We start from the raw sequence: 72,089 nt of genomic DNA on the forward strand, positions 1-72,089 counted from the left end.
GAATAAGCTCCTCAATTCAAAAAGGAGATTACATTTCAAAGTTCCAAACTTTATGGCAACTAAACATCTTTATTGCAAATAATGAATTATTGGATATGACCTTGACTTAGAATTTTATCTTATGATGTACAGATTTGTGTGTGATCATGTTTAAGAACACATTTTTTATTTCTTTAGAGATGTGTTATTCTCTCAAATGCCACACAATATTGCCTGTATCATAATCTTGCGTCATATGATAAAAAAAAATACGGACATGTATCTCACATGTATTACCGCATTTTTGCACTATCGACATACCCCTTGCTCCTTCGGGTGCAAGTGCTAGTTAATACTTCTCGTAATGGTGTACCCTGAGCTCTATGCAACACGGTTGTGATTCCCTTAACGGTACATATGTAGACGTCTGCTACATCTTTATGTTTTCTTTCATACCATGCAACATGATTATTCTTCAGAAACCTACTTCAGTCATTCTGATTTTATTCCGTTATTGCAAATATATGTATCCTCAAGCTTGTTTGATTATTATAATGAGAATAATCAGGCAAAGTAAGTGCTCGCTGCTATTTTTAAAAATTTGTAAGATATGAGTCTAGGTTTTAACTCTTTAGAGATAACTTTTCCGTGCTCTCGTTATGTATATAATTTTTAAAAGTGACTACTTCGTTCTGTTTTTGTAAGCCAGATCTCTGAGGAAATTAGGGTCTTTCCAGCATGTTCTGTTATGAAATTTTCTTTTCCTTTTTACCTTCCAGAAAACATGTTTCCAATTGCTAACACCAATTGAAAAAGGTTTAATAGTCCAATAGTTTCTTTCTGTTATTTTTTCTTATAAAAAGAAAGAACCCGTTCAAAATTTCAAAACTGGAATTTTATCTATATTTATCTTGCTCAAGGGAGTGGCAGTCAAAGATTCACTTCTCATGCACATAGAAAATGCCAGACCAAACACATTATCCAGCAAATAACTACCTCCAATTTATCGAACAATGATATCAAAATTGTCATAAAAGATTTCTAATATAGAATCAAACGGGCACAGGTTTCATAATGAAGGCAAATCATCAATATAATAACAAATTAATCCTCGGATTATTATAATACATGTATGGCAAATATTCAGACTCTTCAGCATGATGATCAGTTCAAAAAAAGGCTTAAAGAACAAAAATGTCCTCTATAAGATCAAACAACCTGTACCTCAAACATTCAGACTTGTGTCAAACTGCATGTGCTTCATCCAAAAATGGCTTTGATGTACAAGAATATCCTTCCTTCAGTACATCTTGTGGCTTCAATCAAATAAGCAATGGACATTCGCATTCTTTACATCAGTTTTACTCTTAAAGAAACATCTTCCATGTCTACATCAGCAGAATGGAAAGTTCACATACACTAGTATTCATAATCAATTTACATAGGACAAACAAGAATAACATTTCTACAGAAATTGTCAAAAAGGTCTAGCAGATAAGTAATAAAATAAATTAAAATACCCATACATCTCCACCTCGTTAAAATCATATCAACATGAAACAATTCCATTTTTGGTCAGGAACCCTTTTGGCACAGTGTAGTACATGGTGGCTGGAACCAAATCTCCTATCCCTTGGGCTAACGACATGATGGTTTACATCAATATTCAAAATAGCCACTAGTTCCTCCCTGTTTTACATTAGTTATGCGTGGTTGGCTGTATGGGCCCTATGGGGTGCCCCATCTGTAGTAAACCCAAAGTAGAACCAGGAATCATATGCCTGGGTGAATGAACTTTTGAGAATAGGGACCATGTGGAGGAGATAACGCAAGAGAGTTCCCACCTATGGGAGGCCCCATAGAATTGACCGAGGCTGCTCCTCACATTGATAACGGATGCACAAAACCTTGATATTGGCTAATACCAACAGGCATTGAAGGGTTCCCAGTTTGTAATGGCAGAAGCTTGTTGCAGAGGAGGCATCACCTGTTAGAATATATAGTCCACTGATATAACTGAGAGGGGGCAGGAGGATGGATCAGTTATCCAACTATCATCACAATCATTAACTTTAAACAAACTTAACCATGTGAGTAATATAAACTGAAACCACAACAAAATACTCACGCACAATTTACACCAGATATGTTAGGAAACGCTTGATCAGAGGGAAAACCTCGGTGGGAATGGTACCCACAAGATGATAGACTAATATAAATATTCCTCTTTTAGAGGATAGACCCTGTTAAGAGTCTGTTAGAACATTCAGTACATATGAGTCCCTGCCAGGAAACTCCCCCAATATAGTATCATCAACATTCATGCTAACATCACCTACACAGTACACTTGTTATATGTTGGATGCAGGACCCTCTCTTCTCCTTGTTCCCAGATGTAAGCCTCCAAAAATATTTTTCAGCATGGGTTGCCACCTGAGTTGGTGTCATTGAGATGAATAAGTTTCTTCAAACACGTCTGCAATCACCTTTTCCATACTTATCAAGACCCAAAAAAAACAGTTTGCATCACAGACACAAGCAAACTGATTAACTATGGTCGCTTAGTCTAATAAAGTGTGCCAAATATTTTCAATAAATGTAAATCAGAAATGCCTGCAGATGTAATAACTCTAATACTCTTCCCACAAAGTACCAAAACAATTTATAGAATTATTTTTTTAACTTTTCACCTTTCAATGTTAAGCAATAAGATGAATATTTTTTCTTCTCCAAGAGATTATGGAAACCTTTTTTTAATCTGTTGGCTTAAATCAACTATTTTTATCATTGGAAACTGAAGTCTGCATGCTCAAGGAAGAACAAGGCTATTAAACTTGGAATTCCTGATTTTTAAAAATTTGCAGCCTTCAAGAAATGGTTCAAACCCCATAGCTGTAGATATGGCAGAGTGAGTCCACCAACTTATCAAGCAAACAAAGCAATTCTCAAAATGAAATCAAACAGCATAAATGCTAGATTTTATCTTTCATCTATTGCAAAACCAATCTCCAGATGAGTGTGATTTGATTTTCAAAAAAGACATGAACATCACTAATTAGCTATCAACAAGACCATGAATTTTACCAATGACGAAAGGAAAATTAGGGATCAAATGCATTTGGGTCCTTACAGGATAAACAATGTTGTTACTTCCAGCCAATCTAGTGAAGGTTATCTAGCAAATGTTATCTAAATACTTTGATTTTACCTTCAAAAAAATCTAGTAAAGTCATTGTTCACATGAGATGCTATAAAATATTGCTCAACTGTACAATATGTCCATTCATTAGTCATTACATCCCATTAAGCCACACACTACCAGAAAAACACAACCATCAAGTTTAATTTCAGAGGCACTCCCATACATGTTAGGATTTCACAAGAAGAAGATTCTTCAAGGCACATGACATAATCTGTCCATGACAGGAACAACTTAATACACATCCAATAATGGAGTAAAATGTGGGGAGCACAGGCTCTGCTGCCTTTGTGAAAGCTTTTCATGATTCGCCAAATGAAAAAATCTATATAAGGTCGCTTGCCATGGTTTATCTCTGTACTATATGGAGTCCATCTGCAATTCCAAGTTCCATTCTGCTAACTCATACAAGAATTTACCAATGTCTATTCTCAATCAGCGTAATCAAGAACTCCCTTGTGCTGATTTCAGCAGAGCTCTACTTGTATCTGAAAAGAATTGATGACTTTCAAGAATGACTCTAGAATCAAGCCCTGTGGATGCACAGATGCTCCAATGCCACAGTGGTATGGTACTCTAATTCACCAAATGGGCAAGTCATTACAAACATAAAATATTGATCCCATTCAATGTTTTGATTCATCTTTCTTTTGCACATAACGCAGTACTGTTCTCAGTTTCATTTGATTCTCTCATACAAGCGATTCCTCAACAACCATTCACAATCAGCAAAATTCAGACATCTCCTCTGATAATCACAACACAGATGTTTGTTTTGCACAGAGATGATTAATAGGCCTTCAGACAATGGCAAGTCGCTTACTTCAAGATTCTGCAACAATTGTGTCATGTGGTCAATGTTATAGCTTCAGTCAGATTGATGCTCTCAGTAAATCATAGTAAACTGATATGTATGACAGCAAGCAAATCATATATATATATATATATATAAAATTCAGATTTGTGCCTCATTATACATATGATTTATTCGATGGTTTAATTGATTTACTAATCTGCCTGTAGTAGATCGCACACCATATTATTGCTCATATATATCATGCCCGATCGAGCCTTGCATTATGAAATCACCGAAGATCATTGACAAGTTATATCAGTTAATTGAACACTTGTTAGTGCTAACAAATTGTTGCAAGAGTCATGACCACATAAGGCCATTATTCTGCGTAGTCGTGCCCTTCCAAGATGATATATATGTTGTGTATTTTTGGCAGAAAGGATATCAATCACAAAGGCAATACCCTTCTCTGCAATATAAACTACATTCTCCATAGTGCAGCAATCAATTCATTCCTGCAGATACAATATCAATCAGTATTATAATTGTTATATAAGACGAAGAAATATAATTCTGAGTATTCAGAATTCTTTTCATAAATTGCAGTAGTGATAGTTTAGTAAAAAGACTATTACAGATCTGCAAATTCAAAGTAGAACTTAATATTTGTCTGAAAATAAACTTGAATTGAAATCATTTTTATACTCTATCTGTGATCCTTAATTCTTAACATGGTATCAGAGCCGAACTGATAGAGATCAAATAAAGACAGTGAAATTTCAATTAAAATTTCAGACTTACATTCATTCAAAAGAGTAATCATGGTAAACGGTGTCAAACTCAAGGACAGACTTGAAGGAGTATCAAAATCTGTTTCACGGAGAATTCGAATAATGGTAATTCTTCGAGAACTTGAGCTAGAATCATATGTAGAAGAAAATAGATCAATGCCAGATAATGATCCAGATAAAACAATACGGAAAAGACATAACAATAAGGCTTAGTTGTCGATTCGTGAAACGAATCCAATTAGGGCAAGTGAATCGGATCCGTGGATTCTGGACTTTTTCTTTCCATATTATGATTCGTGGAGGATTCGTGTGTGTGTCTATATATATAACATAATTCTAAAACTAAATCATTCCATAGTATGAATCTATGATTCTAGTATGGATCTATGACTCTAGTAAACTTGATAATTGATCTATTTTCACAATTATTTAGAAAATCAACACATTCTAGTATGAATCTATGATTCTAATGTGGATCTATGAATCTAGTATACTTGATAATTTATCTAATTCTGCAATGGATCCTTGGGCTATGGCTTGGATCCGGGCAGGATCCTTGAGATCCATAGGCATAATCAAGGATCCTACCCAGATCCTCACCGATCCAAGCCCAGGTCCAAATCCAGATCCAACTTGTATATGATGAATCCGGTAACTAAGCAATAAGGCCATGAAAAATATAATTTATTATTGATGTTGTTAAGGATCATATACTTCCAACCATATCAAAATTAAGAACTGCTTATGATATGTTAATGACTATTCAAAATACACATGAGATCAATAATACGAGCAAATTGCTCACCTTAAAACAACAACTTTTGCATATCAAGATGAATAAATGAGAAACAATTACACCTTATTTTACGAGAATTTCAGAATTGAAAGATCAACTTTCAACTGTTGGAAATAATATAGATGATATGGAACTATCCCTAATAGCCCTTAAATGGTTATTAACTATTTGGGAATCCTTTATTCAAGGTATTAGTGCTCAGCCTACTTTACAAAAATTTCATCAACTTAAGAATGCTTGCGCTCGGGAAGAATCAAGACTAATTACGAGAGGGGTCTGTCCAATAAAGAGGGAGAAATACAAGCCCTACATGCTAACTCAAACAATAAAGGGAAGAAAAGAAATTTCAAATGAAAAAGAGGGAAGAACAATCAAACCTACAAAAATAGAGATTTGTCTAAAATACAATTTACAAGTGTGATAAATTTGGACACACTCACAAGTACTACCTAGAAAGGAAGAAAGCTCAAGCCTCTATGGTTGAACTCAAGGAAGCAGAAAATCCACTATTCTTCTTAGCCTTATCAAGTGAACTAAACTCAAACAAGAATAATTGGATAATCAATAGCGAAGAAAAGCATCTCAACCAAAGAACCAAAACTCAGAATCGGCAAGGCCTACTTGACTCATGAATCAACTCGGAATCAACTACGAATTGGCTATGAATCGACAAAGTGAAAAAACCCTTCAAATTTAGAGATTTTAACAATCTAAAACTTATTTCATGCACCCTTTATTGCATTTAACTTAAACACACTATAACATCATCAAATAGAAACTAACATACATAAACAAGGAACATAAATGATAAATTCATCACATGCATAAAATTTAAATTATGGTTGAAAGAAATAGAAAACATAATCATATGGCATAGATATATAGAACTATAAATGTTGTCAAATCATAAATGTATGTAAAACCCATGAAACCAATGACATTAAATGTTCCATGAAACATGTAATCTCTAATAGTAAAGTGTAAATAGTAACACTATAACTTTGAATACAAATAGCTTGATATCTTTACTTCTAATCATTGGAAAGTGTTAATTCTTTAGCTTTTGTTAGTGCATTGAATTATCTTTCCATTGGTTTTTGATCTCATGTTAAGTGGCTTTGTATTTGAGAAGAAATGGCAAGCCCTAGAGCAAGAATTCATTGAAAATTAATGAATATAATTTTTATTGCTTGGATGATACGATATATGATATATTTGATCTAATGAAAAGTTATAAATGTTGCATATGATTGAAAAAGGCTAAGGAAGATCTAATTAATCTTCTAAGAATGTTGGAGTTCATGGTATGTCCGATCAAGGAAGGTATTCTCAAAGTTATTTATATGTTTCCAAAACACCAATATCTGCTGATCGAACAATAAAAAATTTAAATAATCATAACTCATAATTGAGATGCAACCAACAAAAAGAATTGATTTTTTTTTTGCCAAATCCTGAGGCACATAACTCGGTGACAGACAAAAATTTCCTAAACTAGCGATTCAAGTGATTTATGCCTCAAAAATTGCCAAGGCAATTCAACAAGTTAGGATAAAGAGGGTCAAGTCGAATCGCCTAATCACCTGAATTGGAAGAATTGCAGTGATTCTCGTTACTTGGTCACCATGCATAACTGGATTCAAAGACCAATTTGAAATTTTTGAAGGACACTCAAGTGAAGAGGTCACAATAGGGGATAACTCCACCTATCCAGTGAAAGGAATTGGCACCTATTCAATCAAATTAAAAACAGGAGTTACACTACAATTGAAAGAAGTACTATTTATACCAGACATCAACAGAAATATGGTCTCCATTTCTAGACTAGTATATCAAGGATATCGTGTCACTTTTCAAGAAGATAAAGTACTATCCTAGCCTAAAAATTCTAACATCAAGAGATGGAAGCTTATATAAACTCTGTAAAGATCTAAATCATGAAGTTTCCAAAACCGATGAAATTTGGCATAGAAGGTTAGGACAACTCCATTTTTGTGCCCACCCTCCATAGAAAAAATTGTGACAGGATTACCAAATCTAAAATCGGAATATAATGGAGCCTACAAAGGATGTGCCTTATGAAAGAATTCCAAAAGATATTTCTCATATAGTGAACATAAACCAAAAGTAGTTGGACTAGAACTGATGCAGGAGCATCTAGAGGTATAAGGGCAATCCTGTGTCACCCAAAAAAATGTACTTAGACTTAGTTTCTGTTTCATGTCTTTACATTTTTGGATACCCATTTGGCTCAAATAAAGGTTCCAACTCTCATAGTTCAACTATCAATGCGTTTGAAAATCCCGAAAAAATAGGAGCATGTATTTGGGCCATCATTTCGGTAAACTAGAAGGTGTGAATTGGCCAAATGAATGTAATCATGATTTAGAGCATTCCAGAAAAAAAATCAGGTCAATAGGCCCCACGGTTTGAAAGTTATTGCAATTTTTCGAGTTTTGGAGACCTCCTAAGAATGTTTCAAAGTCAGGTTTGGGGCATTAAATGACCTCGAAAGGGTCGAAAAATGGGGGACGAGCAAAGCTGGTCCATAGGGCTATAAAGCGCTTCGAGAGCTTTCCGAAAATGTAAACGGTTCGTCAATCGGAGCTACGGTTCAAAAGTTATGCCTCCCGGAAGTTCGGTTACCGTTTCTGGATTCTTCTAGATTTGCACCGACTTCTAACGTAGCTTCCGGAACTTTCTATTTCGTCGGTGGATGCCTACTAGCACTTTCTAGAATGTACTCCTAGTCCTTAACCCTCCGGGGTCTATTTAAGGAGATTTCTGGCATTGTAAAAGGCAGTTCGGAGTGGAGTTTGAGAGGAGGTACTGTAAGGAGAAATTATCTCCAGATTTATGCTATTGTAAGCCCTTAGGGCATGTTTTGAAGATTATTTTCTCTGTACTGTTGTACTAGCTTATTTTCTCAGTTAATATAATTTTCCCTTTCTGTTGGTTCCATTCTGTTCTTGGGTTGTGTCTCCATCAAGTGGTATCAGAACGGGTTTTCCTGAGTGTGTAGACAGAGCGCCGACTGTGAGGCAGTTTGCACCAGGACTGTGTGGTTGTGGGTTCGAGTTAGAAGATGCCTCCACGAAGAGAGCGTGGCGGAAGGGCCAGAGTTATTGATCCTGAGGAGGTTAGAGCCCTCCAAAGGCAAGTACAAGCATTGCAAGAGGAGCTTCGTAGAGGAGCAAATGTTGTTGCAGGTGACAACAATGAGGATGACAATGAAGAGGAAGTAATGGGACCAGAAGAGGAAGTTGACGGGGAAGTTCTGAATCTTGTAGAGGAAAGGCTTTTTAGGGCCATTACTAAGTTTGGGAAAAGACCTACAATTCAAGCGGGTATATTTTCAGGAAATTTGAAACCAGATGAGTTGATCAATTGGATCAATGAACTGGAAGAATACTTTGAGTATGAGGATATAAGGGACCCAGATAGGGTTAAGTTTGCAAAGGCCAAACTGAAAGGCCATGCCAAAATCTGGTGGCAAGAGGTTCAACTGGAAAGACTTAGAAGAGGAAAGGAGAAGATCACAAGATGGGATCGCATGGTGGACAAATTGAAGAAGCAGTTCATTCATGTGGACTACGAGCTTGATCTGTTTAAGAAGATGCATGGGTTAAAGCAAGCAGGAAAATCAGTCCAAGAATATACAGAGGAGTTTTACCGACTCTTGATTAGAGCGGGGCATGCAGAAGCAAATAAGGAGAAGGTTGCTCGTTATATCAGTGGGTTGTGACCTAGCATCCAGGAGGAATTAAGTCTGGTAAGAATGACCAGCGTTGAAGAAGCATACCAGTTTGCCCTACGAGTTGAAGAGAAGCTGAATAAAAGGTTTGAAGGAAGACAAAGAGGGCGCGGTCAAGGAGGAAGGGGAAGCGGTAGATCATCTGGAGGCCGCAATGAAACCCAAAAGAAAAATGAAGATGTGGGTACTAGCAGAAACCAGAGGAATGAGGGTTTCAACCGCTCCCATGATCAAGACTTTGGAAATCAAAGAGGAAGAGGTAGAGGACGTGGACAAGGAAGAGGAGGCTTCCGTGGTACCTGTTTCCATTGCAATGAAGAAGGTCATCGTGCCTTTGAATGCCCTCAACGACAAGGAAGGACAGATAGGAGAGCTGAGGGCCAAGCTAGGGTTGCTCATGTGGATGAGGATGCACAATCATCACATTCAGAGGATGCAGAAAGAGGAGAGACCTTGGTAAATGAAAGAGTCCTACTAAGTGGTGAGAATGAACCAGGACAACGAAGGAGGTTGTTCCGTACCAGATGCAAGTGTGAGGATAAATGTTGTGATGTGATCATTGATGGTGATAGCACTGATAACTTGGTATCAGAAGAGATGGTCTCTAAGCTGAAGCTCAAGAGGGAGAAACATCCCCAACCCTATCGGATTTTTTGGGTAAAAGATGATCATAAGGTCCTGGTAAGTGAACAATGTTTAGTAAAATTCAAAATTGGGAGTTACCATGATGAAGTTCTCTGTGATGTTATTTCGATGGATGTTTGCCATTTATTGTTGGGTAGACCATGGCAGTTTGATAGACATGCAATACATGATGGACATGCAAACACATACTCTCTGACAAAGGATGGAGTTCGCCACAAATTGAAGCCCATGAAAAAGGAAGGTGAAAAGGTATGTAGTAGTGCTAGGATTTGTCTTGTTGATGGAAGGAAGTTTTTAGATGGCATGAAACATCAGTATATATGCTATGCTTTGATTCCTAGGAAAGATAAAGAAGGTAGTAGTGAAATACCATTTGAAGTTTCAGATTTACTAGGGGAATTTGGAGATATTATCTCTGATAATGTTCCTGATGGATTGCCACCAGTAAGGCAAATCAGTCATCAGATAGATCTGATTCCAGAAGCTAGTTTTCCTAACAAGGCTACTCACAGGATGACTCCTACTGAAACAAAGGAGCTAAATAGACAGGTTCAGGAGTTGTTGAGGAAGGGCTTGATTCGAGAGAGCCTGAGTCCATGTGCAGTACCTGCAGTACTTGCACCAAAGAAGGATGGAGAGTGGAGGATGTGTACAGATTCTCGAGCTATAAATAGGATAACCATCAAGTACCGGTTTCCTTTACCAAGGATGGATGATCTTATGGACTGCTTGAGTGGAGCTCAGTACTTCACAAAGATAGATCTGAAGAGTGGCTATCATCAGATACGGATTCGAGAAGGAGATGAGTGGAAAACAGCCTTCAAGACCAAGGAGGGTCTTTATGAGTGGTTAGTCATGCCCTTTGGATTGACGAACGCCCCAAGCACCTTCATGCGGCTCATGAATGAGTTACTTAAGAAGTTGTTGGGAAAATTTGTTATTGTCTATTTGGATGATATTTTAATTTTCAGCAAGACTTTGGAAGAACATTTACTGCATATTCGTAGTGTCCTTGAAAGGCTAAGGGAAGAGAAACTGTTAATTAATCTAAAGAAGTGTGTCTTTGCAAAAAGGGAGTTAGTCTATTTGGGATTTGTTATATCACCTGAAGGTCTCAAAATGGATCCAAAGAAGGTAAAAGCCATCTTGGAATGGCCTACTCCAAGGTCTGCTACTGAGGTAAGATCATTTCATGGTCTGGTTAGTTTTTACAGGAAGTTTATTAAGAATTTCAGTGGCATATGTGCACCCCTAACTGATACAATAAGAGGGGATAGAAAAGAGTTCAAATGGACTGCAGAAGCTGCGAGAAGTTTTGAATTGCTGAAGAAGAAGGTGACTGAACAGCCTGTGTGGGCACTTTCAGATTTTAGAAAAGTATTCCAGGTGGATTGTGATGCTAGTGGTAGCGCTATTGGGGCTGTATTAAGCCAAGAAGGTAAGCCTATTGCATATTTTAGTGAAAAATTGAATGATGCAAAGAAGAAGTATTCTATTTATGATCAAGAGTTCTATGCAATAGTTCAGGCCTTAAAGAAATGGAGGCATTATTTATTGCCAAAGGAATTTGTTTTGTATACTGATCATCAGGCATTACAGTACCTAAATAGCCAAGGTAAATTGAATCAGAGGCGTATGAAGTGGGTAGAATTCTTGCAGAGTTATACATTTGTGTTGAAGCATAGAAGTGGAAAATCTAACAGGGTTGCAGATGCACTAAGTAGGAGACAGTTGTTGCTTACAACAATGCAGGTTGAAGTAGTTGGGTTTGATGAACTCAAGAATTTGTACCCCGAGGATCCTGATTTTGCTGAAGCATGGAAAGTTTGTAAAGAACCTGTTGCTATAGATAGAACCAAGTGGTTAGACTATTTGATTCAGGATGGCATGTTGTTCAAAGGTAGTCAATTGTGCATTCCAAGGAGTTTCATGAGGGAAAATTTGATTAAGAAGAAACACAGTGGAGGGATGGCAGGACATTTTGGTCGAGATAAGACCATTGCCATTCTTAGAGAACATTATTTTTGGCCTCAAATTTCACAGGATGTGAAGAAGTTTGTACAGAGTTGCCAAGTTTGTCAAGTTGCCAAGGGGTTTAGTCACAATACTGGCCTATATCAGCCATTGCCTGTTCCATCAAGGCCATGGGAGGACATAAGTATGGATTTTGTTCTTGGATTGCCAAGGACACAAAGGGGTAATGACTCAGTATTCGTGGTGGTTGATAGGTTCTCCAAAATGGCACATTTCATTCCATGCCACAAAACTCATGATGCTGTCCATATTGCAGACTTGTTTTTCAAAGAGGTGGTAAGACTACATGGTCTTCCAAGGAGTATAGTTTCTGATAGAGATACTAAATTTGTGGGGTATTTCTGGAGGACATTGTGGAAAAAGATGAGAACAGACTTGAAATTCAGTTCCACGCATCACCCACAAACTGACGGCCAAACAGAAGTGGTAAACAGAAGTCTGGGCAATTTGCTGAGATGTTTAGTTGGGGATAGGCCCAAGGGATGGGATTTGATTCTACCACAAGCAGAGTTTGCTTACAATAACTCTATAAATAGGAGTACTGGAAAATCACCATTCCAAATTGTATATGGGAATAGCCCAAGGACTGCACCAGAGCTGAGGAAAATAGAACAAGGGGAGAGGAAAAGTGCTGAAGCTGAGGAATTTGCTGAACATATCAAGCGTCTACATGAGGAGGTTCAGGCACACATAACCAAAATGAATCAAGAGTATAAAGCTAGGGCTGATCAAAGAAGAAGACATAAGGAATTCCAAGTAGGAGATTTAGTCATGGTACACTTACGAAAAGAAAAATTTCCAGCCGGTACTTACAACAAGCTGAAAATGAAAAAATTTGGCCCCTGCAAAGTTTTGAAGAAACATAACTCAGGAAATGCATATGAGGTGGAGCTGCCAGATGGTATTCACATTTCTCCCATTTTCAACATTGCAGATTTAACAGAGTATCATGATGATGGTGCAGATGAGGAGCCGGTTTTAGAGCCATGTCCAATTCCTGCTTCTAAGAAGGAGGAGATAGAAGACATTCTAGATCATCGTGTGGGTAGGAGTACCAGAAACAGGTAGTATGAAGAGTATTTGGTCAAATGGAAAGGACGGCCGATCGAGGACTCAACTTGGATTTCAACAGCTGAGGTTTTCCATTTGGGATTTCCTCTACCATCCGTAAAGTGACAGGGTCACTTTTCAATCTACCCTGGGTGTCTGATGCAGGAGCATCCAGAGGTATAAGGGCAATCCTGTGTCACCCAAAAAAATGTACTTAGACTTAGTTTCTGTTTCATGTCTTTACATTTTTGGATACCCATTTGGCTCAAATAAAGGTTCCAACTCTCATAGTTCAACTATCAGTGCGTTTGAAAATCCCGAAAAAATAGGAGCATGTATTTGGGCCATCATTTCGGTAAACTAGAAGGTGTGAATTGGCCAGATGAATGTAATCATGATTTAGAGCATTCCAGAAAAAGAATCAGGTCAATAGGCCCCACGGTTTGAAAGTTATTGCAGTTTTTCGGGTTTTGGAGACCTCCTAAGAATGCTTCAAAGTCAGGTTTGGGGCATTAAATGACCTCGAAAAGGGTCGAAAAATGGGGGATGAGCGAAGCTTGTCCATAGGGCTATAGAGCGCTTCGAGAGCTTTCTGAAAATGTAAATGGTTCGTCAATCGGAGCTACGGTTCAAAAGTTATGCCTCCCGGAAGTTCGGTTACCTTTTCTGGATTCTTCTAGATTTGCACCCACTTCTAACGCAGCTTCCGGAACCTTCTATTTCGTTGGTGGATGCCTACTAGCACTTTCTAGAATGTACTCCTAGTCCTTAACCCTCCAGCGTCTATTTAAGGAGATTTATGGCATTGTAAAAGGCAGTTCGGAGTGGAGTTTGAGAGGAGGTGCTGCTGTAAGGAGAAATTATCTCCAGATTTATGCTATTGTAAGCCCTTAGGCCATGTTTTGAAGATTATTTTCTCTGTACTGTTGTACTAGCTTATTTTCTCAGTTAATATAATTTTCCCTTTCTGTTGGTTCCATTCTGTTTGTGGGTTGTGTCCCCATCAAGAACTTATCCACACTGATTTGTTTGGTCCAATGTCAATACCCTCATTAGGGGGATTTTTGTATTATGTGAATTTTGTTGATGACTACTCTAGGAAAACTTGTATTTATTTCCTAAAATTAGAAGCTTTATAATCCACAATAGAATGGAGTAGCAAAAAGGAGAAATAGAACTATCATTGAAGTCGCTAAAGTCATGACATCTCATTCTAGGTTAAAGCCTCAAATACAACAATATACATCCGAAATATATGTCCTCATTCAATCTTAGAAAAAATAATGCCCGAAGAAGCCTTTATAGGAAACAAACCAGATTTAAGTCACTTCAGAATTTTTGGTTGTCTTTGTTTATATTCATGTTCTTAAAGAAAAAAGGTTCAAACTAGAACCCTCTTGGAAGAAAGGCATATTTGTTGGTTATAGTGAATCCTCTAAAGGCTACAGAGTTTATATTCTAGGAAAAAGAACTATTGAGATCAGCAGAGATGTTAAATTTGAATATGTTGCATACAAACTCTCTAAGAATATTGAAGAATCAAATGATGAACCAACTACAAAATTAGATGAAAACCCTATAGTTGAGGCTCAGTGAGAGAGTTGTTCAGAAGATCGTGAACATTTATAATCTAATACTAAAAATGCTAAAATCCCTAACAAGAAAAGGCCACTATGGGTAAGCAAGATGATTTAAGAAAATAATGTAGCATATGATGAAATCTTTAGAGAAAGTAAGAAAACATGAAGTCATTCATGTTATGTTGCTCTTATAATTGAGCTCACCAATTCTAAACCATCAAATGTTGAAGAAGCCTTAACATGTCAAGCTTGGAAAGATGGGATGATTGAGGAATACTAATCTATGTTAAAAAATGATATCTAACATGTCATACCTAGACCTAAGGACAAATCAGTTGTCTCCTCAAAATGGTTATTCAAAATCAAACATGCACCAAATGGAAGTAATGCAAAACACAAAGCCAAATTCGTTGCTAGGGGTTTTTCTCAAAAGGATGGAATTGACTATGAAGAGACTTTTGCTCTTGTTTCTCAATATATCTCTATAAGAGCCATCATGTCATTACAGGATCCAAAGAATGGAAGATACATCAAATGGACATAAAGTTCGCTTTTCTAAATGGTGTTATTGATGAAGTATATTTAGAACAACCAAAAGGCTTTATCGCTTGTGACAAAAACTCCTGTGTGTAAACTGAAGAAAGACCTCTACGACCTTAAATAAGCCCCCAAGGCATGGTATGAAAGAATAGGCAATTACCTTACCAAACTAGGATACTCCAAAAATGCAGCAGATCCTAATATATACCTCAAAGTATCAAATGGTGACATGTTAATACTTGTTCTCTATGTTGATGACTTACTAATAACAGAGGAAGATTATCTCATTATAAAATGCAAACAGGATCTTTCGTTTGAATTTGATATGAAAGATATGGGTCTTTTGCAATATTTTTTGGATTTAGAAGTATGGCAAAAGGAGAACTACATTTTTCTAAATCAAGGAAAATATACAATTGACATCTTGACCAAATTTGGGATGGATTGTAAACCATTATCCACTCCAATGGAGACAAATCTCCACAAATCTGAACCTACAAATCCCACATACTACAGATAGATAATTAGATCCTTAATGTGTTTGGTGAATACTCAGCTTGATATGTGTCATGCAACAAATGCATTGAGTCAATTCATATGTGAACCTATAAAAATCCATGTTATGGCAGCCAAACACATTCTAAGATACTTACGTGGAACCATTAGACTTGGTCTAAAATATGACAATGTTGAAATTCAACTTCAAGGTATTCAAATTCAAACTAGGTTGATTGTTCTATCGACCGTAAAAGTACTACTGGATGTTGTTTCAGCCTTGGATCTGTTATGATATCTTGGTTTAGCAAGAAACAATCAGCAGTCGCTGAGAGTTCCACTGAAGCTGAATACATAGCCACTTCTATAGAAGCTCGAGAAGCAGTATGGTTAAGGAAGTTACTAGTTGGACTATTTGTGAAGTCAGTGAATCCCACTATTATACACCGTGATAATCAAAGCTATACTAAACTGTCATTAAATCCAGTTTTTCATAACAGATCCAAGCACATAGAAATTCCCTACAATTACATCAAAGACATGGTAGATAGAAATGTCATCAAGTTGCTATACCATCAGCACTAAAGAGCAAAATGCTGACATTTACCAAACCTCTTGCAAAGGTGAAAGTGGAGTACTTTAGAGGTAAGCTTGATTTGACTAAAATGTAATTGTAATTCTTGAGATTGAGTCTCGGTCATGTTTAAATTTAATATATATTGATTTATATTTTAAATGTTAAAAGAGTTACAATGTTGCATATATGGATTATGTCATGAAAGGTGACAATCTTTCATTTGTTGTATTAGTAAGGTTGCTATTGTAAGGTGACAGTCTTAGCAATAGCTTGACCAGTTATCATGATAGACTACATTATGTTGTTGTCCCAAATTGTGTCAATCTATTCATGGTAAACACTCTCATGCGACTAAGGAATACATTCACATAGTGGGGTGCAAAGACAACACAATAACAGTATGCAATGACCAATGTTTGCTCCAACCTCACCGAAGCAACCATGTCTTCCTGACCTGAATAGGAGTCACCTGAAGAGGAAGCAGTCGATCTAACAAAATCAATCATTAGAATATCAAATCCATTGATTTCCATTCGTAGCTTTCACATTTAGAAATGTTCTAACATGGAAGAATCAAATCAGAACAGAAATTTGGTTTTTGGCAGCGAGATGTGTAAGCAATAAATTCAGAATTTTACCAAGTAAGAGATTTGACCACCTACTGATAACCAGCACAGTCTAACAGCAACCTACAGCAGTTTCATGGCATGGGCTAAAAGTCCATACTATATGTAGCCCATTGATTAATAAAAAATTATACTGCCTTAGCCAAAACCAACACCAACACCAAAACACCCAAGACCGAATCAAATTACATTTCGATTTTAATGCCAAGACAACATTTAAGTATCAAGTTTAATCAAGACATAAATAAGGTCAAAATATAACAGTAAGTCAAACCATATTGTTACTTTTAAAGTGAACCAAGCAACACCATGAAGTTAAGAGTTCGACCCATAAGCTAAAATATCATGTTAAATGATCATCACAGTCCATGAACAGCTCTTTCAATAGGCCATCGGTATATGTCAAAATTGAATTCTTAAGTTGAGAATAATTTTTAATAAAAAATATTACTTCTAGACTGAACCAAGCAAGACCGTGAAGTTAAGAGTTAGACCCATAAGCAAAAATATCATGTTAAATAGTCATCACTCCATGAACAGATCTTTCAATAGGCCATTGACATATGTCATTATTGAATTCTCAACTTAATCAATTTATAATCAATAATATTACCCATGCTAACTGTTTAAATCATGGCAACAACATTCCAGGAAACGACAAATAGAACTAGAATCATCCAATAGCCGTATCAACAACATTCAAGAATAATAGTCAAGAACAAGACTTAAGCAACACCTATGTCTACAGCATTGCAGAATAACAATAAAGAATACAATTCAATTGACACAATACCCATACTAACAACATTCAAGAACAAGTACCATGAAAAGGATTTACATAATCCCCATCTTGACAACATTGAAGAACAAGCATAGGGTTTAACAATACCCATATTTGATCCTTGATCATTCCTCACATCACTTGGAAAGTTTGGAAAAAGATGAATATGACTTTTAGAGAGTCCTTTTTACCTTCTCAAAGGCTTTGCTTCAATATTTTTAATTCTATCAAGGAGAATTTCATAGCTGGGATTTCTAATTCTTTTTTGGATGGCCCAAGGTTCTCTGTATCTGATTATGGTTGGCAGGTTCCTAACAAACAGAAGCTTCCTTTTGACTTGACCTCTCGAGAAGTCTTGGTGCTTCACCTTTGTGAGCAGCACCTAGATTCAATGAGTGCTAAGTGTTACATTTATTACCATGAGAGATGGATTTGTGTGAATAACTACTCATGAAACATGGGTCAATGAGTTTGACTCAAAAACTACATAGTTAAATTCTGATAGTAATATTACAATTTCACTTGCTGTGGAAAATATCTCCTACTTATCAATTGATGAGCTTAAGGGGCTTTCTAATGAATGGTTCATAAGGCACAACACTTGAGGAAGGTTTTGCAAATGGGGTTGAAGTGGGTTTAACCATAGAGGGAACTCCATAGTTAAGCACGCTCAAGTCAAAGTAGTACTGGGATGGGTGACCTCCGGGGAAGTCCTGGTGCTTCACCTTTGTGAGCATCATCTAGATCCAATGAGTGCTAAGTGTTCCATTTATTATCATGAGAGATGGATTCGTGTGAATCACTACTCATTAAACATGGGTCAATGAGTTTGACTCAAAAACTACACAGTTAAATCCTAATAGCAATATCACAATTTGACTTGCTATGGAAAATATATCCTACTTATCGATTGATGAGCTTAAGGGGCTTTGTAATGAATGGTTCATAAGGGACAACACTTGGTGAAGTTTTTGCAAATGGGATCACAAGAAAAGTAACCATGGAGGGAACTTTTTTGTTAATCGCGCTCAAGCCGGAGTAGTATTGGGATGGGTGACCTCCTAGGAAGTCTCGGTGCTTCACCTTTGTGAGCATCACTTAGATCCAATGAGTGCTAAGTGTTCCATTTATTATCATGAGAGATGGTTTCATGTGAATCACTACTCATGAAACATGGGTCGGTGAGTTTGACTCAAAAACTATACAATTAAATCCTAATAGCAATATCACAATTTAACTTGCTATGGAAAATATCTCCTTATCAATTGATGAGCTTAAGGGGCTTTCTAATTTATGGTTCATAAGGCACAACAATTGGTGGAGGTTTTGCAAATGGGGTTGCAAGTAGAGTGGGTTTAACCATGAAGGGAACTCTGTAGTAAAGCACGCTCAAGCCAAAGTAGCTAGGATGGGTGACCTCCTGAGAAGTCCCAATGCTTCACCTTTGAGCATCACCTAGATCCTATGAGTGCTAAGTGTTCCATTTATTATCATAAGAGATGAATTTGTGTGAATCACTACTCATTAACACGGGTCAATGAGTTTGACTCAAAAACTACACAGTTAAATCGTGATAGCAATATCAAAATTTGGCTTGCTATGGAAAATATCTCCTACTTATCAATTGATGAGCTTAAGGGGCTTTCTAATGAATGGTTCATAAGGGACAACACTTGGTGAAGGTTTGCAAATGGGGTGACAAGCAAAGTGGATTTAACCATGGAGGGAACTTCATAGTTAAGCATGCTCAAGCCAAAGTAGAGTATTGGGATGGGTGACCTTCTGGGAAGTCTCGGTGCTTCACCTTTGTGAGCATCACCTAGATCCAATGAGTGCTAAGTGTTTCATTTATTATCATGAGAGATGGATTCGTGTGAATCACTACTCATGAAACATGGGTCAATGAGTTTGACTCAAAAACTACCAATCCCATTCACAAAGTCAAGAGTTCCAAGGACAATGTGGTCTAGTAGGCTTCTCCAAGGGACATGTTGGGTCAAAATTAACTTTAATGTTGTAATCTTAGGCCTACTGGAAGTGGGGAGTGTTGAGACTTCACAATGGTAGGTTTATTTCAGCTATGGCAGTCCCCTTTGGTCCCTAGTCAAACCACTTTGCTAAAGCAAATGCAACCTACAATGATCTCAAATTGGTCTAGTCTCATGGTTTTAAGGTGTGGGTTGAAGGTAACTCATTGAATATCACCAATTGGCCATAGAAAAACAAAAGCCAAGCTGAACCTTGAAAGTTTTATTAGGGACTTTGTTTCTATTCTTTAGAATCTTTAAGTGCCATATCTCCCATATTTATATGGAAGGCAATAGGTTAGCTGATTGCTTTGCTACCCCAGGAGTTCCTAACTCTTTGAAGCATAGGTGGGCTTTTCATAACTCCCTCCCCTCGAGGCTAATGCCATCTTAAATCATGAGTTCTTGCATTGTTGGTATGACTACGCCATTTAATGTTATGATTACTGTCTTTTCAAAGTTGATATTCACATAGATTATTCTGGGTAATTCTTGGGCCCCATTACTTTCTATCAATGGTATGGATGCTTTGTTTCAATTTTCTTTACATCTCTACTACTAGAAGCTTCATTAAGCTTATTTCTTGCAAAGGAGCAAAGAGCAATGACCTGGTGGGGAAGAATTGGGAGACAAGTGGTGGTGTTACCCCTTACCTTGAGAAGCTCCATGGTTGTGACCCCCAAGCTACCAAAGATTTTGTCAAGGGTTGGAAGAATCGCATTGTGCCTATTTATGAGGTAGAGCTGGATATTTTGAAGGACCGAATTGGCCATAATTCAAGGCTATACACTAAGAGCAAGAAAAACTTTAGGGATAAAAAGCCCTCAAAAGAAAATATGAACAGATTCTTTAACAAGGATAAAAGGAAAAACTTAACTAGGCTTGCTTCAAATGGGTATGATAGGGGCTCCATCAAATTGCTTTGGGGCAAGACAACTAAGGTGATAATGAGATATGTTAAGCTTGATTCCAAGTTCACTTCTTTATTTGGGTATCATTTCATTTTGCTCAATCAATTTCATCACAAGCTTGTTGTTTCCTTTCCTTTCTATTTGCTTCCTTCTATTTGTTAGAATGATTAGAATAACTAAGAGGGGGCGTGAATCAATTATCCTTAAGTCTAGATGTACCAATTCAACTTTTAACAACTTCAAACAACTTAAGCAAACTCATAAATCCACTTGGTTCATATAGAAAATCATCAGTAATCCAACTTATTCATATCAACACATAGCTCTTTGTTTTAGCATTAGCCAAATTGCAGAAACATATAACAGTAAATAGCATGACACATGAAAACAACATTCGCACAAGTATGACACCAAGATTTAATGTGGAAACTCAATTTGGGAAAAACCACCAAGTAACATGCTATCACTTTTCTACTCTTCTAAAGTGAGCTCGGTTAAGAGCCAACCTTGTTAAAGGTTACAAACACACTATTAGGTGTGACCATGTTAAAAGATTTAATCACCCTGTTAGGAGTGGCCTTGTTAGAGGTATCTAAAACATCCCATCAGAATGTCACCTTGATTAAAGAGTTTACAAAATGACTGTTAGGTCAACCTTGATTGAAGGATTTTACTACCACAATGGTTAGAAAGTAACAACTAGGTTGATCTGATAAATTACAGCTCACTTTGCATGTTCAAATCTACATTCAGCTCATTCCTAGTTCATTGATTAGTCTTCATCACATTCTCCATCTCTGATCTTTGATCTGGTTGGCAACACCTCAAGCAATCTCTCTTTCACCAACTTGTCACTTTTCCTCAACAACTCTTGTTCTTCCACTCATTCTTCACAAATTCACCAACCAACATGTAAACATCTCATATGTCTCCTTAAATCGACAGATTTGATCTTTTTCCACTTAAACATAATCGTAGAGCTTAGGGTTTGATCGGATTCATTGAATCTATTCATCATTTTGTCTTTCTTCTTCTTTCCTTGAAACTTCTCATTGAATTTTCGCCTTAGATCACTTAACAAACTTAATTCATGCATTAAATATGCCAGCTCATCAATCCTCATCTTTAACATATTTTAACTATTTTGTAAATTCAACTGTCTCCCTCAAATCTTGATTCTTTCTCAAACTGTTAATTTGCTGACACTTAGTCATCACTGTGTTCTTCAACTCGGTCATCACTAGGTAGCTCGGTCACTACTGATTTGTCTCACTCGGCTTGCACTGGCTTGCTCGGTCACTACTTCAGTTTCCCTTCATCTTGCTCGGTCATTACCATCACTCAACTAATACTGTTTTGCTCAATTGATACTTAGGTTCCTTAATCTTCTACTTGGTAATGCTTAACATCTTCATTAACTTCTATCAATCATCTCTTCTACAATTCAATTCGTCTTTCTTCTTCACTTAATAAAATGATCAAACAACATATTATCTTGTCAAATACTAACTGATCAAGTGCCCTTTGTAGTTCCATCATACTTACTCCTCTTTGCTCAACCACTTAACTAGTTCATCTTGTATTCTCTTGTAAAATCCACTACATCAATCAAATAATATGGCACTCTACATTGTTAGTAAATGTCTTACCAGTAAGGTTTGACATCAATGACAACATAACAATTGTTCCAATTGTAGTTCCAACACTATTGAGGCTTGAATTCAAGATCATAGGAAATATTCTAAGATGCCCATTCCACATGAGGGTTTATGTTAACGGAGGAGTATAGAAATTATTTATCCAATCTTGCTTAGCCTAAACAGAACACCAAAACCCTCTAGATTTACCACCCATACTTTGTCTATTACTCAAACATGAGTACTAATACAGAAAAAAATCAATAAAGAGGAAGAGGGAGTAGCTAAGAAGGGATATAGTGACTCTATGGAGGTTGAAGCCAAGACAACCCCTAAGGAGACAAGACCCAAATTTCTTGGTTGAGGGGTTCTAAGGTGATGATGAGTTGGATTCTAATGTGCATTCACCTATAAAAACCGTAAAAGGATTGATCCCGATAAGGGGAAACGTAAGGATAAATTGGCAAGAATGAAGCACACTATGGGTAAGTATAATTTGGAGGGAAAGAGGCAAGTTGCGGAAAACGGTAAGGACATTCTTATTGGGTAGAATAATCATGATAAGTCTAAAGGAAAAACAGAGATGGATGATACTATTTCAGACCAGTACATGGACCTTGTTGGGACTCAAAATTGAAGCCCCAAAACACCTTGCATTCAGTGCATCTATGTGTTTCATGATGATAAATTGCCATTCCGAGTCATTCCGTGAAGTCCCATTTTGAGCAATGTCCAAATCTAAGATTCTACCTTAGTGTCAAACAGAAATAGGAGGTTGTGTTTGCAATTGAATATCTCGCACCCAGTAATGTTTCATGACTCACCGCTTTGGGAGTGTTTAGTATCCTTATCAAAGAACCTATGTTTCAAATTTCAAGTCGTTTTGAATCTGTTTAACTAAGTTTTGAATCCCTCATAGTTGGTCAGTTATTGTTATCATGCTGATGTGAATTGTTCAGAATTCTGGGAGGTCCTATTTGACTTGTTATAATTTTGAACCAGTTCACCAAAATGAGAGAATTCCTTCTGCATTGCACTTTAGAGGTCAGACTTTCTATGTTTCAATTTTGAGCTTATGATGAAGCTGTTTGATCAGTTTTCAAATGCAATTTGTAAAGTTTTACTGGTGTCAAAAAAGGCAGATTGGTCGGTAACCTTGTTCCTAATGTCATAATTTGAAATCTGTGACATGTGAGATCGAATGGATTGTACCACTATATTCTCCTCTGAAAATACTTTTTTAAGTATGCCAATTTTCAAGTCTTGATGAATCTGTCTACACACTTTCCCAGGTCCATTCCATTTGCAAAAAACGTTTTTCTGGCATTGCTTCCAGTCTGCAAATTTGAGTAGCCCATTTTGACCGCTCGCCAAATGTGTCTTGTTATTCGTCATGAGCCCAAATCGCAAATTTATACTCTCCTCGTAACAGTGAACCAACACCCCAAGTTTTGTTTTCCCAAGTGTCAGTTTACCCAATTCTCAAAGCCAAATCCGAACGTCTTTTATGGTTTTCTGACGTATTTTCTTGCAGGCAGTTTTGAAAGGGCAACTTTGACAGTCAATATCTTTTGACTGAGAATTCGTCATGGGACGAGATTTGACATGGTGCAAGAATGTGGAACAAAGAATTAGTATGCTTGATTTCAGAGCCTGGTCAGGTGTTTTTTGTCAGTTTTTAAAGCCGGTCAAAGGACTTCCTAGCACAAAGTCGACAAGTTGTAGAAAGAGGTGAATGAGTTTTGAAAGTCAAACCAATGATACAAATTGTTTCCAGTCGAAGTCAAGTATTCAATAAATCAATTTTGCATTTCAGTTGTTTGAAAACGAAAAAAATTTGAGTCGGACCCACTTTTGGGGGCCCGACTGAATAGAAAGGTGGGGATTAAAATTATTTTAACAAAGAGGCATTCTATGGAGCATCTTGGGTTTACAAATAACAAGGAAGAGCATTATGATCAGAGGGATATAATCAAGAATGAGAGGGCAGAAGTTTAGAGACATCTCAAATCTCCAGAGGTGTTTAAGGAGGAAATTGGAGAAAATCTTGAATTACTCATTGTTGATGGTGAATTTCGAGAAAGTTTCTAAATCACATTTGAGAAGTTTTTTCTACCTTTTGATAGCATAGTTTGGTAATGTGAAGATCTTGTATAATACCTTAATGATTTGCAGGATGGAGTCTATGCGCAAAGCACTGTAGAAACTGTTATGGAAGATGGGGATGGGCGCCAATGTTTAGTTGAAGCTTTGATTCTAAGATGGAAATAAATAGAATGAAGGCCATCCTCCTCATCCAGCTACAACTGAATGAATGAAAGCTTTTAATGAATGAATGAAAGATATAATTGAAAATGTGAATGAAACCATGCTTTGGTGCCTTGCAAATAAGAAAGAAGTCAGTGGCAGGCGAAGTACATTCTTTTCTTTTTGAAACATCTGTCGTCCCTCCTTTCCCCTTAATCTGCAGACCACTCCCACGGCATGAAGGAAGGACTCCAAAACAAAAGTTTCTGAGTGGTTTTAAGTGAATTTTGGAATCCGAAATTCTTCAAACATTAAATCAGGTAGCATGGGAACGTACAAGGGTAGTTGTTTACCTTACAACTCTGTCAGAGATGCATTAAGGATTGTTGATAGAAGCTAGGCTATTGTCACCACTTGTTGGAAGGCTTGCTTCTTCAGATCAACTTTCATTGCACACTCCAGTGCTACGGAGTATAGGGAACCTTGTTGCTGGAGATAATTGAAAAACAGATGCAGTTATGGCTGCAGGGAATGATATTCCTGGGTCTGTGGTTGGGGCAATGATTAAATGTTTGGAAAGTCAGCACCGTACTTTGAAAAAGGAGGCAGCTTGGGCCCTTTCCAATATTGCAGTAGGGACATTGGTTCACAAACAGTTAATTTCTTCTAGTGGAGCAATTTCATCTCTATTGCATTTGTTGGTGACTGCAACATTTGATATACGAAAAGAAGTGGCATATGTCTTGGGTAATCTTTGTGTTGCTACAGTAGAAGAAACAGGTGAATCGATGACTATTTTGGAACACTTGACTGTACTTGTCAACAGAAGATGCCTTCCAGGATTCATAAATTTGATAAAGTCACCTGATATAGATGCAGCAAAACTTGGGCTCTAGTTTTTGGAATTGGTTATGCAGTCATTGCCAAATGATCAAGGTCCAAAGCCGTGACATGAAGGGAGGAATTACTGGAGTAGAAGGGGACGTTGAAGAAGACTTGTTACATGCAAATCTGCAGGCTTGTGTTAAGAGGAGACACAAGTTTTTGAAGTGGCAAATCATTCTCCTCAAAGCGGGTGCTAACATTGCCATACTCCCAAATCTCCAAAGCGTTTTTCTTCTTTTTGTTTACTTCAGCCTTTTCTAACTTCCTGCAAGAGTTACGACCAAGTTATTTTAATTCTTGCCATTATTACAGATACCAAAGACATTGTATGCAGTAATAGACTTTTGAGGATCATCAGGAAGAAGGTTTATCGTTAAAAGGGTGATATCATTGTGTGAAAGATGCAAATAAAGGTGGTGTGTGCACTGCAAGAAGGAAAACGAATGCTGGATGTTGGACATTCTTCTTGCATTTGTCAAATCCACATGCAAATAGGATGAAGCTATGAATGCAGGCCCAAAATTAAGAACAGGGGTTAAAAACAATGACCAAACCAATATCCCACATTGAAGGGAAAATGTTATCTATGCTGTTTTTATACACAAACACTCAACATGCTTAGTGTCTAATAAGACACGGGTTTTTGTAAGCCACAAAGGTCACATGGTGGACCCCAGCTGGCCGGATTTGGAGGGAGAATGATTTTGAACAAAGTATGAGCTAACGTCATCAAATGACATGAAACCCGCCAATGACCAGATGACATGTGCCGGATCTGACAGTGGTCGCCATGTCGCCAAACGAAGATGCACAATCGATAAGCATAGCGACATGGCAACCAGCTGAGGCGGCAATGAAAGGATAATGATGTGGCTGAAGACTAGGCGCTGATGTGGCGAGCTGAGGGGGACCGGTGACTGGAGGCTGAGGTGGCAAAGATGATGCATGTCACACAGTCGCTATGTCGCGATGACATGGCACAATGCTGACTTATCAAGCGACATAGCGACCAATGATGTGGCACGATGATGGGACGTGATGATGTGGCAAAGCAGGCGGCCAATGAGATGATGCCATGTGGTGCCCAAGTGGCAAGGGTCAGATGATGAAACAAAATCTAGCCAATCAAAACTTGACACGTGTCAGGCAAGTCAACCAGGTTTGACCCGAATGGACCTTCGGAGGGAAATTCAAAACTACATTGAAAAATTGATTTTTTAATATTTCTTCTCAAATTCACGTGCCTGTTTAGTTTTAAATAAAGTTTGAATTAATCCTATAGTTTAAACTTTATGAAAATTCAAATATATGCAATAATCCAGTTCCAAAGCCTAGCAAGAGCTGATTTTTCAAATTGAGATTCTGAGAGTTTTTGATAAGCAAATATAGGCATATTATATATTACCAAAATCAGGAGAAGACGAAATTTCCAATTTTGGAGTTTGTTTTTGCATAGGTGGTCATTGATGCACGCTACAAAGGGTTTTGTATTTTCAATGGGATGTTCAATTGCAAGAAATGATTTCATCAATGCAGTTACAAAATTCAGTTGGGATACATTTGATTTGTTTGGTTGGCTTAGTTTGTTTTCTAATTTGATGCATAATGATGTATTTTGCCTCTAGTTTTCACAATTTGCTTGCTTTTAGATGGGAACTTTTCAAAGATTTTTGTCTTTTGCAATCAGTTATGATTTTCATCAAAAATCTAAGATACTTTATACTTTAGGGAGGCAAATTGAGTGAGGATTTGATTTACCAGTTGAGGGGAGAGATTAGAGAGATGCTTTTAACTTCTTGAAGAGGTTTTCCAAGTGGACACCTATCAGATACAGAACAGATCCAGAAATTCATTTCCTCCTATATCTTTCTTTCTCTCATTCTTTGTAGGGGTTCCAGTTCTAGAGATTTTTCTCACTATTGTGATACTAGGTTGTTGCTGGTTTTACTTCCTGTCTAATTGAGTAGAGCTCTAGCAATGAAGGCCACACATCCACTCTTGTGCAGCTTTATTTTCATTTCATGTCTTGTTTCTCTGAGATAATGGAAATTGATGATAGATCATATGACATATCTTGAGTTTCATTTAGTATTACCAGTTGAATGTATCCAGTCTTTCAAGGATGAATACAAAAGGGGATTTACAATGAATTATCTGGGTTCTTTTATTCTATCTCCCAATTCTTCATATGCTATTGACTTTGTAATTGAGTGAATAAGGTTCATTTGATTTAAGGCAGCTTGGATGAGTTGTATATTAGATCTGTTGTTGCTTTTAACTCAAAGAGTTTAGTAAATGCTTCAATGATTTGATACGGTTTCTAGGTATATGGAGGGGATATTTCATAAGAATGGAATTTGGGGATTTCAATTGACAAACTTAATTGTATGGCAATCAAGTTAGGTCATCCTACTGGTAATGACTCTATGATGCAATGGATAAGGCACTGATTACTAAATCAAGTGCAAGCTGATATGAAGGTCATTTGCACAAATCCTTTTAATCAAATCAATTCAGTTTTCCATGTTTTGTAGTGGGCTGAAAGGAATTAACCCTCACTTAGCTTATAGATTCATAGGTTACGATTTGTAGCTATTTCATTTCTATGTTTTGCATAAGTACTAGAAGACAAAAGGGTTTCATCTGCTGTTAATAGGTTCAGATTATATGTTTAATTGCACTGGTACCATATATTAGAACCTCAAGGTTAACCCACCTAGATTTTGCAAAGCCTGAAGTGGAGGAGTTATGCCTTATAGTTGGCCCAAGATTGCAGTCGAGTGCATCCATCATAGAAATTTGCTAATCTTAGATGTATTGGTATGGTTTCTTGGTTAATTTTAAAACTGTTAAATTAGGAGCCAACAGACCTATCCCAAGAGCACCAAGCTCCTCCCACACACAAGCTACCTGAGGATTTCAACTTTCTTAAATAGAACAAGAAGGATATCAACAATGCGCTTAATTTAGCTAAGGAAGGCGTGGTGAGACAATTCAAGCTATTCAAGTGGTTCTACCTTGAAATCAGCCATATTAATGTGAAGCTGAGACCTATCCAAAACAAGATGAAGGCGAAGAAATGTGATGAGGTTCTATCTAGAAATAGGGATGAAAACAAAAAGGTGCTTCCAACTGTAGAGGATGTTGCTAGAGGTGTTAGCATTATGAAGAATGGGTGCGAAGGTTGCATCAAAATGTTGGAAGATGCTAATCAAAAGGTCCATAAGGAGCTAGAGAATGTAGTGAAAGTGAGCCAAACTACTATTGAAAAATATGCCTAAGGGATCCACATTCTTACTGAAATGGTAAAGAACAAAAGAGCTCGGAATATGGAGGAGCTAATGATGTTGGTTTGTTTGAGGTTAAAGTTAAGCAAGGTTCGTCTCCAAGGTAGCAGGTGCCAAGTGCTCATACACGTGATGGAATCACTCCAAGAAGTACTTGGAAAATAAGAAGAAATAGATTTAGAGGTGATCAACTTGTATGATTGCCTTCTTTAGTAGGACACTAAAGCTAGACAAAAGAGTTACACTAGGTTTTCGACTTCCTTACTTGTGTTTTGTCATATATTGGTTCTTTGATGGTTGGTCATTGGTTGTTTGAGCTTATACCATAGGCAGCATTTCTATTGAAAAGGTTGTGGGTCCCTTCAAAACCTATTTTACCTTTCATAAAAAATAATACCCATGTCAACAACATAACAATGCTAGGTTAAATTTACAAAGACCATTAAAATATAAACAGAGTCATACCCAATCTATAGAATCCGTAGTAAAAGTTCTCAACCAGCATTATAAAGAACAAGGTTTTGTTGGACATATTATCCTTATGTCAAAGGTACTTAGATGTTTGGTGGGGAAGCTTGATGGTAACTTCATCATGATGCAATTCACCAATCAAACGAGTAATCAAATGCCTAACAGGAGCAGATCTAAACCTCATTTTGGTGTTTATATTGTGTTAAATAAATTTAAGTTAAATTGATTTCATTTTGGGCCACCCCTACCTAACTATGGAGCCCATATTTAGATTTATCAGGTGGCAATCCGACCCCTCTTTTTGTGGCTCGCAATATAGGAAGTTTTTAAATAAAATAAAATTGTATTTTGTAAGGGCCAACCTATATAATGGAGCACCCAATTTTAGATGTGAAAAGTTGTATATAAATTGAAAGTTATGCCCCTTGCAAACAGACATATCCATTCATGAAGTTGCCTCTCTTGAAAACTAATAAATAAAATTTGTGGGATGTGGAGCAGAGAAGTGTTTGTGAAATAAAAGAGTTATCATACAAGAACAGTCAGACATTAACAGCAGATATAAAAGAGGTTTCATAGCAGATTCAAAGCGAGTTTTAGAGCAAATTGTTGGAGCATATCGCAGAAGACTTGCAAAAGAAGAGAACAAAAGCAAGGCAGATTCCATGAAGGTTTTTCACACAGATATGAGTAAGAATAAGGCAGATCTATAAACAGGATTGTAGCAGATTTGGAAGGATTTAGACAGAAGAAGATTGGTGCTTCCTGAGTTGGTGCTCAATTGTGAGGATTGGGGCATCTTGTGGCTCAGTGCCTACAAATCATTAAAGAGGGGATGGATGGATAACAAAATTTGTAAAAGGTATATAAGAAATATTTTGATGTGGTTTCTCCCAAAGAGTTCCCACAAGAATTGTGTGTTCTACTTGGGTTGCATGATTGTTAGAACTTGTGTGATTGATATTGTAAAATGGATGTTACTGTGATTGTTAATTTGAAAAGTGAGCCATTGTATTATACTGATTCACACCCCTCCCTCTTAATATGATCTTGTTCTCATCAGGTTCATGAATCATAACCCATTATATTCTAATGCAAAATCAAAACCAAACAGTCGAAACCAAGCCCACAATACATCATTAAATAGATGGCCATGAGGAAATCCCAATGGATGAAACATAACTTGAACAAAAAGTAACAACCCAACTGCTACATTGTTATGACAGTCCTGACAACCCACCCTTGTATATGCATCATTCACGGCTTATTTCAAATTCCATGTAGGCAAATGGATTATAGATGTAGTTCATGTTATATTTGTATAATCATAGAAAGATACATATATCCAGTATCATTATCTTATTATCAAGGTGCACTTCAAAATGAGTTAGATATTACCATGCATCCTTGTGAAATATAACCAGGACAATTTTCATGATGACTTCAAAGCCAACATTCCATATAGTCCTTTGTAAGTTCAACAACAAAAATCCTCCTTTTCTAGCCACCTCTCTGTCCTCTATGCATCATAGCCATGAGTTTATAACCTGAAAACTAACTGATTTCCATCAAGACTAATTGAGGATTCATGGAAAATCGGCAAGATTTGTCCACATACTAGAGCTCAGACATAAAACCCACTATATGAAAAAATAATACCAAACCACAACAGACAAGTGTCTACGTAGAACTCAGCCTGAAAATCAAATGCATAATTTAGTGACTGTTAGGCAATGTTAGTTCCCAATGGATGTCCACCAAAATTACCATCACCACAAGTCCACAAGAACTAGTTTATTACACTCTTGCCGCTTGTTGGCTCCTGATTTAACAGTGATTTAACTACCTGGAAGCTAAAAACAAAATGCATCTAAGGGCAGCTAACTCCTATGATGGATGCACTTTGATTAGAACCCGGGCCAACCATAAAGCTACTCCTACAATTCAGGCTCTGCAAAACCTAGGCAGGTGGACCTTAGATTCATCCATATGACTAGTGCAAAAATACATATCTGAATCTAGACAAAGCAGATTAACCCTTAAATCTTCTTCACTATGCAATAACAAAGGTACAAAATAGCTAATAACATGACCTATGCATTCACAAGCTAAGTGGGGATCATCCTTTCAGCTTTTCAACATAAAAGGGAAATAGATTTTGATATTTGACTGAATTCAGCATAACCCAAATATGAAACAACAAAGTATGTAGTCTCATGACTGAGATCAATGCCTAATCCATTGGGTATCACACAAACTACAACATACATCCAAATATTTGTGATCTATCTATTCACTTTGTAAAACAGACATCATTCTTCACAATGAATCTCGTGCTTAGTAGAATCCTTGCATGAAATCTGCAACCCTGTCAAAATACATCAAGCACTAACTTGATTTTTTGAATTAACAACAAAATATACTAAGACATACAACCCTAAACAAGTTGCAACTAAGATCTATGATCATTGTTTACACATCACAAAAGATTGCAAACATCAGAGATAGGAGACAAGAATCAGAATGAAACTATTTCCATTTGTTGTTTTGTATTCATTTCCTTGAGACAAATACATTCAAGATGCATGAAATAACCTATGAAAACACAAAAAGGCCAGAGCTATCTTTTATAGCTTCATTACTATTGTTCGAACAGAGAGAAAATGTTGAAGAATAGGTGGAATCACAGCTAGAGCCTTGCTCTGGAACCAAACCTACAGAATGAAAAGAGAAGAGAATATGTAGAAGAACAAAGCTGGGTCGAATCTGATCCTTGGTTGCCACTTGTCATCTTCATTCTTCATCTTCTGCTAAAGGAAAACCTCTCTTCTCTCTCCTCAACTGAAAGCCAAATCTGATCTTCATCATTGATGCAACAAACTGGAAAATATCTCATCAAAATGATGAAAACCCCTCTTGGAGAAAAGATCAGATCTGCTGCAAAACAACTCCACCAAATGCATGAGATGACAAAATAATAATGTTGGGAGAAAGTTCACCAAGTTTGGCCCCTATCCAAATGGCGGATTCACAAGAAAAGATCTATAACTGTCATCATGGACCAACAAACAGCCAGGAATGAAAAATAGTTGACCTACTCAAACAAAACCTTGAATAACTTTTACCACGGACACCTGCATGCATTTGGATTGCAAATCTAGAATCTACACTATGAGAGCTTTTTGATGATATATGATAAGCCTACCTTTACTCAAGTTTTGGGCCAGAAACCCCTCGTTGAAAACCAGGCAAACCATTAATCTAAATGTGCAGACCCCTTTCTCAAAAATTTGAAATATTATAAAGATAAACTTTATAATATGGGCAATCCTGATTTTAAAATATGTGTGGGGCCCACAAATTTTTAAATCCCTCTTTAAAATTTCATGTTGTGCATCCATTGATGACAACACATCTTTTAATAGTTTTAAACTTCAAATATTAGAGATTTCCCTCCAACTTTAATATTTGGCCAAATAGTCAAACCTGCAATTGACACAAGTCAACGTGCAATTTGTTGCTTCTGTCCAAGTCACTGCTTAGTCAATACCTCTGTTCAGCCTACCACATCACCACCACATGGCATCTTCTAATTCGCTCTCAGATCCTTGTCAGCTCGCCACCTCATCTCAATCCACCTATGTTACATCCCAATTTTTGACCTAGTTTGAAATATAATCGTTGAGGTTCGCATGAAGTCAGTTGGCAATTTAATTTGTTATAATCTGGCGAAATGGTAAGATAGTCATTATGATTTCAAGTGAAGATGATGTGTTAGTTGATCGTTACTCAAAAACTCATGATATTGAGAAAATGGTTAACCTTTATGATTAATTACGATTAAATAATTTATTATGATAATTTAAATTAATTACGAAGAATTTCCTTGCAGGAAGCATGTCAAAGGGGTGGAAGCATTGTCAGAAAAGAATTAGGCAAGGCATCACCATCACTAGGCAGACAAGTAGAGGACCTAGCGATTTGAAACAGGACACATCTGTGGAACCGCATGAGTTATTTAAACAATTAATTTAATTAAAATAATTAAGTTAAAATGTAAAACATCTCTCAAAGGATTTTAATTTACCTTGCATCATTATTATTTTGATAATAATTTATATTTGTGCATTTAAATATAAAAATGATTTAACAACATTATAATTTAATAATTTAAATAAGTGATTATAATAATGTTCAAAACTATAATTTCTTACTTTTAACCGATTAATTCTTGGCATGAAAATCGATTTAATATTTGATGATTTGAATTGAATAATCATTCAACTTTATTTTTCCAACCTTTTATTTTTTTTCCTTCTTATTCTTTTCCTCTTATTTTTCCTTCTTTTTATAAATTCGATTTGAGTGGTATCCGAATGAGCTCTTGTAACTGAAGGAAGCCGTAAACTCTAGCTCATTCTATATTATGGATTCCTTAATCGACTATCAGCATTCTTCCTCCTTCAACATTCATGTTCTTTGAGCATTCAAACCCATTGTTAGCATCCTCATAGTTTGTAGAGACAACCCGACTATATAATGTACTATTTGACAATTTTATTTTGCAGCGGGTCTCAAAATAAGTTGGCGGATTCATCCAAATACGCAAGGCTCTTTGCAGATATACGGCAGAGTCACATAAGGCTTTTGATATAATTTGTGAACCCTTTTACACTCTCTTTTTCTGTTACGTATTGATCATAAATTTGCTCCCTTAGCTGACGTTGTTGATCATCGGTTTCCTTAGTAATAACATAAGATGCTATGTCTTTGACTTAAGCAATAAGCTTGTCATATCTTTCTCTTAAGTCTATCATTTTCCATTGAAATAATAAGACACAATTTAAAGCATAAAGATGTCGATTTTCCTTTTGTCAAGGATGACGTTTTCATTGAGATAATATGATATTGCTTTTACAGTCTGTCATATCTCTTGTGATAATATGATATTGCTTTATGCATAAAAGTCTGCCAATTTTTCTTACCCATTTATAATCGAATATGTGAGATGATTCAATAGAAATTCTCTGAATTCATTTGCATAAATGTTATCATTTCAAATGGAATTAATCCTGGTACATATATATATATTTATTTGAGAGTAAGATATTAAAATCAGAATACCAAGATTTCACCAGGCTAAGATGCCAGTATGTAGTGAAGAAGGTGTAACGTACCTTTGTGATTTTTAATCTGAAAGCACCAAGGAATCACCGGCTTGATGGCCTGAGAATGGTGAAGAGGTGGAGTTAAAAGAAAATTAGTTATGATTAATTTAATATTCAAATTTGAAAGAACTTAATTATGTAAATACAGAATGTGAAATGATGGTTGTATGTAATCTTCTTGAATAATTGATAGAGCCGTCTGCTCTGAGAATTCCGAATACCTAGGACTCACCTAGCTGTGTAGCCAAGAAGATGGGTGATGAGGTGTGAAAAAGGAATCATCAATAATATGAACCAGTATCAGTTATGACATTTTCAATATTTACCATTTAATATGAATCAATTAATAGCTCATGCATATTCCTGTTATTGTGATCTCCTACTGCCAAGTCGTATGGTGAGTTTATTACCAAGAAGCCCAATGGATGGCAAGATGTCCCCTGTCTGTTCCCGGTAGGGAGGGCCTTTCTCATTAGAGATCGTGAGGGGATAAGATTTGGTCCGAGGTTGAACAGTTAAGCCCCTGACAATGTTTCACCCCTCCCCAAGATGTCAGACGTATGTCAGACAGAGATAAGCTATACATTCAATTGTTAATCGGAAAACAAGTAATATCACTTTTATTTATGAGGAGGTGAGATTAAATTGAGTTATTTCATTGTTATTGTTAATTTACACCTGGATATAAGAGATAGAATCAAGGATTGCTTTTCATTTATATGAATATCGATTATAAGCATATTTCTAATTTTGAGATACTGTCACAGTTAAGTAATCGGAGGGAAAGGAATCTGAAGCCCTAATTAATTGAGAGATGACTATAATCCTAAATGATATGGCGGTATCAGAAGCCCTAATTGAATCCATGGTTGTCGAAGCCCTATTTGAATCAATGGTATCGGAAGCCCTAATTGAATCCGTGGTATTGGAAGCCCTAGTTGAATCTGTGGTAGCGGAAGCCCTAAGTGAGATAGCGATATCAAAAGCCCTAAATGAACCAAAGGTAAATAATGCCCTAATTGATCCAATGGTATGAGATGCCCTAATTTTATATAATGGTATTTAATGGTAATCGTCATTTGATTTTGGTTTAGCAATATTGAATAGAAGTCGTTTTGTGGTAATGTTATAGAGGTATTTGTGGACTAACCCGGGTGGTTGCAGAAGCATCCCTAGTTGATATCAATCTCAATTTTCCGAGGTATGTAGTTTTCAATTTCTGTAATAATTTCATTTGATGGTACTTCAAGTTTTTAAGTTAAGAATTTTTGTCTAACTGATTTTTAACGGTAAATCTTATTCACATGAACATGAAACAATATAACTGTCTTCCTATGAAACGAAGTAATAACGGTATTCCTTGAATATGATAGATGTTAATTTAGACCCAAGAAAATGGGATGTTACAACCTAAGCATCCTTGCCACGTGTAATCTCGCTTCATCGCGATGACATCATCACCATCTTGCGGGTTAGCGAGATTTTGATAAGTGTCCTTCGTTGATGTCATCATCTTCAACCTCAAGCACCACATGTCATCTTGTGATCCATCAACACTACCAAGTCATCACCACCTCAATGCCACGTCAACAACCTGCTCACTGGGCACCCTGGGTCCACCTCACCACGTGGCGACATCTTGCTTTGTTGCATGTCTGACAACATCATTTGGCAAGAACACGAAATCATGCCACGTGTTGCCCTAAGGTCCATCACCGCCGCAGGGCCCACTATTGCGTGGCAGCATCACGCTTTGTCTCAACACTAACACTTCCATTGGCAAAGAAACTCAATCTTGCCACCTATCTAGGTTGCCCAAGTCAACCCCCTTGGTAAACGTGCCAAGTGTCATGTTTCAATTCGCTAACTTGATACAACTCACTTCTATGTCACTCACCATGTTATCATACAGGTCGGTCAAAACTATTCAACTTCACACCCACCAAGCAGGCCCCACTCACGAGCTTCAATCTTGTCAAAAGCACTTGGCTTGTTGATACTTACATATAAAGTATTGATACATAAAAACATTAAAAAAACCTCCTCTACAGCAAATGTGGGATAAATGCAATTCTAGTGTTTTGTTCAAAATCACAATAGCGAGCCCCTACGGGCCTTCATTAGTTGAAAACTGAACCAAGCATATCCCTCAAACTCGGTATTCAGTGTTGAAAGCTTCTCCTACCCCTATAATCTCCTCATTATAATGGTAATAGCATCCACTACGTATGATCCCACACGGCCATAGGACTCCCCTTAATTTTCATACTGCAACTCACACATTGCTTAGCCACATTAGATGAGAATTAGTGTATCAAAAATGCATGCATAATATCTGATTTTTGCCAAGGCTAAGTTAGCATCTATCTAGCAAATTTCAACATCCTCTAACATCCACTATGTTGACAATCACATCCATCCATTGGGTAGGGTTGACCATTTTCTTATCACAGACCCACTTTAATGTTATGTACCGTGCCTAGTAGAAGTGATCGTATCTTGCAATGGCAATTGAAACAACACAACATCTCATGATATGTGGCTCCATTTCCACATAACCACTCTGTCTCCTTTCACAATCAGCGAGATAAGAAATTAAATGTCATATTGTCATGGAGAAACAGAATTCATCAGCACTCAATCTTGATCTAAGCCTATTCGCATATTGTGATGATCAAATGGGCACCAGCAGCTAGCACTTGTTATCTCAATAAAGATAGTAAAACAATCTACTCATTTTCATATGCAATTACCACATAGATTGAAAAGCTCAACTTCAACTACAATCATTCATCATGGAGTGAACAATGTGGGGCTTTGCAAGCATTGCCAAACTCACCTTTTATTAATCCACAATGAATTTGCTGAGGAAACTACGGTCTTCTACAATGTGGCTCTATCTTGAACTTCCCCCAACAACATTTTTTGTATATCAAAAACTCATTTCTTATCAAAAGAATGTATCCCAATCTATAGTCAGTGATGCCTCCCTGCGCATCATTCACACATTAATCACCAGCAAACTACACCCCAGGTTCACATTTTAAAAATCTCCAGAGAATTGCATGGTGCATTTGCAAAATTTTGACAAGGCTGCCTCACCCTCCAATATGCTTGGATTTCAACAATGAGGGTTCTGAACATTGTTATTTCTTCTCAAATATCCACTGCCCCTCCAGTATGTGACACTCCAATATTTAAAATTCAATTGTCACAGCAAATCCTTTTCATATGTTGCAGCGATCCAGGTTAATTTGGTTGAAATGATCCTTTTTTGCAATCAACTTTTGCACTCAATCGATCAAAACTATCTAAAAACATGCCCAATCAAAGATGGCATTCCATACAACCTTATGAATGCACAAGAATACTGCTCTCTTGGAATTGCTTTGGACCCTACCATATACTAAGTGTACATCTTATCTTTGGATGTTACGATCAATAAGGGCAGTACAACTGTATGTCAAATTTAAAACCCCATCTTACTAATGAAGCTCTCAATACATTTTGTATCATGCTATAGTTTTAGAATCAACAATTTCATTGATGAAATAGGCCTCAACATATATGAACCTTGAGACCTCCTTGGTGTTGTTCAATTCCTCCTTTAACCACATGTCCATTTGATCTTGAGAAATGATGTGTACATGCTAAGATATACAATCAATCATAATCATTTTAACTTACTGAGACATGTTTATCCTGCAAACATTATTTTAGCCCCTTGATGAAATTAGTTGGCCCCAAAGTGGGTCCGACTAAAAAAAAAATTCAAACTCAAACACCTAACCCCTCAATCTGATCCATCTGAACTCATTGCATTGATTGATCTTGAAATTGATCATTGATCAACCAATTAAAACTCGGTTTTTACCCTTTTTTGCAAACTATCCACATTTCGTGTCAAGAGGCCTCTGAACTGGCTTTAAAAACTAGCGAAATTAAACAACCTGGAGCTAACAACTGGCACATTTGTTCTCTAGTTCACATACTCTCACCCTGTTAGATTTTGTGTCACAACGACTTTTAGATTGAAAGATATTATTCTCTGAAGTTGCCTCTTTGAAATATATCTTGTAAACAACTCATTAGAAACAAGAAATTAAGTTTGGTTTTGACCTCAAAAACCAGTCAAACGGCAGCTTAAAAACTTGAGACCTGGGGTATGACATCATTTTGATATAGAGAATACAAGTCTAGGATTTAGGCTCATGACATATTACTGAGAAAATTTGGCAGACATCTAAAGTTGACTTTTGGGAATTGCAAAAGTAGACACACTGATAAAATAGAGTTTTTTGCAAATGGAACGGACCTGGGAAAGTGTGCAAATGGATTGGTGACAGCTTCAAAATTGGCACACGTCAAATATTTTTGGTATAGAACACAATGGTAAAATCCGTTTGGCTTCATCTATCATGGTTTCAAAGTTAACATTCCAAACGGGCCTCCTGACCAATCTATGAAACTGATCTGCATTAACATGTCAAAAATTGCAAAGAAAATCACATCTGAAAACTAGTCAAACAGATTCGTCATAAGGTCAAATTTGAAACATGACACGTCTCTAACCCCTAAAATGCAACAGAATTTTTTTCTTCATTTCAGTCAAATGGGTCAAAGTTGTGATTGGTCAAACAAGGCTACTTGCTAACTGTCTTAAAAAGCAAATGAGTAGTATTAAGTTTTTGCAAATGGAATCAGCTTGGGAAACTCATCAAATGAATTCATCAGACCCTGAAATTGCAAACATAAGGTGTCATTTATGACTATAATCATAATGCAGTAGTATGACCATTTCTTCAAAATTCTTAATGAGTTACGAAATATTCACTGTCAAACAGGGCTTCCCAAAATTCTAAACAATGTGCATCAACATGACAACAATAAACCACCAAATTTGGAGATTCAAAACCCTTTCAAAACAGATTGAAACGACTTGAAATCTGGAACATAGGTTCTCTGATATGCATATTGAGCATTCCCAAAGTGACAAGTCATGACACTTAACCGGGTGCAAGATATTCAAATGCAAACTAGCCCTCTGAACTCTATTTCACACTTGGAAAGAAAATGCAGATTTTCTTGGAAAGAAAATGCAGATTTTCTCAAATGCTCAAAATGATACTTCACGAAATGACTAAGAATTGCAATTTATCATCATGGGACACATGCATACACTGAATGAAAGGTGACGAACATCTAAAACACACCATAGACCTTGAAACAACATTCAGGCACATATGAAAATTGTGCGTTATAGTTTGTGAATAATTGGGATGATAGGAAGGTCACAATCAACGGCATTACTTTTCAAGTCATGGAGGAGGTTATTGCCATGGCAACAGGACTCACAATGAAGGGAAAAAAGTGGAAGAAAGTCACCAAAGTCTCGGATGAGAATAGCATGAAAAGCTTCTTTGTGGAGAATGAGGAGCCGATTCGCTACACAGAAGGGTTTAAAAGGGATAAGCTACCTGAGCCCTGGGATGATGTGTGTCTGGTTCTAATGAAATATCTCACCCTAGAAGGCAGGTTTGGAGTGTGCTATTACTATCATTTTCCCTTGTTGAATCATTTTAGAAATAGGGATTTCATTTCCATTCCGTTTTTTCTTCTACATTCGCTTGAGGATATGATTAAGAATGTTAAGGAAAAAAAAAGTAAAGGCCTAAACTTCACCATTACTCATCAGGGGTTAATTTTCCGTCTGTATCAGTTTCACTTAGCTTTATGTCCCCCCAGAGAGGTTGTTGTGGAAAACCCCCGCCATAGTAGGATTTCCCCCCCGAGCTCCAATACGGGGACGAAAATCCATACTCCTAGGCCATCTCCTAGTAAGGATACTAAGAAAAAGAAAAAACTTGACATAGCCATAGAACAAAAGGGAAGCAAGAAATTAAAAGTTGATAAGGTGGTAGAGGTTGTTGGAGAGGATTTTGGTGAAGATATTGGGGGAAAAGCAAGAAGAAGGTCTAGTAGGCTAGCTCAGTCCCGGGCTAGGGGTAAGCAGAAGTCAATTAGATACCCTGTTGAGGAAGTTGAAGAAGATAGCTCTGAGAATAACAGTGATAGAAGGGAGGAGGAAAGCATTTCCAACTCTAAAAAGGATGATGGTAATGAGGAGGGGGAAAAAAGTTTCAATTCTGGGAACATTTTCATGGATGACACTCAAACTCAAGTGTCGGACGGCAAAGAAAGGAATACTGAGACAACCCATGTTTCAGCTAGCTTCTCACTTAAACCCCTTACTTTTTGTGATGAGACGAGCAAAAAGGATAATTCCCCAATTACCATTTCTTCCCCTGTTAAGGAAAATTCGAAGATTTCTTCTAACCCACGGGTGCTGCAGGATAAACCAAAGGGACAAAAAATGAAGGAGGTTGCTGCTACAAAGGTCGAGGAGCATAAAGAGGAGAAGGTGACGGTGGAGGAGCATTACAGAAACCTGGAGGAAAGAGTCAAAGCTTTGGAGGAGGGGTTTTTCACCTTCTCCAAGTTTGGACTTAAAGTTACTCATGCTGCTGCAACTACCCTCCAATTGCTGGCACAGGAGAAGGAGGAAGCTAGCTTGGACATGGAGGACAATAAATTACTCTTTATGTTCCTTGCTGACGACTGGGCCCAAATTCTTCTTCATGCAAGGGGAAAAGGGAAAAAAGAAATCTAAGTCTTTTTTTATTTCCGTTCAGTTATGGGGTCCATGGATCCAAAGACTTTATATACTGTTATGACAATTATAGTTTTGCTGGTTATCAGCTGTAATTATGTTTTTATTAGGCATGGGTGCCTCATTGGACTTTGGTTAGTTGCTAGGGTTCCTTTCAAGTTCTAGCTCTCTTGTTTTAGGTTCTTATCTCTGACTGCTGGTTCTCCTGTTCTTTTTGTCTGTTTTTGCTACTGGTTGGTAATGTGCTGGTTACCAGCCTTTTGACTGTTAAGGGCCGACCCCCTTGCTTTTGGTCGCTTTTAATTTCAAAAACATTCAAGCACATATGCATGAAAAGCATTTATAGGGATTAAACTTTTAGCAAATTAGCAAAGTTTTCCAAATAGGTACTCAAAATGCGCTTGCTATTTTGAATCCCAACAGTGCCAAAACCAATTTCATAGATTTCAAATCTTTGACCACATCTTGTAGCCTATAACCTTAAGCTAAGTCATGCCCTTATAAAATAATATTAGAATAACAATTCTTAGGGTTTTGGGGGGTTATAGACGTTATGTTAATAATATCTTATATCAATATATACATATGAAAATCAGAAATCCTGTAAGCAAATACATATAACACTATACAGCTATTTAATTATGTGTGTGCTTGCTTACATTTTTATTTGAACATATTATTGTATACAGATAGAATGAATCAACTCTGCGGTGTAACTGCATGAACCATACACACATACTGTCAACAAAACATGCATACCCTAAAAGCAAATTAGTAGTCAGCATAATTGAAAAAGAGTTTATAATGAGTAGTCAAATCAAGTGTTGTAGAAGATGATGACAAATAGCACTTGTAACAGCAAGAATCCAAACAAAATCAACTCAAAATCTATCCCTGACCACTCGCATCTTACCAAGTAGCCTTTCTCTAAGCAGGATGCTTATGTTTGCTTAAATTTCCCTGCAATAAAATTAGGATCCATTAGATTTCATTTGTAGAAAATAAACCAAATGAATTTGGAACACTAGTATCAAATTGAACAATCAAACCTCTCCTGTGGCCCAAGACCATTCCTGTACAAGACATTTTGCTCACAATGGACAAAAATCTATTACCATGTTAAATTCTAATGATATAGTGAAGGACCATGACAAAACCTCTAGAACACCTTGTAGAAAACAATAAAGGAGAGAAAATTTCTACAGCAGCGAAATTGGAATCTGGATAAATTGCAAATAGCTATGAATTTGAGGGTATATTATGTAAAATTAACAAACAAATAGGATTAGCAGTTCCTACTTCAACATAATATATGGGTATAATAGAGAAAATTTTGAAAAACAAATATGGCCTCCCACTATTTGAGCAAAACTACAACCTGGAAATCCTAACAATACAACACATTTATAATGCTTGTTTTATTTCCCCTCATTCATGGCACAAAAGACAAGAAATAAAGTTGTGTACATTGGTTGGAGGAAGGGCTATTAGAAGCCTCTGGCAGATGGAGAATACAGAAATTATATTAACACAGTAGAAACAGCCCAACATGCACAGGGTTCAAATTATGTAATATAACTTGAAGTTGAAAGGCAAGACATTCAAACTCTCAAGGTATATCTAGATAAGATATACTTTAAGAAGGGCCTAGCAATGTGTGAACTTAGTTGCTAGCATAAGATATATATGGGGCCCATGAAACTTTGTCCCATCACAGACCCGCAGTGAGAGAACTAAATCATACCCAAAAGTTGAGATGAGACAAAACAGTCTTCTGCAAGCTTCAAAAAAGGTCTCTTACAAGGTTTCTTTCTAACTTAAAATCCAAGGGCAACAACTCTGTTGGAGAGAGAAAAAGTATTTCTGTAAGATATAAATACTATGAACAGGATTTGCATGATAGAGGAAGAAGTAAGTTCTTAACTGCGCCATGCTTGAAAAAAAGTTGGGTATATTTTAAACCTGAAGAAGCGCAGTAAAAAACATGTTAGAACCTTTGGTAACCAAAAAGTTTATTTACACAGTTTTGAGATGGATTGTGCTTCATTTGAAGTTTGGAAGTCAAAAGAAGGATGAGTAAGACTGGCATGTTTGTCTCCTGTGTGTTGTAAGAGACATTTTAATAAGGCACATATTGTTGTTATTCATTATTACATATTTTGGCATGCTAACTGGAAGAATGAATTTAGTTCTTTATACATCTTCTCTCTTTGCAATGTCCTTGAGACATCAAAAAGAAACTATGGCATATAGTAAGGCTGACAGCTAGATTTCCTTTAGAAGAAACAAAGTAATCTAGCTATGAATGTTTGAATCTGAATTAGTGGTTTCATGAGGAAAGTAGATTCATCACCCTTGGGACCAAATGCCCACATGCCAACTATCCAGTTTTTCATAAGATGAAGTTTTCCTCAGTTTCCTGATGTTCAGTTCATATGATATGAGATTTAGTTACTACAAAGTTATAAATATTTAAAACGATGAACATATGATCACAATTGGACAGTTCAGACTGCAATAAGACAAGCTTTCAACACTGAAGGCAGATCTTCTTTTAGATATCACTCTAGTGCCCACACCGTATTTATATCAAATTTGAGCACAAATGCATCCAAGAACAGTGAATGTTTCTGGCTTCTTTCCCACCTCTCAATTTTGGAACAATCATAGATCAAAAGTCTTTGCTTAAACTGACACATGATTTGGGGAGCACACAACAATAAAGAAAGGAAGCAACCAGCTCTCATCTGGAACACTGTGTTTGTACACCTATTTGGTCCATTTAAAGGTGTTGGTATCCCCAAAAAAAAGTCCCAAATCATCTATTCTCTTGATGAAGCCTAAATACAGAAACCATAGCAGTGTGATTAAGTTACATTATGGCTAGAAGTATTGCAAGTGACATCTCATGATGGATACTACAAGACTCTTTATATAATATGGAAATAATACACAAGCTCTACATATAGAACACTGGCAATGAGCCATATCCAATTTCATAAGATTATGTATCTTGTACAAATAATAATAGAGAAAAATGCCAGTGAAAATTGGCAATTCAACACCACAAAGAGCGATTGGTAATTGCATCATCAATCTTTTCAAATTTTCCTTCCTTGTAACTTAGAGTCCATTTCTCAAAAGAGCCATCTACAAAATTATAATAGCCACCATGAAGAAACAACTTCTCCTGTGCTACAAGCTCTTTGAGCCAAGGGAATGTCAATAGGTTTGATATGGACTGATTCACTGATTCCTGAAATAAGAAAATTGTCACAAGTCATGTGGTACTCTCTTTGTTTATCTATTGTACACTTTTCTTCATACAATAATCCAGAAAGCCTAACCAAATATAAAATGTACATATTCTTGCAAAGAAAGGTAGTTTCTAAGTTTCAAACCTTTTCACAGTGGCCGCACTGTTGATCAAACGGTTGATCTGCAGTTAAAGATTTTGTCCGCGTGCGTGCTGGCTTTCCTATTGAAATCCAATTCCCAATGAATTCACTGTTCCAAAGGTCATTGAAATTGCTCAATATAGGACATGAGATTGGATATTGATACATGTAGAAATGTAGATCTAAAATATTTTCCATTAAAAAGTGTCTTGAAACTCACTTATATATTCAGGCATCTAGAAACTATAAATATAGAATCAGACAATAAATATTCACCCTCAAATAATTTCTTAATAGCCAGATTATATTTTGTTTTGACCTTTGAGATTCTACCTATTGGCAGATGGTCACTGGAGACAGGGAGACAAGTACAGAGAAAGGACATCAGTTTTCAGAAATTGGATTATGGGGTATGCAAACCACCACAATACCCAGCTGCTACATTTATTTAAACGTCATAAAATATTTCAACATTATGTATGCAAATAAAAAAAACTGAAATAAACTATAAATTTAAAACAAAATCCAACATATGAATGGTTATAGGTTAAAGCAATAAAAAAAACTAGATGATGCATTAATCTTAATCATAGTTTAGAGATCGAATAGTTGACATTGTATTAAAAATTTGTTTTTTAAATTTGCTCCCTCACTTCCTTGTGCATGATTGTCCGTCTTAACCTTTATTGTCATTTTTGTAATTTAATCTGTCTATGTGGAATAGATCTAACCCTAGAAGGAATCAGTTTTGGAGGTCAGCTAAAGGAAGCAATATGAGGATGTCCAGAACTTCAATAAAGAAATTGTGCATAAGACAATAGATTATCAGCAAATGAACAGGAATCTGTGAAAAACTATTTTCTAACACATGGTAAAGCAATTAATACCACCTTAGAACTGTCCTAATGAGGGTAGTGGAAAAGAGTAAATCAGAAACATGAATACTTAAGGATGTGAAAAGTAAAACCAAACAAAGATGTTATCTATTTTGATGCAGGAACTCAGGGATCCATCCATTAACACCTACTACTAAAAGATATTTTACCTCTCATTTGGACACTCATTTTACCTGTGTCTACATGCAGAAGCAATCTCTAGACTTAAATTATTCCAATTCAAATATCTTACCTCTCATTTGAGCATTCACCTCTAGTTGAAAACTTGAAAGAGTTCATTTGACCCATGTTCACTTGCCCATGAAACCCCTTGAAAGTTGAAGAGTCACAATGTCCCACAAGGCCGCTTGGCTTGGTTGGCCACTTGCATATTGGTTATTTAAATTGCATGTTCTACCTTTATTTACATGCCAATAACATTGAAAAAGGTGTTCATAATTGAAGCTCATCTTCCATGCCTTGCCATAAATATGGTGACTGTGGAGGTTACGCTTTATTTCTGAACTTTGCATTTTTCCATGATGAATGTTGCCATATTTGGAGGGAGTTGCAAATTTGGGTCCTTGACTTCAAACCTACCATCCTTTGAAGAATAGAACCACATTTGGAAAGATATTCATTTGGGCGTCATATTCTTGACTCAACGAATAGAATCTACAAGCTAGGTCCCATACTTGGATGAGATATGAACAAGGAAAAGGAAGGTAATCTTCCTCAGCTTCCCATATGATTTCATGTAAACTAAAGGTGGGAGAAGGTCTTTTAAGAGCCCTTTTTGGCAGATTGGGAGCCAAAGGGATAAGTTTTGAGTCAGCGATCAGAGCTAGGCTTAGCATAGGGGTTCCTAGTTTCCATGTAGAGGTTATTTATGTTTCAGATTTTATCTTAAATGTCATTAAAAAGGTCCAGTCTGTTAGAGATCAAGGAAGTACCCAAGCAAGATCTTTTTTGGCACATATTTGGGCCATAACCGCACCAAAACCTTACAAGGTCCATGAGCCATATCAATATGTGTCTATAAACAAGCCAACCTAGCATCAAAACATTATATTAACATATTTATACAGATGTTGATAACAAGAAAATGTTACATATTAATCAGATAAATGGTCTTCTTAAAGACCCCTTGATCCATGGTCTTCAAAGCATTCATATTATTGAAATCGAAGCTCAAGATCTTTCAATCTTCTAAACTTGGGATTTGAAAAGTTTACAAGTTTAATGAATTATCTAACCTTGAGGTTGTTCCATCATCTGGCATTGACATAAGCGCCTTGATCCCTCCACAACGGCTGTGACCAATAATTAGAATATGCTCAACCTGTTCACAAAAGAATGTATTTAAAACCAAAACCTGTTTGAAAAAACCTGGTAACAAACCAAGTCAAAAAGACTTACAATTATTAAAAAAAAGGAAATTAGATATCCTGTAAGAATTCATAATCAAATAGAGAAGCCTTGCCTTTAAAGCTAGGGCAGCAAATTCTAATGCAGCACTAGTTGCTGGAAAGCCAGTCTGCAAAGATACCAAAACCACCAGTTAATATGAATTTTATGCCTGTAAAAAACTTCAAGTACCAGCTAGAAGTAGAACATTTATCTAACCTGCAATTCAAGTATTTATAACACACTAAAATTCAGTCTTTTCTCAACTAGGAATCTGTATCCATGAGTATAATCATATAGCTACAATTAAGAATTTTGCAGATGCTTTACGAGACAGCAAATCAATCAACTTTGCTCACCTCCTTCCATGGGGGAACTAAATTAGCAACATTGCGGATCACAAATGCTTCTCCTGGCTGAAAACCTAATATATTTGAAGGACAAACTCTGGAGTCTCCACATGCAATCACCATAAACTGAAATAATATAGTTGTCAGTTGGCAGAAAAGAATGTGATGATGAAATCTTCCTGTGATGCTTTAAATAGATGATATTGTTACCTTTGGACTTTGGGAGGCAGCAAGATTGGCAAAAAGATCTGGTTTCTTCCTGGGAAACAAATTAAAAAATATTGACAACCTTCAGTTTTTATCTCAAGCAAATGGGCTCTCTAATTTCTGGTTTGCTTCAAATTAATTACTTACAAGAAATTCTCCTGTTTGAAGTTCAAAAATCTATTCTTTAACAATTCAAATGGATCTGAAGCAACATTTACAGATTCCTCTTCAATTGCAGTCGACCCTGTTGCAGCAACTTGCCTTGACCCAGGAGTTTCTCTGCATGTTCAATATTTACTTCAAAACCAATAATACAAAAAAATTATAGACATGCATTTATTATATATTGATGCTGAATATTTTCCCTTTTTTTCCGAAATAACTAAAGGCAAATCAGGAAACTGTATTCTAATTATCTTAAGTTGGGAAGTTTCCCTTCCTGGTACTTAAGCGTGAAATTGCATGTATCCAACTTGGATGCTGTGGTTATAAGACTCTGATAATAAGAAAAAAAAGTACAACACCCTAACATAGATATGTTACATGCATATGTGACAGAAGATGGATTAATAAATATAGCTTATGGAATACAAAAAAGACCTCGACTAAGCAGGCATGAACCCAAGAAATCAATCAAAATAAGAGAAGAATTGAACACATTCACAGGGAACATTATAGATTGCACAAGTACACGTGCATCTTCCATAGGACTCATTTTTGTCAGGTGTGGAACAGTACACATTTAACAATATACCTTTCATCTTTCCTAATTAATGAGGCATCAATCAAATTGTTCAAGCATAAAGCTATTTCTTAGTCCCCACCTCAAGAAGGTTTGTTTGAACAGAAGTTTGATAGAGCTGCTAAAGGTAATATGGGTCTGACAGGTGCACTATTCTGTATGGGTCATTTGCCGGTGGATGACTCGGTAGTGTTAGATTGTCTTAAATTCACCATACCTGTGGGATGCAAAACTGGTGGAAAGTGATTTCCTGATCTTGATTAACGGGGCAAAGAATAACCCCGGATTGAAGGCTGAACAATATCATAGAGGAAGCATGTCATCCAATTCTTGGTTTCAAAGCTTTTTCTTACAAGCACTGTGTTAGATAATATAATAGGATTGTCAATTTTCTTTCCAAAATTGAGGTTGATCAACTCCCTTTAAATTTTTGCTTCTAAATCTAGCAATCTACCAAAACTAAAAGGCTAGGTATTTATTGTCTCTGCAAAATGGGGATATCCTTCCCGTTAAAGCCTCAACAATAACAACATTTAGATCATCCAATCTCTTTTAATCATAAGCAAGATTATACTTTTGAGATGGATAGTATAATATGAAGTTTCACTCTTAATTTGAAAGGACTTCATCTGTGGAGCCTTTCTTATTCCTTCCATATTGTCCTAGATGTGCCATGCTAGTGACTACTTTGTTAGGAAATAATGCATCTTACCTAATTCATTTAATCCATTTCCAACATAACCAATGAGAGAATCATGCATACAATCTTACTAAAATAATCATTACGCATGGATCAAATAGACAAGCCATGAGATAAAACAAGATATACCCGGAGAAAACCCACATCAAAGTAAAACCCTAACCTCCAAAATCACACACTCCGTCTTATTATTCAACAATAACGCAATACAAAGCACTTAAAGAGTTCAATGATAAGAGATTTACACAATCCATAACTGCTGGTTTGTTGCAACCCCCAGCTATCCCCAATCAAAAATGGGAAAGTATTTGTGGATTTTATTACAAGGTCACGTGTTGTCCAAGGAAGTATTGTATTTATGTTGTAGTTGATAGGTTAACCAAATTTGCTCATTTCTTTGCAATTTCAGCAAAGTTTACAGCAGTAAAGGTGGCAGATTTGTTTTTCCAAAGAAATTTTCAGACTTCATGGATTGTCTCAGAATATAGTGGGTGAAAGGGACAAGAAGTCTGAGTTTGTTTTGGAAGGAATTGTTCAAATTGTGCGTGTGGAATGGAGCTCACTTCCAGCACAAGTTACCATCCACAAACTGACAGCCAAACAGAAATTGTTAATAAATGGTTAGAGGGCTATTTGAGAAACTACATTGCAATGCAACAGACAGAGTGGATGAAATGGTTGCATTTGAGTGAGTATTGCTATAACTCTACATATCACGTGTCTATCAAAATGTCTCCATTTATGGCTCTTTATAGGTATGAACCGCCAAGCTTCATGGACTTGCTGCTTGGTGATAGTAGAGCACCCCTAAAAGTTTGTTGCAACAGCGTCAAGATATCATGAAATTGTTGAAGAACATCCAACAATATGCAAAAACAATATGCAAACCAACATAGGATGGAAAGGAACTTTGAGGTTGATGATTTGGTATACTTGAAATTGCAGCCCTATAAGCAATCCTCCCTTAAACAAAGCGGTTCAAAAAAGCTTAAACCAAGATTTTATGGTCCTTATCCAATTGTCAAGAGAATTGGAGAGGTAGCCTATGAGTTGGAATTACCATCAAACAGAAAGGTACACAATGTTTTCCATGTTTCATGTTTGAAGAAATCATTGTCATAATGTTACTCCATCTACAGTTTACCAGCTTTGGATGAGGAGGGGAAGTTGATCCTAATTCCGAAAGCCATCATTGATACAAGGGAGTGTACTCTCCAGAAGCGTGTGGTCAGAGAATATTTAGCGAAGTGGAAGGATTTACCTATAGAATATGTAACTTGGGAGAATGAACAAATTTGACACATCCAAAGCTGCAATTGCTTGAGGACGAGCAATTCTAGGGAGGGAGGACTGTAATGTCCCCCTCAAACAACAAACACTAATATTTGAATTTAAAACTAAATGCTAACACTTCCCAGTTAGCATTTAATTATTTATAAATCTTTTACTAGGCATGGTAAATCTCAAACTCATAAATTAGAGAAATATGTCAAATTTGTCTTTCAGTGGGAAGTGGTTCTACACTAGATTTAATATTCAAGAAATAATTTAGTGAGTTACGTATGTGAAAAGGACAAGAAAAGAGTATCAAGGGATGGGACGGTTATCGAGGCGAAGAATAAGAATTGGGAATCATTTCAGACAGGCAAGTGAATTCAGGAAATTGGTTGAGAAATTGCAATGTTGAGATACATTCGACCTCTGTGATTACAGAGTCTTGTCAGGAACCTTCCATCTTCAGCATTGAGATATGCTCAAGGTGTAAACGTTGATGGTTTTAACTTATTAGCTAAGAGTATCTTTGCATGAAAACGAACGTCTTCCTGGAAGTGAGATGTTTGAAGACCTGACAGAATCTCTGTTGACAAGTTGAAGGAAGAGAAATTTGTAAGATTGCATAACACAGAGCCGTTATACAAAAAACAGAGTCTAAATCGAGCATGGGTAAGAATGGTAATGAACAAGAACTCTACTAGAGAATCGTCAATTGAATAAGACTAATGAATGGAGAGATTTTTCAATTGAATCCAAGTGTTAACTAAAGAAGTATTGTATTTCTGGGAAGTAGCATGGTGTCTGCTTAAAGTAATTAGAATTTTGTTGAGACTGTTTTTTTTTTTTTTTTTTGGAAGAGACGGGCTGGAGTTGTATGCTGTGTATTACTGCTGGAACCCAAAAGGTAATCACTGGAACTAGTTGTGACCATCCTGTGAGTCAATAGCATGCACGACGCTATGTCGACGCATCAGTCTTTCCCAAATCAAAGATAGCTGTGCTCATGAGAAGTTGGGATGGTGGAGTTTATTGGGCAACTGAATGCCACTCACCATGGTGATCTGAGAGTTTGAGGGCAATGCCATGAGACCACTCTTACCAGTCCCTGGAAGAAACTAAAAAGGAAGTCACCAGTTTACATCAGAGAGAAATTTGAGCTCATAGAGCAGCGGAATAATTTCTGGGTTGAAAATCACTGAAGGTGTCATGTTGTTTCTCAACACATTGAGTTGGGAGTTGTTTAGTTGAAGGCTCAGGCTGGAGGTTTCCAAAGGTCAGACTCTTGTTTTAAAGACTAGTGAATTTGTCTGGTATGCACTGTTACAGCACATATTGTATTGACAACACTGAACTTTTTCCTTTTAATATGCACATTGTTAAGGAGGAAGCTCAATTTATATTTGCTTGGAACTATTGTTTAAAGTGTAACTAATCAGTGCATTTCCAGGGGTAATTTGTGCATTCTAATTTTAAAGAATTTTGTTTTGAAAACTGTCATTGCATTCAATCTTTAATATTGTTGAAAGATCATGATTTCTTGAAGCACAAAAAAAACAGTAAACAGTGAGGGTAGCTTATTTCACTAACATGGTTCATTTATTCCAAGATGGGCCTTATTTGTTGGATCAAGGATCATCAATTACTCCATGGTGTTATTGGTTCCAATTTCAAAAGAAAGTCAGAACTTATCCATACAAATTTTCCACGTTTCCAAGTACTTGGGGGACCAAATCTATTTAAAGATAACCTTGTCCCATTTAAGGATATCCTCCAGTAATTGAAGAGTCATCTTTTTGTGAATCTGCAAAACAGGAAATGTTTGGCTTTATGATGATCCTCTTAGGGTCTGAGTGACCAAGAGTTGAGCAGAGTAATTGTCGTGTTGGGCATCTAATGAAGATGCAAGAAGTGTCTGTATGTGTTATGGACCTAAGTTGTTGTACTAGAATTTCTTTTCCAGATCTGTTTTGAGTTCATTGTAACCTAGTGTGGTTTCCTGTTTGGTAGCAATAAGGCTGTCTTGTTTATAAGGTTGGGTCATTTGCTTTGTAACTGAAATCTGAATATTTATAAAAACTCTGTCGTCAATTCTAATTTTCTGAATTTTATAGAGCTTCTGTTGTATAACTATGATCTACGGTGTAGGAATTTGTAGGATTTATATGAAGATCTGACAATAAAAAGGAAAACTGCAACTAAGACTACCTACATTAGCTGACAATAGAAAGGAAAACTGAAATCTGAATATTTATAAAAACTCTGTCGTCAATTCTAATTTTCTGAATTTTATAGAGCTTCTGTTGTGTAACTATGATGTACGGTGTAGGAATTTGTAGGATTTATATGAAGATCTGACAATAAAAAGGAAAACTGCAACTAAGACTACCTACATTAGCTGACAATAGAAAGGAAAACTGTACAGGAAAAGTAAATGTTCTAAAATTTGGCAGAATTAGCTAGTTTCTGCTAAGATGATTTTGCAAGTCCAATATTTAATTGGCATCCTGACAGAACTTAAAATTAAGATGTAGGCATCCAATGCTCTGATCTACCTGCCAATGCCAGCTAACAAGGACCATCCATTTTTTTTAAATGAAGACAAAGAAGGAATAACAAATATTAGAAGTCCCTGCAACAAAGTTATTGCTCATCTAGTAATTAATGGAAAACATCGAGTATCCATAAACGATATAGAACTTTAGTCGAGGCCAAATTATGTAAACAATGTATACTTGAAGCCGTTTACAAGAAATTTCAACAATGTCACCTCATTCTGCATTTAGAAATGATCTGAGAATGCTTCAATGTAACACAGAAGTCTTCCATTTTGCATCCCTGTCAGATTCGTTGGCCAGAGATTCAATCTTTAATGGCCACATCCTATGTGGCCCTAATGACATGCCAACTCTAAGGTAATGTATTTCTCGATCTCAGAATGTGTAACCACGAACTGTTTGATCAGCTCTAATCTGTTAATTACTAGGTTTAATTCAGAACTTTTGCAACCACTGACAGAGAATAAGTGCGATAGGTAGAATTATACTCTCAAATTATTCCGTTATTTAACATTTCCAAGAGCTGGGGGTACAATACAGAATCCAAGAAACCTCTAACGCCTCTACAAGCTTCCCCAACCAGGGAACTTCTAAGGCCTCTAGAAATCTATTTGCCCAGCCCAATACGCTTTAAGAATTGAAGCGGGTACCTTAAAATTTTGGTCATGAAAAATATTCAAAAATGAATTTAATTGGGCACGAAAAAATTAGCTAATTTCTTACCTACAACCCTAACATCTTCCTCAGCTAAGGCGCAGAGATGGTTCAGAAACGAAAGTCCAGCTTTGCAATCTCCTCCAGCTTCGAGATTATGTTGGAGGCTGGCAGCGTAGAAATGAAACCGGAGAGATCAAACCCTCCTGCTTTGCAATCTCTTCGAAGAGACCGGAGAGATTAAACCGACTCTCCTCGCCGCATTTGTTCTTTTCATATTATTCAGGCGTTTGAACTATCCGGACTTTAGACCGATCGGACAAACGTTTTTTGTCGTCTCCGATCTGAGAGTGAGACACTACTGTGCCCACAATTGAAAAGCCCCTATCAGCTAAAACTGTGTTAATTCACACAGGAAAAAAATTACGTGACCAAAGAATAAATCACGGGACGGTAAGACCACCCCGCCCCCACCGATTAAAAAAAGATCTCCCCGGAATCTGTAGTACCACCCGCTAGAAAACACCTACCTAAATGACTGCACGGTGCGGCGGGGGTGCTAACCGTGGTTTCAGCGACAGGGCCGCCATTTCAAAATAGGGTCGGAAGTAAATTTCTTAAAAGCACTCAAATATTGTATATAAATTCAATCACAATAAACGCAGCATCTTTCGCATTCTAGATTAGAGCATATACTAAAATTAACATCATGAAATTCTCACACTTCATTATATTAATCAGCGATATTTTTAGATATCTGCGTGATCATAAAATTAGCACACAGATAAATTCGAGAATTTTGATTACGATTATGTACTGAAAATGCCGGGCAAAGAAACACAAGTTTAACTTTTGACTTCCGATTTAAAGAAGCCTAAAATTTCGATATGGTCCTCTGATTATAATTTACAAAGCTCATTCCCAAAAGAGATAACAGAGACAACATCGAGTAAATTCATAACGAATATATACTAAATACACGTTTAAATTTAAAATTCCGCTTTAGAGGGGCCGTAATACTTCTATACGGTCTTCTGATTTGAATTTACAAAGATCCTGCCCAAAAAGGTTAGTTCACATCATATATAGCTTAAAGAGTAAAGGACGTAAAATTTTCCAACAAAGAAGAACGAGAAGATCAAATTTTATATTTGAAGTTTCAGAATTTCACACGTCCGATCGTTTTCTCCCGTAAATATTCCTACAAAACACTAAATTCAAAAAATTTACACCCCGTGTAAAGGTTGAAGAATCCTCTTACTCGTTCCTTTGTAGAAATCGGCGATGCTTTTCGTTAAATCGTCCTCCTGCAGACGCTCGGGCCTGGCTCCGGATCAGTATCTGCAGTAGAATGCAACCAGGCAAATCATCAATCCACGCATTAAATTAAACCACATTACAACATTAAAAATGACGACCAGTGAGACGTGATATCATGACCTTCCGCGTGAGTCTGGTTCCACGGGAATTAGGCATTACAGAAGACTCTGCCTTGCTCCCTCTGGCCTGGAAAACCTGCGAAGTGTGTAATGACAGTGCAGGCGTCATTCCTCCAAACACACGAGATTGTTGTAATTGCATTGCAAGAGGGAGTGTGACGCCCATTTTACAATGCAAATCGAAGAAATCGAACCTTCCTTGCCTTCTCCGTCAGCTCCTTATTGTCAACCTTCTTCAACTGTCCTCTCTGGAATTTCCATACAATAGTTGAATGAATGGAATTGGGACGTTGCGACCCCCTTTTATATGCGGCACTGTCTCTTTGGGTGGATTATTTGCTCTTTTCTAAATGCACTTTATCGACTCACTTTTTCTGGTGAATAATAGAGCTGAGTTTTTACATCCACGAGCTGCAGATAAGATAGCGATGTAGACACGGTTGGACGAGGGAACAGTTTAGCTACGTTTTTAGCTGCATCTGATAAACGCACTTTATCTGCTAAGTTTTCGGATATAAATAGATAGACTAGAATTTTGACATCCACTAGCTGAAGATAAAGATAGCGATGGTGTGGCGAATGGACGACGGAGGAGTTGATTTATATTTTTGTTTTTATTTTGTTTAATTATCTATGCTATTGTAAAATGTTTGAGATGATAATGAAGTTTCTAATTTTATAAAAGAATATTTTTTAAAATAGAAAAATTAACAATCAAATATGTAATTAAGTCGAGAGGCTTTCTACATTGGCAGCAATCTTCAATGTAAACATTTTTCATTTTGAAAAAAATTTGACGTTCATTTACATGTCAGAAAAATAAAATAGAAATAGACTATAATTATAATTAAAATCATGAAAATCGCAGAAAGGAAATGGAAGTAAAAATGAGGCAAGAGTCTCGAATCATTTCCTCACGCCTCTTAAGCTCACATAAATATGTGATGATGAAAATTATGAGATTATGAAAATAGACGCCTCGAGAAGGATATCTCTCGACTTATTTTATATATATATAAAATATATATATAAGCTAGTGTACATTAGAAATAAATATCTTCGTTGTAATAATAATAATGAGCATCTAATACTCTATCAACAAATAAACGATAGTGTATAAAAAAAATCATCTATGGGGAAAGAAAACTACTCAGATAATAAACGATAGTGTATAAAAAAAATCATCTATGGGGAAAGAAAACTACTCAGAACCATATCCAACGGTTCTAGATTGGGTAGCCTCTTATTGGTCTTTCTATAAAGATAAAATATAAAAATGAATAAAAATAAAGAAAATAAAATATGAATGTGATTGAATTAAATTTGATCTTGAATATATTAATATATAGATATTCTCGTAATTTAGAAAAATTAAAATTAAAAATATTTTTTTTAAGATATTAATATATAATCTAATTTTTCTATGAAATGTTATCTCATTAAGTTATGATATTAATATTAAATTAAACTTCTTATATTTTAATAATCTATATCTACAATTCAATTATTTTATCAAATCCTATTTATTATTATAAACTTCTAACATTAATATTTTAATAGAAAGTTCTGAAAAAATCACCATCACATCAAAAGTCACTTATTAAGAGCACTACCCATAAAACATGCTCTTTAAATGTTCACCACACATAATACTGGGTAGATTAAAGGTGGCGCTTTAATAGGCCACCTACTTTAATAATTTTTTTGGTTTATTAGAAAGTGAAATTATACCTACTTATCTATATAAATCAATGTCATACCAATTTTTTTTTAATGTAAAATCAATGAGTGACTTAAATTTTTTGTACGCCAGATTTTTTAAACGGTTTAGTTTTCAGTTTGCAACGTATATTATGACTTTTGAGTACGTAAATTGATAATGTTGAACCAAAAAAAATTAAAACTAATTTTTAAATAAACAAGTCCTATTTTTGACTTTGTGTACCTTTTTTTATAGATTAGTGATATAGAACTATTTAAGAACTAGCATTTGTCCCTGAAGGAGCAAGAGGTACGCTGATAGTGGCAAAAGGTGGAAGTCTAATAAATTTATATGATATTTAATATGACACAAAGGAATATAAATAACAAAAAAAAAAATTGTTAATTTGTCATGGCTACAATTAAATCCAAGATAGTTACATACATATTATTAAATTCATATAAGAAATGTAAAAGACAAAAACCTCTGAGATTGAAATCACGATGTTTGGAAATTATTTATTGATTCCATGGGTTAGCTTATAGCTATTTTTAAGACTAAAGAGTTTTGTTTAGAGTGGCTTCTTATTTGGATGAGGCAGATCATCTATTGACACAATATGGAAACCTTAGTAGTTATCATGGAATTTTTTAAATTTCTAGTCTGAACTTTGCTTGTTCATCATATTTTTTTAATAATTTAAAAATCAAACTAAATTAGAATACAGTTTTTTTCCTTTATTTTTTTATTAATTAAAAATTCCAAGGAATGGTGGTCCCTGCATAGACATCACCTAAAATTCACACCTTTTGGTTTAACATTCCTTTTAGTTTCATCAACTAGGTATCAAGTTTCACAAGGTTACAATTAACATATATGTTTTTCAAGTTGTGTAGAGAAAGCATTTGACCAACAGTTTCTCTACAAAACACATATATATTAATAATTTTTATTCTACGTAACCATAATAGCTAATATTGGATATATGCAAATATACATAAATTAGTAAACAACATTACATCGCAACAAGGAGTATCTTTTCACCATACTTGTAACACAACTTTATACATTAAGGAAAGATGATATTGAAATGCATAAATGTAGCCTAAAATTTAATGAAGTAAACACACATAGAATCATATATATTAAGGGAAAGTAAGCATGTTTGTGCATTTAGAGGTTCGCACTATCATGAAAGTTGTTAACGAAATTTCTGTGTTTTTGGGTTTTTGGGCTTTGTTTAATTGATTTTTAATTTTTGGTAGCTTTTCCATAGATGAATTCCTATTACTAGGAATAACCTGCTTTCATTTGGGTCAATTCGAGGTTTAACTAGGTTGGCTGGTTATTTGCCCTAATTAATTATTCACTTGAAAAGTGAAAAGTATCCAAAAAAGAATTTAATTCCTCACTACTCACTTTTGAATTAGAAAGTTTGAGAGTAAAACCCAAAATCCTCTTCATGAGGATTTATTGTTTTGTTCATTGTGGGAGCTACGGGCATGGGATTATTGTGAGATTGGTCTCATTAGATTCAGCTCTAGGAGACCTTGGATTGCCGCAATTTTTAGCTACTTTTGTGAGATTTTAATTTTATGGTTTAGATTCTCATTTTGCCCTTTTGGTTGTGAAGTAAGGCTTTCCCATTTTATTGTTTATGCTCCATTTCTACTTCTATCTTTGGTAGTCATTTGTTTGGAGGCTGAGAACTAGTGTTCCCCTTCATTTTTGTTTGCTGGTTCTACCCAGTTGAGCGGGTACAAATATTTTTCCTATTTTCAGGATGGGGATTTGGGGTTTCACGCTGTTATGCTAGCCATTTTTTAATACAGTGATTGAACCCAAATTTTATTGGATTTCGAGGTTTTTGTGCCCAAAGACCAAATGGGTTTTAATTTTGAAGTTTTCCAAATTTTGGGATTTTTACCTTGTTTTGTGTGCCACCCTATTTTCTTGGGTTTTCTTAGCATGAGTTGGATCATGGACCTAGATTATTCGTTTGGATGTTGGTCAAACCTTTATGAATTTTGTATTGCATTGGGATGTGTGCCACATTCGTCACCCAATTCTATTTTTAGTTGAGTGACTTTCTGCTTTGTGTTCTCATCTAGTCCTTGTATTATGATTATCATGATGGTGGTGCGCCACACATGAGTATGTGTGCGCACATTTGTCGGGTGACTTGCGAGGCTCGATCTTCCGTGGTACTTCCAAAATTTATGATCATTGGAGTTGGGTTGGGAATTTGCATGCCTATGGGCACTCATTGTTGGATGAACATGGGTAGGGTAGGGTAGCATATGGTGGGGGCTTCTATCTCACAGCCTAGCGATCATGGCGCCATGGGTTGGAAGAGGGAGCTTTATATAAGTGATAATTAAACAAAACACTAGATGGTAATAAAACTTAAGATAATGAAAAATGTTATGTGCTTGAGCCTTCTATTGAGGGAGTTGAATCTACACGATCCAAGCTTGGGCTTGTTAATGCCAAGTAACTCTCCATGATGTCAGCCCCTACTTAGTAACCCATTGAGTGTCTAACCAAGACCTGTTGTACTTATATTGTCTATGTTCTTTTTTTCAATCATCATACTATCTGGCATGAGTGTTAGTCATGGATGTTGTGCTTTATGTGTGTTTGTGGTTGGATCATTATCCCCATCAGCACGGTGGGAGTGGGCCTATGGGTTCCACGTGGTTGGGAGGCATAGCTACCTATACCACTACTAGGGACGGGTGTATCTAGAGACAGTTTATTGTCGTAGTGTGATCATTGCTAGATGTTTTCACTTGGTACTTCAGGTTTTGGAGTATGCTTTCTTGTGATTTATGATTTCATTGGAATGCTTATATATCATGTTAGATGATGTTAGTTACTGTCGCATTTCTTTATTATGATAATTAGCATATAATGGTTGATGTTAGTCATATTTGTAGGATTATCTTATGCTTTACTTCTAGCATGTTAGATTTTCTTATGCTTATGTTGTACCATGTTTTAGTAGTGACGTTGCTTATATGATAGTACCAACGATCTGATCGATAGCTTGGGATGTTATGTGTAGGGGATGGCTAGGGCCCACGATGGTCTTATAATGATATTATGGTTGGGAGGAACCATGTACTTAGTTTGGTTGTATTGTTCTTTGCAATATTATTTTTGTTCTTTGTGATGTTATTTCTATTCATTACAATGTTATTTCTGTTAATTGTGATGTTATTTTTGTACAGTGTGATACTTCTTTCTGTACTTTTCATTCACTGATTGTTAGATGGTTAGAATGTGTTTCCATCTTTCAATATTGTGCTCGAGTGTTTGTTCCTCAATCTATGTGGATCTAATACTCCTTGGTGTGGAGGTTCTAAACTTGGTTTGCCTCTTTTGTTCGTCCTTGAGAGTTTTTCTTATTTTCTTGGGTAACCATGTGTCAACATGGGGCGATACAATAATGTGTCGCACATCCATTAGAGTTTTGTCCTACGATACTAGAAAGTATTGCACCCCTTAGGAAGAAATGTTGTGCAATATTGGAAAGTATCACACCCTCATTAAAGAAGTGTCGTACAATACTAGTAAAGTATTGCACATCCTTGAGAGAGCTGTTGCCTAAACCCTGAAAGTGTCGCACCCCTTCTTGAGAAAGGTCACATGATACTAGAAAGTATCACCTAGTGCTGATTTAAAGTATCATCTGGTAATTGCAAAAACCTATCCAAGAGGATAGAAGGAACTTTTTGATTTGACCCAAACTTTTTGAAAAGTGTTTCGGCTACCCTCTTAGGTGATCTTCAATCCATTGGCATTACATTTTGAATTTGGGATATTTTGATTCGAATTTGATTGTGCGTCTTCTATAGTTTATCATTCTATTTGGTTGTGGCATTTGGAGATTTTTTGGTTGCTTAGATTGTTGGTAAAGTCTTTCATTGTGATCTTTGTGATCCTTGTATGATGTTGTCATGTGCATTCAAACTTGTTCAAATTTTTTTTTATCTTGGCTTGTATTTCATCCTTGTTCCAAGGATCTCCGTGTGGAGCATTACATCTGGTATCAGAGCCCATGTTCAAACATTGGGATCTCTGCATATATGTTGCCCATATGGTTGATGTTACATTGTGTGAGTGTGAGTGTCTTGGTGAGAGCTCATGATTGTTGTTGCTTTGGTATCTGCTTGTGATGGACTTGCTTGTCTAGTAGATGCAACTAGATCTATGTGAGGAGAAGGAAGCGAGTCTTCCTAGTTTTGTAGATGGAATTTATGTGCCTTTTTTGGTTGGTTGCTTATGTGACCCTTTTGGATGGAGCTGCTAATTGGTATCCAAGTGTTGGCTTTGAGTGCCTCTTTTTGTGTCTCCTTGTAGCGTAAGGTGCATTGTTTCCTTGCTTTCTCCTAATTGTAAGTAACTAAATGAATCTTATTTTTTATTATGTGTTTTGTCATTATAGTAATGAAATGGTTCCCTTCTTTGAAAAATGAGTGTTTATTGTGAATCATTGCAATTAAGTAGGTGTTGTATTAAGATATTTTGGGCTAATGACTTAAGTCCCCAATTTGAGTACTTCATAAGCTTATGGAAATTGTATTAAATTGATGGATATCTAAATGTTGCATTGCATGGAAAAATAATTAAGAAAATTATTGTAGTCTACATATGCATGGGGTTATTGGTGGTATATTGCTTGATGTGTGGGAGCGTGTTCTCTAACACTGTTAAAATGATGTATCCCTTAGCTTTGTGTGGTGATTTATCCCTCTTGTGTGACTGTCCTCAGTCATCACATGTAATGTGATTTGATTGATGCCTTATTTTATTTGGTTGGAGGTACTTTCCTCTTGTTGTTGAGCTAGCATTGGTATTCAGTATTTTCCTCTATTGGAATAGTCATCAAAATTTATCTATCACTCTCTTTGTGGTTGTTGTCACACTTGAATTATTGTTGAAATTAGCTCTTTTTAAATTTACTATTGGAGTTGACAATTCCCCCATTTGGTCTTTTTTATTATGGTTCATGATGACTATTCTGAATGTGTTTTAATGTTGCCCAGTTGTGTGTTGTGACTCTATCATGTTCATCTCGAAACTCTGGTAGTACATACAAGGGATAATATCATAGAGAACATGCTAGTGTGTTTTTAGTAGATGTAAAGTTGTTAGTACAATTGGATGATTTAAATGGTGATTAAACATAATGATTTTTTGGAAAGAAATTTGAAAAGATAGGTACTTGTTATATGGATAGTGACTCTTGAACCCTTGCTTTGAAAACCTTTCAGTTTCATTGTGCATTAGTGTTTATTTTATGTTTAATTAATGAAATTATAAAAGAGAAGTAATGATGGTTTCAATGTGTGAATTACCTTTCTTTTCATGTCTTATGTCATTTTGGTCTTCTATGCTCTTTGGTTGTTTTGGACGTTTCATCCATTACTTGTCTTAGTAACCAAGATGATCTGAATTGCTTATGATGTTTTATCTTGATTAGTGATTAAAACTCTTAGGTTTTAGGACTCTCTAAGCTCCATCATGTCGTAGGCCTCGTCGATATCTTTTTGATGCTTTTTAGATGGAATCAATTTGAGTTTGGACGTGAAAGTTATGGCCTCTAGAGTGAAGGCAATTTTTGTGTTGATTTGAAATTTCGCACAAGAAACTGGTGATCATGCACTTTCTTGCCTGTTTTATTGCACTTTCTCATTTGGTTTGATGAGAAACTTTGCACGAGACTGTGCTAATGCAAAATTTCACCTAGGGAACAACGAGTAACTCTTTGGCACTTCTAAAGGTGCATATCGATGTTTCGAGTACCCTTTATCGAGTAGAGGCTAATTTAATCATGACGTATCACATTTATGGTTGTTGGAGAAGTTTAACCCTTCATGTTTTCTTAGGGAGGTGTTAACAAATCATTTGTGCTTGGGTTGTGTGTTTTCTATAGCACTGACCCACCCTTGTGAGGTGAAGTGTGGTCTATGAACATTCCTTGCTTGAGGTGGATGTTGCCTTGTCAGTTGAGAGTGACTCAATCTTTTGATGAGTCTATATCTACCATTTAGATGTTGACTTTGGCGCATCTCTGTATCATTTTCTCTCTTGAGAAAGTAGGCTAACATGTTTCTACCTTTATCTCAGTTAGTGTTGGTCAAGTAGTTTGATGATTGGTGGAATTTTGAGTTTCCCTAATGTGTCTTGGGTTGATTTTGTGCAGAGGTTCAGAGAGACTCCCTCTAAGCCCTAATGCTATGTAGTTTCAATCTCTTTAACCTTGTATCTTCTAGAGGATTGTCTCAGTCAAGTTTCTCTTTGATAGTTGGCTTGAGGCTAGAGATTGAGTTTAGTGGTAGGTTGGGTGTAGTATTCTCAGTAGGTTGCTAGAAGGACATGGTATTGTTAGACACATGTTACCATCTTACGAGTTGGTATGTATATATTACATGACTTTTCCACTATTGAAATTATTTGCAACCTTGTGGAAAGATGATGATATCTTGTCTAATTGGGTTATGTAGCCCTAGTCCTAGTGATACTTGAACTTTTGTACTTTAGAGAGAGACTAAGTGTTCCTATGCTTGGTGATGAGTATGCTTTTGGAGTGTGTAGTTTTGTTGGTAAACCATCATCCTCTTTGTTCTAAGGGTGAGTTTACATGGAATTCAAGGATGCTCATGTGTGTCATGATAGTACTCTTGGGAATTTTAAGATGGTTATTCCCCATTAATTCCAACTCTTGTTGAAAGTGTGTAGTGTTTTGACCTTTTCTTGTAGTGTTTTGACCTTTTTTTTTGGTCAAGTGGTAGGTGCATGTTGTAGTTGGGCACTTGATGATGAGGTAGAGTGGATTTTTCCTTACCTTGTATTGTCGACTTTATGGCTAGATGGGTTTTCCTAGTGCATGGGAGGTTCTTTGTTGGAGGACCATGTGCCTATGTGACACCTATTCTCTTATGGTTGACCTATTTGGGGTTGACGTGATGGTTTGAGAATGTTGGAGTAATTTGGTTGGACTTTTGAAGAAGTCAGTGAATCATTCCTATTGCTCAGTTTTGATTTTGCACTTGGTGCATTTGTTTTCTATTCTTGGATTGCAGGTTTCCAAGAGTAAGCCTAGTCTTTGGAGGGGATGATGCAGTGCCTCTTCCATTTGACTTTTGTAAGTCATCCCAATGGATGCAACCTTTTTGATTTCTCCGTAAGAAGGGATCATGATAATGAGAATGAGTGGTCTACACCGTTGAGGTGATTGGATTTATGTTCTGTATCAATTGCTTTAATTATGCTTTGGCTGATTTCTGAGATTATGATGTGATTTATGGTTCACTAAGGTTTGTGCTACTGATTGCTAGGATCGATATGGTATCATGATGTTATTTCATGATTACCCTAAGATGTGTGCAGAGATTTCACTGTGTACTATTAGCGTACTACACTAGACTAGGTTCCTGTAGCAGTGGTTAGTCATGTTTATGACTATGTTCTCTTATGTGTTGTAAGTGTCCTTCCATGGTGTTTAAACAATCATTATTAAATTCTTAAATAATTAGAAATGAATTGTCCATTTTGGATTCATTGGTTATGTGTTGCAAATATTTACCTTGTTGTATTTTGATTCGAGAGATATTTGTTACTTATGTTATGTTTTACATTTGATATGACCTGAGGGTCAAATGTTAAACTTTGATTTCACTATCATAAATGTTACAATACTATGTCATTCAGTTGATCATATTGCATGATGATGTCATTTTGAGATGACAGTGTGTTTTATGATGATATATGGTTATCCAATATTTGGACATATCTCTAATTATGTTATGTGATAGATTTAATGCTATGGTCATTTACTTCATTCCTGCGTTGTTATGCTTTATGTGAATGTGAGTGATGTAAATGGATTATTTTAGTATAATTAAATAAATGGTCAAATTAGTCATTTAATACATTTATTGCTTCAGCTATGTTATTATATGCAATTGCACTTGATCATGTTGTTTAGTGTGTAGGATTTATATCCCTGGCAATGGCACATGGAGTCAGTGATTCAACCTTTCATATTTTACCAATGTCATCTTTGTATGGTTGACGTATCCTTATTTTAATTATTTAATTAATCCTTTTGGTGATTATTAAATCTGAACTCATTTGCATTATGTGATTAGACCAGTGAGAGTGTTTGTGCATTTAGAGTTTCACATTGTCGTGAAAGTTGTTAAGGAAATTTCTATGTTTTTGGGTTTTTGGGCTTTTGGGCTTTGTTTAATTGATTTTTAATTTTTGGTAGCTTTGCCATAGATGAATTATTATTACTAGGAATAGTCTATTTTCATTTGAGTCAATTGGAGTTTAACTAGGTTGGCTAGTTATTTTCCTTAATCGATTATTCACTCAAAAAGTGACTAAGTATCCAAAAAGGAATTTAATTCCTCACTACTCACTTTTGAATTAGAAATTTTGAGAGTAAAACACAAAATCCTCTTCATGAGGATTTACTGTTTTGTTCATTGTGGGAGCTATAGGCATGGGATTGTCGCAAGGTTGGTCTCATTGGATTTAGCTCGGGGAGACCTTAGATTGCTGAGATTTTTAGCTACTTCTGTAAGATTTTTATTTTATGGTTCAGATTCCCATTTTTCCCTTTTGGCTGTGAGGTAGGGCTTTCCCATTTTATTATTTCTGCTCTGTTTCTACTTATGTTTTTGGTAGCCATTTGTTAGGAGACTGAGAACTAGTGTTCCCCTCTGCTTCTGTTTGCTAGTTTTGTCCAGTTGGTCGGATATGAACATTTTCCCCATTTTTGGGATGGGGGTTTGGGGTTTCATGTCGTCATGTTGGCCATTTTTGCATACAGTCTCCAAACCCAAATTTTATTGAATTTTTGTGGGTTTTTGTGCCTAAAAACCCAATGGGTTTTAATTTCAAAGTTTTCCAAATTTTGGAGTTTTTACCTCATTTTGTGGGCTACCCTATTTTCTCAAGTTTTCTTAGCATGAGTTGGGCCGTGGACCTAGATTATCCATTTGGATGTCAGTCAGACCTTTATTGCACTTTTGTGTTCCATTGGGATGTGTGTCGCATCCATCACCCGATTCTATTTTTGGTCGAGTGACTTTCTACTTTGTGTTCTCATCTAGTCCTTGTGTTATGATCTTCATGATGGTGGTATGCCACACACGAGTACATACACGTACATCTATCAGGTGACTTGCGAGGCCTGATTTTTTGTGGTACTTCTAGAAGTTATGATCATTGGGGTTGGGTTGGGAATTTTCATGCCTGTGGGAACTCATCGTTGGATGAGCATGGGTAGGGTAGGGTAGCATATGGAGGGGGCTTCTATCTCATAGCTTGATGATCATGGTGCCATGGGTTGGCAAAGGAAGATTTATATAAGTGATAACTAAATAAAACACTAAGTGGTAATAAAACTTAAGATAATGAAAAATGTTCTATGCTTGAGCCTTTTGTTGAGGGAGTTGAATCCACATGATCCAAGCTTGGGCTTGTCGATACCAAGCAACTCTCCATGATGTCAGCCCCTACTTAGTAGCCTGTTGTACTAACATTATCTATGGTCTTGGTTTCAGTCATCATACTATTTGGCATGAGTATTAGCCATGGATGTTGTGCTTTATGTGTGTTTGTGGTTGGATCATTATCTCCATCACCACAATGGGAGTGGGCTTGTAGGTTCCATGTGGTTGGGAGGCATAGCTACCTATACCAATGCTAGGGACTAGTGTACAAAGGCAGTTTAATTTCCTAGTGTGATCGTTGCTGGATATTTTCATTTTGTACTTTGGGTTTTAGAGTATACTTTCTTGGGATTTATGCTTTCATTGGAATGCTTGTATATCATGTTAGATGATGTTAGTTATTGTCGCATTTCCTTATTATGATGGTTAGCATATGACGGTTGATGTTACTTGTATTTGTAGGATTATCCTATGCTTTACTTCTAGCATGCTAGATTTCCTTATGCTTATGTTGTAGCATGTTTTAGTAGTGATCTCCCTTATATGATAGTATTGATAATTTGATCAGTAGCTTGGGATGTTACGCGCGGGGGATGGCTAGGGCCCATGATGGTCTTATGATGCTATTATGGTTAGGAGGAACCATGTACTTAGTTTGGTTGTATTGTTCTTCGCGATGTTATTTCTGTTCTTTGTGATGTTATTTCTATTCACTACAATGTTATTTTTGTTAATTGCAATGTTTTCATACACTATGATGTTTTGTTATGTACTTTCCCTTCATTGATTGTTAGATGGTTAGAATGTGTTTTTGTCTTTCAGTATTGTGCTCAAGTGTTTGTTCCTCAATCTACGTGGATCTAGTATTCCCTGATGTGGAGGTTCTAAACTTGGTTTGCCTCTTTTGTTTTTCCTTAAGAGTTTTTCTTGTTTTCTTGGGCAACCATGTGTCAGCATGGGGCAATACAATAATTTTCCACACATCCATTAGAGTTCTGTTGTGTGATTTTGGAAAGTATCGTACCCCTTAGGATGAAATTTCATGTGATACTGGAAAGTATTGCACCCTCATTGAAGAAGTGTCGTACGATATTGGTTGAGAGAGGTGTTGCCTAAACCTTGAAAGTGTCGCACCCCTTTTTGAGAAAGGTTGAACAATTCTAGAAAGTATCACCTAGCAATTGCAAAAACCTGTCCGGGTGGACAACAGACACTTTTTAGTTTGACCCAAAATTTTTGGGAAGTGTTTCGGCTACCCTCTTAGGTGATCTTCAATCCTTTGGCATTAAATTTTGAATTGGGATGTTTTGATTCAAATTTGGTTGTGAATCTTCCATAGTTTGTTGTTCTGTTTGGTTGTGGTGTTTGGAGTTTCGTTGGTTGCTTGGATTGTTGGTGAAGTCTTCCATTGCAATCTTTGTGATCCCTGTATGATGTTGGCATGTGCATTCATACTTGTTCAATTTATTTATTTTAATCTTGGCTTGTATTTCATCCTTGTTCCAAGGATCTTCGGTAGGGGCATTACAAGAGGGTTCATTTACAAATTAAGTCTAGCATGAGGAGATCTAGTCTTACTTCTTGAAACTGTAGATCGATAAAATAATATATCTGATGGATACTGCATCGATTACTCTATTCATTATTAAATCCCTTCTTGTCTTTTTTTAAGTTATAGGATTCATTTTTTTGGCATTTTGTTAATCCTAGCTATGTTAGAGTTTTGTTCATAATGATCGTAACTATTCTTTTTTCTTTCCTTTTATGAGTAATCTTTGATAATATCCAGATGCTTTTAGGTTTCTTATTTGATTACTACTAAATTACATTCTTTTTTTAATCCTAATTAATCATTAACTATTATTAGAAATGAAGCATGAGGTCATATGTGAAATGATCCAGATCTATTAAAATCCTTTATCCTTATAATTGTATGTTGGATCTTAACCATTGTTAATAAATAAATGTCTAAGAATGAAATAGGAACAAAGAAGGACTAACAATACCAAAGCCAAAATACTAGACATATCTAATAAATCCATAGGAAGGATAAGCTTGAGAAACACTCAACTAAACCTAAATATTAGGCAAGCCAAAATAAAGTGATAGAAATGCTTAAGAAGAATATGAAAACATAAGGCAAGTTAGCAAGCAGAAAAGACCAAAAAAATACTAAAAGGAAAAAGGAGAACTAAACTACCCAAAGACAACAAATAAGAAAGATAAAGAAGAACAAATAAGAACCAAAATGGAGAGGAACATAAAATACAACAAACAAAATGATGATAGAAAAGAGCAGAAAAACCAAACTAAAATGAAGGGCACACAAAAAGTGAACTAAGATAAAACTAAAAAACTCAAATGACAAGAAAAAGAGGGAATAGGAAAGAGAGTATCAAACTAAGAAGGACAAAAAAATAGAAAAGGTCCAAAGGAACAAAGCATAGCAACAAGAAAGACCAAGGAAAGGAGCCCACATAGGAGAAACAACCACAAAAGAAGAGGAGAAGAGACATAAGGAATAAGAAACAAAATTGGCAAAGAAGAGGGACCTAAGAGACAAAAAAGAAGAAATTTAAGGTAAAGAAAAAGGACCAAGAACAAAACAAAATGAAGCTAGAGGGAAAAAAGAAGAAGCAACAAGAAGAGAAGGAGGAAATATAGACAAGAAACCTATCTAGTGAAGCCCAAATCTCTAAACCCAAGAATACTGCAAAAACCACTACCCCATAAATCAAAATTACAATAACTTATCTACAAAACCTCTATCCCATGAATCAATTTTTAAGAGATAGGGAGGCGAAGGAATTTCATTACAACTATATGTTGAGTTTAGATTGTTCATCGCAATATTGTTGAGAAAAGAGATTGATAATGAGGGAGACTATTTAGATCAGAATGAGGGAACCTACCATGGAACACTCATTATTTTGTTAATGATGTCAAACCTACTACTTGCTAGTGAGACAATTTATTTTTGTTTTGAATGCTATCATTTGTTTGATGTATGAAGATAATTTGAAAAGAAAAGATAATAAGAGCACTAGAGAAAGGTTGAGTTATTTAGTGTTTAAAAGGAGCACTAAGACCAAGTAAGGCATTGATACTATAGTGTACTATTTATCTAATTAAAGTTTGTAATTAAAGATTACTCAAGAAAAGATTGGAAGAAGATCAAGTAAAGAAATGTGTCTACCAAGCCTTTCCAAAAAAATAATGCAAGCCGAGTGAAAATCAATAGGTGTCGAGCAAAGAAGAAAAACTGTGGAAGCCAAGTAAGGTTTAGTTGATGCCAAACATCAATAAACTTTAGTATGTGCTGAGTGAACTAAGTATTTATTGAGTGACAAAATACTATAAGTGTTGAGTGATAGTCAAAAGTGTTAAATCAAAGATTTGACAAATCTAAGCTAACAAAGTTTATTTCTTGAATTATGTGAAGCATGTGGAAGATAAGCTTGATGAGCTGGGGGCACAGAATTCAAGATAAACCATTTATGAGATGAATTGAAAGAATATTGGAGAGGAAGTTTCTAGAAGGGACTAAAATGGAAAAGTGGGTGGATTCATTGAATCCTACCTAACCCTAAAATGGACAATTGTGGTGAAGCGACAGAAGATCTAAATTCTCTATTATAGAGATAGCAGGCTAGAAGAAAAGGTTGTCATATGTGAGAACCTAGGGAAGACAAGAAGTCTAAGGTGTTGCTTCATAAGGTGGTTGAAGTGATGAATCTATAATTGGCATGCTGAGCAAGAAGGCTTGAGGAGTTGAATGCTTGAAGTGTGAACAAGTTGTTAGAGATGAAGAGGATGAATGCCAAGTAAAATGGAGGACTGAAACAAAGATCTGTAATCTTCAAGTGAGTTGTATTTTGTTATTAGATCAAGTCCTAATGTTACTTTCTAACCATTGTATCAGTTTGGATAAATCCTTTGGATTAAGGTTGACCTAACAGTCATTTGTAAATCCTTTAATCGAGTGACATTCTAATGGAATGGTCTAAAGTCCTCTAATAAGGCTCACTCCTAAAAGAGTGATTGAAATCCTTTAACTAGGTCACATTTAAAAGTGTGTATTGTAACCTTTAATAGGGTTAGCCTTGTTGGCAGTGGGCTAGCATCCCTTATAGGATTTATGACATGGTTTAACCACCTAGTGTGTTAAATAAGTCATGTGGTTGTATTGCATGTTAACAGATAAATCTTTTAGAGCAACACCAAACATGAAGGCTTTCAATTTTCTAACAATTGATATCAGAGCTTGGTCACAAGTTCAAATCCCATGGGTCACGGTGAGTGATGCTAGGAGGGGGATTGTTGGTAGTGGGCCAACATCCCTCGCAGGATTTGTGACATGGTTTAACCACCTCTTGTGTTAAATAAATCATGTAGTTGTATCACATGTTAACAAGTCAATACAACCACATGACTTATTTAACACAAGAGGTGGTTAAACCATGTCACAAATCGTATGAGGGATGTTGGCCCATTGCCAACAATCCCCCTCCTAGCGTCACTTAGCACAACCTTCGGGACTTGAACTTGTGACCAAGCTTTGATACCGCAAAAAATTGTTATGTTGACATCAATGACAAACTCAATCATGAATGTAACATATCATCATAGCAACATATCTAAAATACTTCCCCATAGGAATAGTATCAACATTCACGCTTCCAACAATCTCGCAATCGGCCTTTCATAGGGCATCACTTCAATAGAGTGAAATTTGGTAGCATGTTACTGGTGGTTTTTACCAAATTAGTTTTCCACGTAAAATCCCTATGTCAAAATGTGTGAATGAGTTTGTGATGTTTTATGTTTACATTATCACAAATTTATTTTGACCTAGGACAGGAATATGCAAATTTTAAGGTATTTGATGATCTAATGGATGCATGCATGATATAGGTATATGGATATGAATCTGTTAAGTGATGAAAAATTTTATTTGTACATTCAGACCTTGGATAACTAATTCACCCCCCTCTCAGTTATTCTAAATAATTCCAACACTATGTATCAGAGATAAGAGCTTGTGAGTGGATAGTTTGAAGGTACTAAAAGCTAAAGATCAAGATTTATAGAAAGGAGGTACCCAAGCTTAACAAAAACAACTTTCCTACATGAAAAAGTTTGATGAAGTTACACTTAGGAGGACTTGGAGATTATGCTCAGTCAACCATCACTATTGAACATGTTGATCTTGTTGGAGCCCTTACTGTTGATGATTTGAAAAAGAAGAAAGAACACAATCAAACAATGTTAGTGCTTGCCTATGCCCTAAGCTACTCAGAGTTTGATAACATCAAAGGATGTGATTCTACAAAGAAGACATGTGATGCTATACAAACAATTTATGGAGGAGATAAAAAAAATTGAGAGCCAAAGTTGAAATTTTAAGAGGTAAGTTTGATGAAATGAGAATGCAAGAAGGTGAGACCATAGTCCAATATTATACAAGATTCAAGGAAATTGTTAATGCAATTAGATGAGAAAATGGAACCATTAATGATGAGTTTGTAATAAGCAAACTATTGAGAACACTAATGCCTATCTATGCCATTAGAGTCTCTGAAATTCAAGAACTAAGATGTGCCCCTGGTAGCAATCTAACTCTTGAAGGTTTGGTTGGTAGACTCATTGCTTTTGAACTTTGTAATTTTGATAACTTCAAATCGGAGAGTATTGATTCTGCTTTGAAAGCTAAACTAACATTGAAAGAACCTAAAGATAAGAAGAAGAAAAAGGTTTAACATGTTTCTAGTGATAGTGATACATATGAAGATGATGTAGAAGAGCTTGAAGGATTGTTAGCTAGGATATTCCATAGAGGAAAAGGAAAATACAAAGGTAAGCTACCTATCACATGTTTCAATTATAATGAGGTTGGTCATATTGTTGCAAGGTGTCCAGAGAAGAAGAACAATAGAAGTGGAGACAAATATAGAGGTAAAAGAGATGAGAAAAACAAAGATTATAAAGACAAAGGAAAGAAATCCTGCTACATTGTTGAAGAGTCATCAAATGATGGATCTGATGACCATGATGATGAGGTTGTGTATATTGCTATGAAGGATGATTCTGATGAAGATGAGGCAACTGTATTAGTGTCCTATGTGAACAAAAGTGATAGATGGATCATTGATAGTGGATGTTCACACCACATGACTAGAGAAAAAAGTAAGTTCATTACCCTTGATTACTACAATAGAAATAGTGTTAGATTTGGTAATGATGCACCTTTTTTGATAAAATGAAAAGGATCAATAAGATTAACAAAAAAGATCATGTGTGACAATGCTTACTATGTATAAGGACTTAACTATAACTTGTTGAGTGTGCCACAATTGAATAGTTAAT

The 72,089-nt window shown here is 36.2% G+C and overlaps 1 protein-coding gene across 5 annotated transcripts; it reads right to left on the reverse strand.

The window, feature by feature from the left end:
- Positions 1-3,225: 3,225 nt before the first annotated feature.
- On the reverse strand, positions 3,226-54,822 carry LOC149542721 (carbonic anhydrase 2-like). 5 transcript variants are annotated; one of them, XR_016355505.1, is made up of 11 exons: positions 54,550-54,822; positions 54,371-54,450; positions 47,331-47,462; positions 47,187-47,235; positions 46,986-47,102; positions 46,703-46,756; positions 46,476-46,561; positions 44,348-44,453; positions 41,860-41,906; positions 4,196-4,489; positions 3,226-4,010 (listed from the first exon to the last, which is right to left on the reverse strand). XR_016355505.1 is itself a non-coding variant. In XM_089797597.1 (10 exons), the coding sequence occupies exons 1-9, from the start codon at positions 54,712-54,714 to the stop codon at positions 41,874-41,876; spliced, it is 822 nt and encodes a 273-aa protein (XP_089653723.1). In that variant the 5' UTR covers positions 54,715-54,822; the 3' UTR covers positions 3,226-4,489; positions 41,860-41,873. The 5 variants fall into 5 exon arrangements, 2 of the variants coding, with proteins under 2 accessions (XP_089653723.1, XP_089653722.1); XR_016355504.1 differs by adding an exon at positions 4,776-4,844 and having other exon boundaries at positions 3,226-4,489; XR_016355503.1 differs by adding an exon at positions 41,606-41,662 and having other exon boundaries at positions 3,226-4,489.
- Positions 54,823-72,089: the final 17,267 nt, after the last annotated feature.

Source organism: Cupressus sempervirens, chromosome 8 (genome assembly GCF_028749045.1).
Source record: "Cupressus sempervirens isolate cs-2001-9-10 chromosome 8, ASM2874904v1, whole genome shotgun sequence".
In the NCBI taxonomy this organism is placed as follows: Eukaryota; Viridiplantae; Streptophyta; class Pinopsida; order Cupressales; family Cupressaceae; genus Cupressus; species Cupressus sempervirens.

What these genes read in the sequence shown, in the direction of transcription:
- LOC149542721 (XM_089797596.1), bottom strand. Translation starts at nt 54,714, where the DNA reads ATGGGCGTCACACTCCCTCTTGCAATGCAATTACAACAATCTCGTGTG. An exon ending in TTCAAACAGGAGAATTTCTT is followed by an intron (nt 47,236 to 47,330) that starts GTAAGTAATTAA and finishes TTTGTTTCCCAG; the next exon opens with GAAGAAACCAGATCTTTTTG. An exon ending in AGTGCGGCCACTGTGAAAAG is followed by an intron (nt 44,203 to 44,347) that starts GTTTGAAACTTA and finishes TTCTTATTTCAG; the next exon opens with GAATCAGTGAATCAGTCCAT.